At 36.6% G+C, this 72,089-nt stretch overlaps 2 protein-coding genes across 2 annotated transcripts; one reads left to right on the top strand and one right to left on the bottom strand.

The window, feature by feature from the left end:
* The first annotated feature begins 46,846 nt into the window (after positions 1 to 46,846).
* LOC142551075 (uncharacterized) lies at positions 46,847 to 49,905 on the top strand. The gene is made up of 6 exons (XM_075660116.1): positions 46,847 to 47,031; positions 47,822 to 47,977; positions 48,622 to 48,699; positions 48,789 to 48,914; positions 49,455 to 49,562; positions 49,641 to 49,905. The coding sequence occupies exons 1-6, from the start codon at positions 46,932 to 46,934 to the stop codon at positions 49,724 to 49,726; spliced, it is 654 nt and encodes a 217-aa protein (XP_075516231.1). The 5' UTR covers positions 46,847 to 46,931; the 3' UTR covers positions 49,727 to 49,905.
* A 594-nt stretch (positions 49,906 to 50,499) lies between these two features.
* On the bottom strand, positions 50,500 to 51,866 carry LOC142551074 (protein SLOW GREEN 1, chloroplastic-like). The gene has a single exon (XM_075660115.1). The coding sequence runs from the start codon at positions 51,735 to 51,737 to the stop codon at positions 50,742 to 50,744; it is 996 nt and encodes a 331-aa protein (XP_075516230.1). The 5' UTR covers positions 51,738 to 51,866; the 3' UTR covers positions 50,500 to 50,741.
* Between the last annotated feature and the right edge of the window lie 20,223 nt (positions 51,867 to 72,089).

Here is a 72,089-nt window from a genome sequence, read left to right as displayed (position 1 = left end):
AGTTGCATAGGGTATGGTAAGGTGTTAATAAGTTATGGTTCAAGTTTGGTTAAGTTTCGAGTCGATTCGGGTTGAAATCGGGATGTACGCTTAAGTTTAAAATGAATTGAGAAATTAGTCGAGGAGCTTAGGTTTATGTCTAAAAAATGTTTATGGCTGTATTTTAAGGTATTATGTTAAGTTTGGATGGATTCTGATCGTCGTTTTAAGGTACAAGGGTAAATTGAGAAATTTAGGGTTTCAGGGGCAAAAAGGTCATTTTTCACCTGAAAAATTTTATACGTCCTGGCAGTGTCCTGAATGTTGTAATGAATGTTAAAATGTTTATTTTAAAAGTTTATGTAATTTTATGATGAAAAACGTTAAGGCTAAAAGACGTGTTGCATGTTTTGGTTAAAAAGAAAAACGATATATGTGCATGAATTCTTCTAATTGATGAAAGGATGAAAGAGGTAACTTGATTGTGAATAATATGATGATATGTAACGCCAAGGCTCAGTTGACAGGTGAGAGTGTCGCTGATATCTCCGCCGCCTGGTACCATGGTTATACATAAATTGATCCATCGAAACTACAGCTAGTACGAAAGTCACAATTAACGATCTAAATTCAATAAAAGGGAAAACATATACATATATGATGAAAGTAAATGTTTATGATGAAAGGAAGAAGGTTTAAAGATATGCATGTTCATGAAAAGCTATTTTATTAAAACTATCCTTCACTGTTATTTGTGAATGTATATGTATTACTTGGTATCGTGGTTAAGATTTTTTGAGTCAATAGACTCACTAGGTGTGATCGATGCAGGTGAACATGATGTTGATGTGGAGGACTTGATGGTTGAACTTACTGGACTGATGGTGCACATAACCCGATGACATTTTCTAGTTTTTCGCATTATGTTTATGATTTAAGATTAATTTAAAGATTTATGACTTTTGATGCTTTTGAGTGGTTTTGAGAGGATTTAAGTTGCTTATTCTTTGTAATAAAGTTATTTCACTTGTTCGAGTTGAGTGAGAGAGACATAGTGTAGAAAAATCAACCAGGGAGACAGAGAAAATGATGAGAGCATCTTATCCACATCTGTTTGATTCTTAGTATTGGATTGTCATATTCATATCGTGTGTAAGCTGTATGTGTATAAAAGAAATTTCGAGGATGAAATTTATTTAAGGGGTGGAGAAACGTAAAGCCCCATAATAAATTATCCGGTAATTTAGTATAATTAGAATAATTATTGAGTTGTAAATTAAAATAATTATTTAGGCCAAATAATTTAAGAAATTGTGTTTAAAATATGTATTTTAGAATATCGGAATTAATAATATATAAAATACATCCGGAGATTTAAATAACACACGAAAGCAAAATAATGCAAAACATGATTAATGGGTTTGAGTTACAATTTTTAGTAACCAATTTATGTTAAAACACATACATATATATACATATACTCAACCTAACTAAAAAAAAGAAGAAAGAAATTGAAACCCAACCCCTGTACCGACAAACCTCCTCCCTGATCTAGCTAGTTGTCACTGTGTCACCGAGAACGGAGCTCGGACCACTGCAGAAAGTAGATCTTGACCTCAGTAACTCGTTTATGGCTTTTAATCTAAGAAAACGAGAAAAGAATCAAAGATCGAAGCTACTGGTAGGGGTGTTCAAACTTCGGATAAAACCGAAAAAATCGAAAATCCAAACCGAAAAAAACCGAACACCGAATCGAACCGAAAATCGAATTGTGTAATTCGGATACAAATGTTAAAACCGAAATTTATTTGGTTCGGTTTTGGATTATATATGTCAAAAACCGAACAAACCGAAAAAACCGAAATTTCATTAAATTAATAATATTTTTTATATTTTTATTTATATTATATATTTTGATATGATATCTAGTGAATGAAAAACCATTTTGAACAATTTTCAGTTGATTGTTGTTTGTTTAATTAATTTAGATCTTATATTTAAATATTTTATTAAGAAAACGTATATAAAGTTAACATATTATATTTTACAATATATTTATATTATTAATTTAAATAATTATACCAAAACCGAATTAACCCGACCGAAATAACCGAACCGTTTTGGTAGAAAACCGAACCGAACCGAAGAAAAATGGTTCGGATATCGGATTATATATTTCTAAAACCGAAAACCGAAAAAACCGAAATAAAAAACCGAAAACCGAACCGAACCAACCGATGAACACCCCTAGCTACTGGATCAAGCCCTGTTCTACACAATTTTTCAAGCTTCTTTCTCGCCATTCTCTTGGTTCCTTAGAGAGTGTAGATGTCAATTCTAGCTTTATTTCAGTTTATAGAAAGATATTGCAGGTATCTATAAGCCCAGGGTTCAAATATTTTCATGGAATTCTTTTTGGTTTTTGTACGAGATTTGTGATTTATTGTCTGATTTTCGGTCGCTTGCGATTTGCGCATTAGGAATTTGTAATTGGGGTTCAAATAGAACTTGTAGTGCTTTGTGTTGGATTTCATGGTCACTAGAATAATTGAATTTCAGTTAGAATGGATTTGATATGAATTTTCTACTAGAATGTATCAAACTGTATTATGTTATTCAGATGAGAAGAAAAGCTACTGTATTTCGGGGTTAGAGTTGCTCGCACTAGGAGTTTGGACTTTTGGTTCAAATGACAGTTTTAGATCTTTAATTTTCTTCGAAATGAGACCTGGATCGTTTAATCCCATCAAGAATCGAGATAGGTATGTGTATTTTCCTGAAGCTGCTCTGCTGCAAGAAATCTGTCTATGAATAGAATGAACCCAGTGTATTCAATTGAATTCTGGCAGTAAACGACTTAGATTTGGAATTTTGTTTCAACTGAAAAAACTTAAATAATTAAGTAATCTTTCATTGCCGATTGACAGAACCCGTTTTGAGTAATCAATGAAGGGGATGTGAATTTTATTCTATAAATTTTCAAACCCAAAATCTGTATCAGAACCTACTGCATAAGTGTTCTATTGTGGTCAGTATTGGCCTAACAAATGAGAGAATCTCATTTTTATGTCTCTAGGTGAATGTTGGAAATTAAGTTATGATTCCAACCATGTATTGCAAGTATATTTTGGATAAGTATGTGATGAATCATGACCTTAAAACCGAGCATAGATACAAGCTGAAAATGATGAAATATAAAATTTTGACGAAAAGTTGATTATACGAAATTTTTTAGACTTTAAATATGTTTATTCAATTAGAAAAGCAATCATAAGTGGAAAGTTGAAAATTTTGTATAATAAAGCGTCGAATTTGGATTTTTGAAATAATAGTTGAATTAATGGAATTATTGTTGCTGAAAAGGAAATTTACTCAACTTGTTATATTATCTCATTTGTTAGGCTGATGAGATCAAAGTTGAGCTTGTTGTGTTCAAAATCGGTTTATATATGTTACAGTTCGATAATATACGACGATAAATTATAAATTGTGTTTTACTCGTATTTAAGTTGTTTATATGATTTATGTAAATTAAATTTCTTGTTTATTATATGTTCAGTTATTTGATATATTTTATGGTATTTAATATAGGACATAATTTTATGACATTCATGTTTAGCCCTATCATTCTTGTTACCATTTTTGTTTGTTGTGTTGTATTCTTCGCACACATGGTTATTTCAGAATCAGCTGGCACCTTTTGATTCGAGTTGTCCCTAATGACGAAATTATGATTGTTAATTTCTTGATGCATTTTCTGTGTGATATGCACTTGAAATATTGATATCATAAGTTGTTTGTTATTGTGGCTTCCTATTGTATTGTTATCAGCTGTATGGAAGCCCAGTCGTAGGTGTTTATTAGACATAACACGGCATACCTCGCATACTTGACAGGGTGGTTTACTTGTATGAAGATGTAGCTCTCCCATGTGTTGTTGCTCGAGCATTACTCTCATTGTTATCGTACCGTTTATTGGCTCTTATTTTCCTATTATTATTGAGATATGTTCATGCATTACACATTTCATTTTAATATATGTTTATGCATGATTTATGATTATCATTATCTTTGTTTAAGTGTTTCATAACTTCAGTATATTTTAATGGGCCTACTGTGGTTGTTGATGGGCACCATGGCAGGTCACCTGAGTAGTTTTGCAACACGAGGCGGAGATTCTGGCTGTGGAGATTATGATTTAAATAACCAGTTATATTTGAATTGCTGCATGTGAATTGTTGTTTTATGTCTGGTCGGCACTTGTGTGATTGTTTATGAATACCACAGCGTCATTCTTGAGTCATTTTTCTTTTACAGTTTATTTAAATTTTTGGTATGTCATATTTGCGGGAAGCTAATGTCGAAATTTTTCTAAGCCCTGAGGTCCATTTTAAAGTATTTTAAATCATTTTTTTATTATATATTTAAATAAGAAAATATTATTTGATAATTAATTATAATTATAATAATTGGGCCTCACACTATTTGATCCTCGAAAGTCTAACTTGATAGATAGACTCGTTTCTTTGCTCCAAGGTGAGATTATGACAACACTAACACCACTACCAATTTGGCAAGAAGAGCAATCGACATAGACTATTCATCGATCTTCCTCATACACTTGAATCATTTCGGTGAGGAAGTCCGCCAACGCTTGGGCATTAAAGGCAGTTCGGGGCTCAAACTTTATGTCGTATTAGCTGAGCTCAGTCACCTACTTAACAAGTCTTTCGGAAGCATCCGGGTGAGAGCAATTTTCCCCAAAGTGCTATTGGTGAGCACGGTGATGGGATAAGAAAGAAAGTACGACCTCAATTTTTGAGCAGTTATAACTAAGGACAGCGCCAAATTTTCCTTCGTAGTGTAATTGAATTCGGCCCCCTTCAAATCATGGCTAATGAAATAGAGCGCTGATGGGTTGAATTTTCAATTCACACCAGTAATGAAAAAACGGCTCTGGAAGCGACTGCTAGATAAATAAATAATGTCTCGCCCCTGACCGATTTATTGAGGACAAACATCTCGTCCAAGTAAGACTTTAGCTCCTGGAAGGCTTGCTCACTTTCTGCATTCCACTCGAAGGTGGAGGTTTTGCCGAGAATCTTGATGAAGGGGAGTGCTTGATCGATTGATCGGAATATGAATAAGGACAAGGCTATGATTTACCATGTCAATTTTTGTACATCATGAATGTTTCTGGGAAATCCCATAGTAGTGAGGGCAAGAAATTTCTCCGTATTAGCTTCTATACCCCTTTGAGTAATCATATATCCCAAAGAACTTGCCTCGTTGTACACCAAAAGTGCACTTGCTCAGATTCAACTTGAGTCGATAGTTTCGAAGGGTGGAAAATTTTCTTCAAAATTACCGACCAATTCTTCAAACTCTTTGGTTTTAATAAGAATATTATCCACATAGACTTCGATGTTTCGACCAATCAATCGGCCTTTGATATGTGGCCCATGCATACTTAATCTTGAAAGAAATAACAACATAGCAAAATGTCTAGTCCGAAGTGGAAAAATTACTTTATCTCTGTCGTGCTCGGCCAAAGGAATTTGGTGGTATCCTTGATAAGCATCGAGAAAGCATAAAAGTTTGTGCCCGACAATGGATTTGACTAGCTGATCGATTCTCGATAGATGATAACAATCTTCGGGGCATGCTTGGTTTATATCTCGAAAATCTACGTACATTCTCCATTTTCGCTTGGATTTGGGCACAAAAACTACATTAGATAACCATCTTGGAGATTTCACTTTCTTAATGTGCCATGCTTTCATCAGTTCTTCTACTTGTTCGCGTATAACAACATATTTTTTCCGACCCAAAATGTCTATTTTTCTTTTTTACGTGTCAGCGTCGGGCTTCATGTTTAGATGGTGTCCATATTTTAGGTCGGACACCCTCGAGGTGCAAGGTGGACCATGAAAAGGCATCTTTATCTTTTCTCAAACATTAGAGCAATGGATTCATTAGCGATTAGGACACCGTTCTGGCGATTCGGAATTCGCCAAATGGAGTGGATATAACTACCTTTTCACATTCTTCTTTAGTACTTACTTGGGTAGCTTATTCAATTAGATTTAAGTGATCACGTCCTCGTTGTTTTTGTTACCTTAGAAGTTCAATATTAGCTGCTTTTTGTTCTAATAGGACTTCTTCGAGGTAACACTTCCGTTCTATTCTTTGATCACACTTCACTTCTACGAACTTACTCCCCACGGGAAACTTAATCTTCCGATGAAGAATAGAGGCACCATGAACGTGGCCATGGCATTTCGGCTTAGTATAACATTGTAAACCAAAGGAGCTTCTACTACGGTAAAGATGACTCTCCAAGTCTTCCTGGCGTCGCCTTAACCAAAAAATAAGGGCAAATTTATCGTCCCAACGGGGTCAACAGCATGCCTCGTGAATCCAAATAATGTCGTTACCATTGTCTCAATTTTGTATTCGCCCAACTCCATTTTGTTGGATCTGGTTTTCTACATGCCCAAACGCAGCGGAAATTTTAAAATTTTTATTTATTTTGACAATCAAAATACGATTTGCTTTGGACGCTCGTATGATTTTAACAAAAACATTAATAGGATGTTAAAGATTATACCTTTGTGAATTAAATCACTTGGCTCCAACTAATCCGGTATGAATGGATTAGCTCTTGATGAATCCCTACGAACTTTTTTCGATTCTTCTAATTAGGTCCACGGCTAGATGGTTTGATCCTCTTTCAAATAGCACTAAAATATTTGAAAGAAGTTTTTACGTTGAGATCAAAATTTGAGATGACTCAAATTTTGTTTTTATTGGAGAGAGGCCAAAGATTTTGAGCAATTTTTATGTGATTTACGTGAATCACCTTTGGGAGAAAAAAATGGAGGCTAGGTTATTTTTTTTCAAAATTATGAGTGTTCCTTAATTAATCCCAACCCTAATACAAATATATAAGCTTAGGGCCCATTAATTAAATCAAACACTTAATGGGCTTAACAAATTAATTACTCTAGTCCAACTAGTTTAATTAATTAATTAATATTTTAAAGTCCAATTAAGAACCTTAATAATTTGTATGTTGGTCTTGTACTCCTACAAGCCCATAATACATACACTCATTACATTTAATTTAAATCCATTATAAATTCAACTTTTGAATTTAAAATTTAAATTATAAATTCAACTCCTTGAATTTATCACCTCCAAAATTTAATATTTAATAAACCCAATTTTTAAGTTTAATAAATTAAATTATCAAATTTTATAAATTCAACTCCTTGAATTTATTCTCTCCAAATTTCATAAATTCAACTTCTTGGATTTACTATCTCATAAATTCAACTCATTAAATTTATTTTCTCAAAATTTTATTATCATAAATTCAACTCCTTGAATTTACTATATCATAATATAAATTCAACTCCTTGAATTTATTCTCTCAACGAGAACAAACGATACAGTACTTGTGTGACCCTCAATGGTTCAGGGATACAGCTAGCCGTGGGTTCACAACTCCTTGTGATTCAGGACATAATCCTTTATTCGGGCTTACCCTAGTTAGCCCCATTCTTTTCATCAACACCTTGATCAAGAATGTCAGAACTCATTTCTGATTGCACCCATCGGATCATGGTAAGAGCGTCTAGTAGCATCGCCCCATGATCCCCTAGGTATCACTGATAGTGCCTGCAAGAACCAGTTTATTATGATTAACGTACAGTACGGTCCCTTCATCTCATATATCCCGATCGAATCTGCAACCATCGGTTCATCGAGGATTGCATATTAATTCGATAACTATGTGATAACTATAACAGTGGCATCGCGTGTACTATTTTGAGAGCTCCTTCTCTAACGTACATCTCATACTCTGGCGAGAGATTCCATGCACTATTATTTCATCAGATCACATAGGATATCCACACCCGTAGGTGAGCGGTGAATCCCCGACTATAATGCACTAGCTCCTATATGTGTCGCAACTGTACCCAACCTCGCCACCTGATGACTCTCCTGGAGCCGATAAACGAGTCAAAGCACAGCCCTAGCATATAGAGCCTCACTGTTGTCCCGGGTCGTAAGGACTAATGGTGTACAATCATAACCACGGACTTATCCTCTCGATGAATGATAACCACTTGGAAAGTCCGAGGGAGGGTTGTTCGGTATAATCATCATATGACTACCCATTTGCATGTTTGGACATCTACATGCCCTTACCAAGAAACACAGTACACAAGATCACAGATGCTAGTCTCGAGCTCAAGCGACCTTTATCCATGTTTTAGGCGGCTGAATCGACTAGGAACGAATTTAGGTCATACAGTGTTTACAAACGAGTTTCAACATCGAATTACGATTCATTTGTATTAAAGTATAATCAAGGATTTTATCTATGCTGTTTGCATGGGTATACAGATAAAGTATAACAAGACCATAAAATGTTAAATTATATTAAAATAAAGATTGTTTATTTCACTTGAGTCAATAAATTCCCTAGCCAACCGTTGGCTTGCAGGGCATCTACTCTAACACATTTGATCCATGGATTCTTTAAATAAGACATTTACTGAACTGCGTGAATCCACAAATACTCGAGCTACTTCATAATTGGCTATCATAGCTCGAATAACCAAATCTTCATTATGCGGGTCAGACACCCATGGCATGTCATTATGCTAAAATGATATAACATGCTCATTTCAGGTCTTTTCGTCATTTACTTCCGAATTATCCATCTTTCGACTGTTGAATGTTCTTCCTATGTTGGAGTCCCCATTAGTAGGTCATCCTAAAATCATGTTGATAATTCCTCGAGGTGGCGCCCTCTAGCTATTATGGGCAGGGCATAGAGGTCACCTCGGGATCTCAGTTGTTCTTCTCCTTCTAACCCAATAATTCGTTTCTTCTTGAACCCGTTTAGGGGGCCCATCATCTTTGACGGTTCAAGCAAAGATGGCTTTCATGTCCCGCTTTATCACTCATTCCCATTCTGATAGGATCGATTGACGTGTCAAGAGTGTTTAGAAGGGGGGTTGAATAAACACTCTCAATTAATATTGGTCCTATCGAATTTTTGAGTTCAGTTTGGTGACAAACTGATTCTCGGAATCTTGTTGGTCAATATCAATCAGTTAAACTGAGGTAGTTGCGGAAGGTAACTGACTGACGGATAGAATACAGAACTGAAATAAAATACACAAGGATTGTTTCTGGATGTTCGGAGAATTCAATTACTCCTACGTCACCCCTTCTATCACAAGGATAGGATTTCCACTAAAAGACTTTGATCCAATACAACACTTGTACAGACCCACTTCAGTTAGGACTTACCCACTGCCTAAACTGAAACTCTTAGTATTACAAAATGATCTCTGTGCGTAACTGATCTTAGCACTATTGAATTAACAAATATTACAGAGTGCTAGTTTGCTCAACTTGTAGCCTTGATTGCTACGAATAAATCAAGTAAGAGTGAGCTGAGATTTTGACAGAGTAATAGCAATTTTTGAATGATGTATCATCACTTCTTCTTTTTCTTCTGCCATATTTATACTCTTTTTTTCCAACGGTAATCTTGAGATAAATTTGAATCTTTGTATCCGTTGGTTTCCACTTGATTATTCCTTCGATATTGTTTGCTTCATTTATTGTAATTCGGCGTCTTAATTGCTTTGTCCGGAATGCGTTGTTTTAAGTAGTCTTGGTTGTTGTGCGGTGCTTTTGTAATCTGTTATGTCTTCTTTGTTCTTTCCCGAGACATCTTCAGTTGAGAGACTTTGAGGCATTCGGCTGAATGTTTTAACTGATCAGTTTACTCTATATCATTGTATCAGCTGATTTCAGTTGATAAGTTCAGTTGCTGAATTTGCTTGCGCATATCAGTTGATTCATATTTTGTTAATCGATTGATTCATGTTTTGTCAAACTCCAGAATCTAGTTTCCAACAATTTCCTCCTTTATGGTGTTTGACAAAACCAAGTGATTTAAGTTCGAATAACTGAGCTCTTTGTAGATAATAGATTACGCAACTGAATCATAAAATAACTGGATTCCTTGTAGATAACATAAAATCTGAGAATATTATATCAGTTGATTCTAATAATTTGATTAATTCTTCTTCAGCTGTTGTTCTTCCCCCTTTTTGTCAAACAACTCCATTTTGTCTGATTACTTTCGAACGTCAATGGAAAGAATTTCTACATCTGATGAGATACTTGTGGCAACAGTTGTGAGGGAGGTCTGTAGCAATTCTATTTTATTTGAAACAGAGGTTTCCAGTCGCTCAACTCTCTAAGTGATTACATCCTGAGTTGTAAAGAGTGAGTTAACTAGCCCCTTCTTTATTTCATGCACAGTTCTGCTAAGAGAGTCCATGTTGGCTTGAAGAGCGTTTAGTTTCGCCGAGTCAAATTCAGTCGAAGAATCTAATTTGACAGTATGAGACAGTTGTTCGAATTGAATTTTCTTGATTTCAGCGAGCATCTGCTGCATATTGTACTGTATGTTCTGGATTTCTTCAAGAACAACATCCATTTCTGTGGATTGAATTGGAGGTCGCTGGCTGGGCGTTTCAGAATGCTTCGATGTTTGTCCAAAAAGAACTAATGCTTGATTAGTTTCCATTGTTCCAGCCATAGGCTGAGCTGGAATGTTTTCTTGAATTTGAGATGATGAACGTTGGTTTTGATCAAGAAATGGACTGTCTGGCTGAATGATGGAGATGGATGGTTCATACATAGGGGCCTCCTGTGGAGAATTAACTGAAATTTGTTCTTGCTCCTTTGATTCAGTGAGCAACTGACCTTCTACATGTTCAGCAGTTTCTTGTTCTGAGGGTTTTGCTTGTTCATCAGTTTGAATATCTTGTTCAGCAGAAGTTTCTGGCTGAACTGGTGCTTCAGTTTGAACTTTTTCCGATTCAGTTATTTCTTTTTCTGAAGTTTGATTTGGCACTTCAGTTTGATCTTCAGTTTGAGCATATATAAATTTTTCAGCAATAAGTGACTCAGCTGGTGCTTCAGATGATATCTTAATGTCTTGCTCTGGTTGTTCAGCTGAATGGGTAATTGAGTCATATTGTATTTCCTCTAGCTGAGCTTCCAAGGTAACAGCTTGAATGATTTCATCAATGTTTGCCAAGGATAGTTCTGCTTCAGAATATAGCTGATGTTCTCTCTGAGAGGATTGAGGTATTCCCTGAACTGGCTTTTCAGTTGCCTGTTGTGGAGATGGTTCTTTTTGTGGAGAGGAGGATAAATCTTTTTCAATATTTGAGTTGGGGTTTGTCATGAAGAACTAGTTCCTGATCTTCTTCCCAAAATCTGATTTCACTCTGCAGACTACTAAGATCTGTGTCCAGTTGAGTGAACACAGCTCTATCATTGTATGCAGTTGGACTTGTGGGATTGTAGTTGGACTTCAGCTTTGCTACCATTCTTATTAGCTTTTTGACGCGAATCTGATAGAAATATTTCTGCCTTTCTAATGCATGTGGAATTGTAGCAGCTTTGACTACTTTCATCACAATTGCTTCTAGCTTGATGAACTTTTTCAGTTGAGATCTATGCTTCAGTTCTTTGGCAAAGATTTCTGTTCTGAAACTTTTCCAACAATCAAAAGATTTTAATTGTGATGTGGCAAATGCATTGACCTGTTCCCAAACTAGGTCAATGTGTGTTTGAATGACATTGGATGGCTGGGGTTCTTCAACCAGCTTGCCTTTTCCTTTGTCAGTTGAGAGAATGTGAGGAAGATCCATTCCAGAATGTGTGGAGTGCACTGGTTCCCTTAATATTACACCTTTAGATCTGGCTCTAGGCAGGATGGTAGGGCGATTTACAAGAGTCAAGTGAGCTCTTACCTTAGCTGGTGTCTTTGCTTTGGTAACTGAATCATCAGGTGAGACTACTTGCAAAAGGATAGCCTGAATGGGCTGTTGAGCAGCTAATTGAATAATTTTCTCAGGTGGAATGACTTCCACTGTGGTTATTGGTTTGGTTCTTTGAGTCTTGGTCTCTTGACAAGCATAGGGGAAGGAGTTTTCTCTGAATCTGATTCACTGAGAATCAGTTTCCTTTTTGTTGTTTTGACCTTCTTGACTGGTGATGGCTCAACCTCTATTTTGGTTTTTGATGGCAAGGTGTTTTTGGCAGTAAATACCTTGAATTTTGATGATGTTTCAGCATTTTCAGCTACCAAACCCTTCAGTTTTAACAGATAACTGATTTGGATGGCGAAGCCACATGACTGTTTGGATGACTTGAGCATATTCTTCAAGATGTTAAAAAGAATATATCTCCAATTTGCTTTCTTTTCACCCATGATTATGGTCATTACCTGGAATTTTTCGAGTGTAAGAGCAGCATAAGAACCGGCTTTTGCTAATATTCCCTTTGCCACGATATCAGCTAACAACTGAATTTCTGGTTTCAGTTCCTTCTTTGGATCGGAAACCTTGATTTTCCGTCCATCAGCAGATAGTCGAGACTGCATTTCTTCAATGTCATGAGTTTTTACTTCAGAAAAGCTGACATAACCATCAGTTGGCAAAGAGAAGATTTCTCCGAAAGCTTCTTCAGAAAGGAGTAGCAACTGATCATTGATAGTCACAGAGATAGTGTCATTAGCAGTGATAAATCCCTTCCGATAGAATTCATTGACCTCCTTGAGGTATATCTTTTGAGAAGATTGTCCCAAGAACATCCTGAGACCTGCCGACTCAATCTTTAGAAATACATTCTTAACGTCTGCTTCTTGAATCGATAGAACCGAGTTAAAATCGATGACCATCGCATTCAAGATATGGGCTGGGATCTGGTTTGCCATTTCGGAAAGTGTAGTGATCTGCAAATTGAAGAGAATAAGTTCTGAAATTTGTATACTCTTAGAAACTGATTGTAATTGTGAAGAATAGAACTGAAGTGAAGCGGGCAAAATGCTTTTGTTCGTGACTGTTCAAATTCTGGACACGTGTCAGCCCGGGAAAATTTTGAATAAAAATGTGTGCACGTGTGCTGTTATCGTGTGTATATAATAATGAGCGGTTTTAAAATATGCCACGTCATAAAAATTTAGTCACCTCATTTGATTTGGAATATAATAAGTTTTTAATTGATTAACTTATGTGAGAAGATTTGTAAAATTTTCAAGCTGAACGATCAGTTGGGAAACTGATTCAAGTCAGTTGAGAATTCACAAACGATTGTCTTCTCAGTTAACGTCTTAAAAACTGACATTCCCCCTAAATTGGTGCATATAATAATTAAAGTAGTGCTACAAAATAATTTTAAGAGTCAGAGAGGTTATTGGTTTTGCTGAAACGTTGACGACTCTTCAGCTTTCTTGATATTCTGCTATAAATAGAAATGGCTCAATTAGTTTTAGACATATCATCCAAAACATTCTAGATAAAAAATGCCTGATACGGGTGACTCAAGTCTTTCTCCCTTTTCTGTGGAGGCCAGGAAGGCTGAGATAGAAGACGAAGTCTTCTATGAAAGTCTGCATTACTGGGAGCGATTGCAGGAGCTTGAGCTCTTATACAACTCTAGGGAGGCCACCACTCCTGAATTGGTGGCAGAACTGAATCAAGTGCGAAAGCACTTGAATATTGCTGTGTGGGTGGACGTCTTCAAGGACGGTCACATGTATCAGCTGATGCTCCGCAAGGAATTGAAGATCCTGAGGCGCATAGCTCATTCTCACAGCTTTCTCATGACTGCTCCTTCTTCTCTATCTGTTTGGCTGAAATTTTGGATAATTGTTGTGGAGGAGAAGTATGATGATGTAATCCAGACCAACATTTATAAGTAATGAAATATTTATCTGGTTTTAACTCTGTTTTTCTGCAAATGATATATTTCATCAGCTGTGATATGTAAACAAATGAACGGATGAGAGACTAACTGTCATAAGTTGATCATGAGCTGGGACTATTTAAACAACTATTAATAGAATTCAAACTGGTGTCAGTTGACAATGAACAACTGATAACTTAAAGTCCTTGGTAAATGTGAAAGACGCATTGATTAACTTGAGGCTCTTCAGCTTCTCCAACGTCATTTTCCTATAAATAAGATGATAGTGATAAAAATGTGATGCAATATCAGTTCAAAAATATTTCAATATGTCTGATTCTGATGCATGCAGCAGCACTCATGTTCATGTTACTGAGCAGTCAACCCCTCGTTTAAAAGATATCAAGAGAAAGATGGAGATATATGTTTTTCAGAAGGTGATCTTAACATGGAAAAAGATTCATGAGTTGAAGAGGGTGAGTGACAGTGGTGCTATTCCTACTCGTGCTCAGGAGGCAAGAGCACTGAAATACCTTGAACGTTTTGAAGTGAGGCATGTTAGGGATTTGGTTGAAGACAAATGTCTTTTGGAGGCGATGATATGGAAGGAGTGGCATGTTGTTGATAAGATTTCGAAATCTAGGGCATTTGCTAGAGTTCGAATTTATGAGTTAAATGATTGGGTTAGGGCGTGGCTAGATTCAGTTGATTCCATGATATCTTCTGTAAAATGGGAACGTTGGTATTCTTAATGAAGTGTTATTTTCAATTTGTTGTGTTCTTATTTTCTGCATATAATTCTGTTAGTGAAGCAATATTACTAATAATTTCTAAGATAAATCAATTAAACCAAGAATATTTCGAAAGTAAGAAAACTTAGCCTCGGGTAATGGTTTTGTGAAGATGTCAGCTGCTTGCTGTTCAGTTGAAATATATTCTAGTCGAATATCCTTCTTTAACGCATGATCCCTAATGAAGTGATGCCTGACATCTATATGCTTGGTCCTTGAGTGAAGAACTGGATTATAAGTGATGGCAATTGTGCTGGTATTATCACAAAATATGGGCGATTCAGTTGACGTTACTCCATAATCCTTCAGTTGTTGCTGAATCCAGATCAGTTGTGCACAACAGCTACCAGCAGCAAGATATTCTGCTTCTGTTGTTGAGGTAGCTATGGATGTCTGCTTCTTGCTGAACCAAGAGATCAGTCTGTCTCCTAAGAACTGACAAGATCCACTTGTACTTTTGCGATCAAGCTTACATCCTGCATAATCTGCGTCTGAATATCCAACTAAATTGAAGGTGGAGTCTTTGGAATACCATAGCCCAACATTTTGCGTGTCCTTAAGATATCTCTAAATTCTTTTAGCAGCTGAGAAATGTGGTTGCTTAGGATTTGCTTGAAATCTGGCACACATACAGACAGCAAAAACAATATCAGGTCGACTGGCTGTTAGGTACAACAATGAACCTATTAATCCTCTATATAATATCGCCTCTACTGATATTCCCCCTTCGTCAGTATCTAGTTTAACTGATGAGCTCATGGGAGTAGTTGCAGCTGAGCATGATACCATACCAAATTTCTTTAGCAACTCCTTTGTCTATTTTGTTTGACTAATGAATATACCAGTTTCCAGTTGCTTCACTTGCAGTCCAAGAAAAAATGTCAGTTCACCCATCATGCTCATTTCAAACTTTTCCTGCATTAACTTAGCAAACTTTTCGCACAATTTGGGGTTAGTTGACCCAAATATTATATCATCAACATAAATTTGAACTAATAGAATATGATTATTTTTAGTAAATTTGAACAAGGTCTTATCAACTGATCCGACTGTAAAGTCATGATCAGTTAGGAATTTTGAAAAAGTTTCGTACCAAGCCCTGGGAGCTTTTTTAAGACCATATAATGCTTTGTTCAAATAGTATACATGATCAGTAAGTTTGTGATTTACAAAACCTGGAGGTTGTTCAACATATACTTCTTCTAGTAACTGACCGTTTAGGAATGCACTCTTCACATCCATCTGGTAAACTTTGAAGTTTTTGTGAGATGCATAAGCAAGAAATATTCTGATTGCTTCCAATCTTGCAACTGGAGCATACGTCTCATCGTAGTCAATTTCTTCTTCTTGTCTATATCCTTGTGCTACTAGTCTTGCTTTGTTGCGTATAACTGAACCGTCCTCGTTTAGTTTATTCCTGTACACCCATTTTGTACCTATAATGGTTTTTTAAGTTGGTCTTGGAACTAAGTTCCAGACGTTATTGTGAGTGAACTGATTCAGCTCTTCTTGCATAGCATTTACCCAGTTAGGATCAGCAAGAGCTTCATCAGTTTTCTTTGGTTCCATTTGTGAGACAAAGGCTGAATGAATAAATAAATTTAACATTTGATTGCGAGTTCTTACGGATCAGATGGATTTCCTATTACCAATTCTGGTGGATGTGATTTTCTCCATCTGTACTCAGCATTCGTTGCATCTGCAACTTCTTCAGTTGGTAACTGGATGCAAATTTCAGCTTGAGTTGATGCCTCGTCAGCTGATATTTGAATATTATCATTTTCCTTTAATAACTGATTGTCAGCATCGACTTCCTGCTCATTTAATTGATCCAATAGATCTGGTTCTGGTGTTTGAAGGATGTTTTGATTATTATGATTTTCATCTTTGTCATCATCTTCAAAACTGATATCTGAAAATCGATCAGCTAGCTCAACTTGATCAGTTGGCTTATCAGTTAGTGCAGTTTCATCAAAATCAACATGCGCAGATTCTTCAACATTTAAAGTTTTCTTATTAAAGACTCTATAAGCTATACTAACTTATAAATATCCAAGGAATATTCCTTCTGCAGATTTGGCATCGAATGCTTTTAAGTAATTTTTACTATTATCATGAATAAAACATCTACAGCCGAATATTTTGAAATAAGTGATTATACTTTTTCTTCCATGCCAGATCTCATATGGTGTTTTCATATGATTCTTATTAATCATTGATCTGTTCTGAGTATAACATGCACTGTTTACTGCCTCTGCCCAAAATCTTTGAGAAATACCAGAATCAGCAAGCATTGTTCTAGCAGCTTCTTTAAGGGTTCGATTTCTTCTCTCAGCTACACCGTTTTGCTGAGGAGTTCTTGCTGCTGAGAGCTCATGCTTGATTCCAGCATTTTCTAGAAAGCTTGAAAGTGTTTGATTGATGAATTTATTTCCTCGATCAGATCTGATTCGATCAATCCCAACTGATTTTTCATTTAAAAGTCTTTTAAAGAGTTTAATCAGTTGTGCAGCCGTATGGTCTTTGGATTTGAGAAAGATAACCCAAGTAAATCTTGAAAAATCATCTACGACCACCAAGGTGTATTTCATTCCCCCTAAGCTCATGACTGGTATTGGACCGAAGAGATCCATGTGCAATAGTTCTAAGCATCGGGATGAAGACTTACAGCCCTTGTTTTTGAAAGAAAATCGTACTTGTTTTCCATACTGACATGCTGAGCAAAGTTTTTCTTTTGAAAAATTTATTTTGGGCAAACCAGTTACAAGTTCATGTTTACTCAGATAGGCAATGGATTTAAAGTTTAAATGATTTAACCTTTTATGCCACAACCAGTTTTGAGATGATTTTGAAGCAATAAAGCAGACTGGTGCATGAGGCTGTTCATTCCAACTGACTTTATATGTGTTTCCACATCGTTTGCCAGTTAGTATGATTTCATCAGTTGATGTTTTAACTGAGCATGAGTTTTTATCAAATTGTACCGAGAATCCATTGTCGCATAACTGACTGATGCTAATCAAGTTATGCTTCAGATTCTCTAATAATAAAACATCTTTAATAGTAAAGTTACCATGGATAAGCTTACCCTTACCCACGGTTTTACCTTTGAAATTATCTCCGAAACTGATATTTGGACCACTATATTTGGTCAGTTGAGATAGCATACTTGCATCTCCTGTCATATGTCGTGAGCAACCGCTGTCCAAATACCATATTGAATTTTTATCTGTACCTGTTACCTGTAAGCACACACATAATATGATTTGGTACCCATATCTATTTGGGTCTAAAACTTATTAGTCCCTTTGGAACCCATATTTGGATTAGTCTAACTGACTTTCCAGTAGCTGTATTCCAAATGGTTTTTCTCGGCTTTTGTGTGCTTGGTGAGTAGTGTACAGTTGATACAGTATGTGTTTTAGTCTTATTCAACTGATTGTTCAATCTGTATCTCTTCTGAACTGGCTTGCAGTTATAGTAATTGACATAGCCATTCGAATAGTTTTTGTGAAATCTTTTTGATGACCCGCTTTGTGAATCGGTTGAAAGCTTTTGGCTATAGCCAATCCCATATCTTCTAGCCTTGTTCAACTTCTCAGTAGGTTGTTCAATCAGTTTACTGGGCTCAATTTGTTCTTGTACCACTGCTGATTTGACAAAGTGAATGTACTTCCCTTTGTTCATTGTCAGCTTTGGTTGAGTATCATTTGAAAACGTTTCTCCTTGATTACTGAACCCTAAACCAGTTTTATCAGAAACTGATTTTTGTGAATTCTGCATCTCATTCAGTGCAGTAGACGACTTATTCCAAGATTGAATGAGTTCAGTCTGTTTTGAATTTTCAAGGATCAATTTCTGGATTAGTGACTGATCTTTCTTTCTCTCTGCTTTTATCTCAGCAATTTCCCTTTTTAGACTCAACCCATCAACTGATTCATCAGTTTTGGTTTTATTGTCCATGGGATCATTTTGCTTTGACTTTATTTCCTCAAATGATGATGCAAGTTTCTGGTACTCATTTACCATTTCATGCAATGTTAAAATGAGTTCTTCTCGTGTAAAATCAGTTGAACTAAAATCAAATACCTGTTGACTTGTAGATTCTGCTTCTGTATCATTGGCCATTAGACATTTGACTTCCTCTTCATCACTTGAGCTATATGAGCTTTCTGGTTCTGATTCGTCACTATCAGTTTCTGCCCATTTGGATTTGTTCTCTTCAGCTAATAGAACCTCATGTTTCTTTTTGTAGGTTTTCTTATCATCTCTGGATCTTCTCTTATGCTCATATGATTTCTTTCTTCTGTCAGTTGATCCTTGACTGTCCTTTTTAGGTTTAGGACAGTCAGCAATATAATGACCTGTTTTGCCACAATTGTAGCAAGCATTTATTTCTTCTTTGGAATTGTTTCTCTGGTATTGCTTCTGAAAGTTACCTTGGTTCTTTCTCATGAACCTCCCAAACTTTTTGATGAATAATGACATAGCATCATTGCTTAACTGATCGGCAGATTTCTCGACTGAACTGGTTGATTCAGTTCTTACAGCTGCTAGAGCAGTTGTAGCTGTAGGAGTAAATGGTTCTCCTTCTCTGCTCTGCAATTCAAATTCATAATCCTTTAAATCAGCAAATAGTTCATGAAGTTCGATTTGGTTCAAGTCTTTAGATTCTCTCATAGCCATAGTTTTGACATCCCATTCTTTTGGAAGACCTCTCATCACTTTTAGTGCAACCTCTTGGTTAGTATACACCTTTCCGAGTGCATTTAATTCATTTACAATATTGCTCACCCTTTCATCATACTCATTCATTGATTCTCCAACCTTCATTTTGATATTGTCAAATTTCTGAACAGCAACAGAGAGTTTATTTTCTTTTGTTTGGTCATTTCCTTCATATAACTGAATCAACTTTTCCCAAATTTCTTTTGCTGTTTTGCACATCTTTATTTTGTTGAATGTTGCTTTGTCCAGTGTTTTGTATAGAGTATATTTGGCCACATTGTCAAGATTGGCTTTTCTTTTATCCTCAGTTGTCCACTCTTCTCTGGGCTTTTGAATTCTCTGTGGTGCCCCTTCAGTTATGGCAATTGCTGTATTTGCTTTTAGAATCTTCATGGGTCCGTCTGTTATGACATACCACATGTCATCATCTTGTGCAGCTAAGTGAGCCTGCATTCTGATTTTCTAGTCATCGAAATCTTCTCTTGAGAACATAGGAATTTTATTGAATGAAGTCATGCTAGCAGATTTATAGATCAGAAGTATTCAAGAACAAGATTCAACCGCTCTGATACCACTTGATAGGATCGATTGACGTGTCAAGAGTGTTTAAAAGGGGGGTTGAATAAACACTCTCAATTAATATTGGTCTTATCGAATTTTTGAGTTCAGTTTGGTGACAAACTGATTCTCGGAATCTTGTTGGTCAATATCAATCAGTTAAACTGAGGTAGTTGCGGAAGGTAACTGACTGACAGATAGAATACAGAACTGAAATAAAATACACAAGGATTGTTTCTGGATGTTCGGAGAATTCAATTACTCCTACGTCACCCCTTCTATCACAAGGATAGGATTTCCACTAAAAGACTTTGATCCAATACAACACTTGTACAGACCCACTTCAGTTAGGACTTACCCACTGCTTAAACTGAAACTCTTAGTATTACAAAATGATCTCTGTGCGTAACTGATCTTAGCACTATTGAATTAACAAATATTACAGAGTGCTAGTTTGCTCAACTTGTAGCCTTGATTGCTACGAATAAATCAAGTAAGAGTGAGCTGAGATTTTGACAGAGTAATAGCAAGTTTGGAATGATGTATCGTCACTTCTTCTTTTTCTTCTGCCATATTTATACTCTTCTTTTCCAACGGTAATCTTGAGATAAATTTGAATCTTTGTATCCGTTGGTTTCCACTTGATTATTCCTTCGATATTGTTTGCTTCATTTATTGTAATTCGGCGTCATAATTGCTTTGTCCGGAATGCGTTGTTTTAAGTAGTCTTGGTTGTTGTGCGGTGCTCTTGTAATCTGTTATGTCTTCTTTGTTCTTTCCCGAGACATCTTCAGTTGAGAGACTTTGAGGCATTCGGCTGAATGTTTTAACTGATCAGTTCCAACTGATCAGTTTACTCTGTATCATTGTATCAGCTGATTTCAGTTGATAAGTTCAGTTGCCGAATTTGCTTGCGCGTATCAGTTGATTCATATTTTGTTAATCGATTGATTCATGTTTTGTCAAACTCCAGAATCTAGTTTCCAACACATTCCTTATATATGTGCCTGCATTCATAAATAATGTGACTATAAACATTATGAAAATCATGATAGCTATCTGGGGGAGGTCCTCGGGGATCTTTATCGCTTTTTCGAGGACTCTGCATGAGGTTCCTTTGTTCGAAAATCTATAAAGCCCGAGTTTTTCCCACTTTTAGTGGGGTTTTGTTGTAAATTTCCCCAACTCAGTAGAAGGATTGGCTCGGTTTACCCGAGAAGGAAGGTTCTCAAGTCAGGCCTCCATGCGTGGTCGCAGGTCTCTCTTTGGCTCCTCAACTCGAGCTTTTTGTCTCTTTTTCTGACTCTGTCAAAATGTATTCAAAACCGGTATGAGGCTTCTTTACAATGGAATTAAATAGGTCACCCTGCCTTAGGCCCTAAGTAAAGGTGCTAATCAACAAGTCTGGCATGGCAGAAGAGGCTTCTACCATTTTTGAATTGAATCTTTGGAGGTAAGCGTGCAGGCTCTCCTGCTCTTGATACTTCATATTGAACAAGCTTAGAATGGTCGGGTGCTGCTTCTTGCTGTTGTCAATATGTGTAGGAAAAGTCAGCTAAAATCTTGGAACATTCACATGCTTCCAATTTCAATCAAATTGAACCATTGTTGTGCCACCCAGGCTAGAGTGTTGAGGAAAACCCGAAATTTTATGGGGTCGGCGTATTTGTTTACTAAAACGCTCCAACCGAGACAAATATTCCTCTGGTCCTCCTTTCCATTTTATTCCCCTATGTTCGGGAATCCGAAGTGCAGAAGAAGCTCGACCGCTAATACTTTTATCGAGAAGAGGACAGCTCGGGCAGAGAAGGAGGGCCTACTCAGTTCCTTAGAGGCGGCTAATCTCTTTGTCTATGTGCTAACACCTATTCCACAGTGGAAGTGATCATCTGAGTGAGTGATAGGTGTCTTTTTTTTCATATTTTTTCATGTTAATTTTAATCCATTATCGCATAAGTTAATGGTATCGAATCTACATTTTTCCGTTTTAGTCATAATTTATGTATATTGTTTGCCCCTTGCATGTTTCAGTTTATTTGTATGTGGACTTGCTAAAAAAAAGGGAATTATTAACAAAAGTGAGAGAAGGACGCGCTAGGCCTGGTGTTTTTACCCGCCCAGTGCGCAAGAGAGCGAGCTACGGGCAGTTTCTCCCGCACCAGTGCGCATCTGGTGTCACCCGCTCCAATGCACCCGCTCCAAAGAACAAGAACTATATAAGTGTTTTTATTCTTTTCTATTTTCTTTAGTTGAGATTAAGGGGATCCCAATCCTCAAACATTTATGTTTTGAATTCTCTTTGAAATTTGAATTTTGTGCAAGCATACTTGATTATGTTATTGATGTTTCTTGCAACTTTGGATTATGATTCACTTCGAAGGATTTTATGTGTTATAATTGAAACGGAGAGGAGATTTTATAACATAATATAATAACATAATTCATAGATCTACAACTTACATAGATATATGAAGATGGATACATGTTGATAGCCATAGTCCATTAGGTCAAAAGCTAGAAAATTCCACGGTTCATTAATGTGATTGTAACTGTGAAATTGTGAGGGCCCGTATTTCGTATCCATAATTTTGCGGAATTATTAAAAATTTTCTATTTAAATAAATAAACTTGCAACGTATAAAAACTTTCATAAAATAACCCAACGGTTTAACATAAACATAGCAGCGGAAACTGAATAATGTTTTAAACAATAACTTAAAATATATAAAAGTTATAACAAGAGTTTGAACATAAAACTGAATAACTAAACATGGGGTCCTCGGGTTTGTACTACCGCCGATCCGAGCTAACTCACTGGTCCCCGCCCTCAGCCTCTGCATCATCAGTACCTACATCAATCAAGTCTAGTGAGTCTAAAGACCCAGCATGCATATATCATGAATAACAAGTAAATATATCATAAAATCGTCTGCAACGTAAAAATATCGTATCGTAAAGCGTAACGTGAAAATAGTATCGTGAGAAATTATAAATACGTGCATATCTGAAAATCATACGTAACAGCTTTGCTCGATAGAGCTCTGCCATAACATATCATATCGTAATTTTTTCTGTAGAGATAATGTTCTACGCAAGTGGCCCATAACATAACATGCACGTCTGATCAGACTAAACCACAGTATACTGGGCGGTAGAGATCATCACAGCCCTTGGACTGGATATCCGTATCCATACATAATCGTAAACCGGTCGTAAGTCACCGGGTGAAGCAATCCCATAAGCGTAAGGTGGCCACAAGACATATCGCATATATCTCAAAAATAAATATTTTCTATTTTTATGCACGTAATATAATTATTATCCTGTTTTAATTTATCAATTGAGTTGGATCATTCCCAGGCTCGCTGCGACCTAATTCTAACATGAGACACATGCAAATAATCTCAACTTGACCAACACTTCATATTCAAACTAAAAACGAGTCAATTATGGCCAACAAACTTAGTATTTAACAATGACTCCGTACCAACCCGAACCAACATCGAACCATCGTTTAGTCATGATTAAAATACACCTAAAATACTGTAAAATATATACCAAGGGCTGTAATACACGAAAATTGTGCATGGAGGCCAAAATTATGAAACGCTCTTTCGAGAGTCACTTTGGTACATTGCACCGTAAATTCTCGTACGACCTCTAAACTTAACCAAATCATAAACAGCCAAAAACATGACCTTTCTAACTCAATAAGGTATTGTCCAGTCCAAGGCCATAGGCTAAAAGCCAGCCAAGAACTCGTACATGACCTCTGAACCGAAGCCCAAGCTGCTGTAAAATTCCAGCGGCAGCAGCTTTGCTTGTGTTGCTTCGTTTACAAGGCTAATGGCCATTGGGGCTAGAACCACTGACCAGAACATCTTACCAACATCCTAAGGTGTGGCTTGAACCACGGCTAAGGGCACTAGGCCAACCACAATCAAAGCAACCACCCAAAACAATCTAAAGCTTCACCCGAGAACACATATGCTGTACCGTGGGGAGTGTTGCTTGTTCTTGCTGTCATGTATCATTCCAGTGGCCATATGATCGATCATGGCATGATCTAAACATCACGAGGTATTGTGTGAACCATGGCTAAGGGCTAGAAGCCAACCAAGATCCACCCAAACACCTAGGACAATACAAAGCTCAAACCGAGAACACACCTCACACGCGTGGGGTGTCTTGCTTGTTTTGCTGTCAAAGGAAGGATCCAATGGTTATGAGGTTAACCATGGTCCATGCTAGACATGATAAGGTGTTGTATGAGTCATGGCTAAGGGCTAGAAGCCAACCACAACCCACTTGACACCATAAATTCGAAACTCATCACACACAACCAAAACCAGAAAAATGAATACCGATGGGGCGCTATTCTTGTTTTATTTTTAAAACCGATGGGACCATGAACCAAGCCATGAAAGGTCATCTTGGTCACGTCCTAGACATGCTAAGGAAGTGTTCAAACCATGGTTATAGGCCCTAGGCCAACCAAGAACCGAACCCTTGCCTTAGACAAACAAGAATCAGACATTGAGACTCGAAATGGCAGCTATGGAAAGTTGCTGTCAAATCTCTTCCTCCAGCGTGTAGGGGCTGGAACCAATGGACTAACATGACCCTAACATGCCCTAGTACATTTCTAGATGCAGCCTTGAGTGCCTGGAACCGATCCAACCCCTGAAATCACAAAACCAACAACAACCGTGAAGCATGAAGGTGGCCGAGAAAACATTCTGCACAGATTTGTTTCTAATGTTCTTGACATGATTTCGGTTTTGTCATGGATCAAGCACATGTAATGGTTTAAAAATAGATATATAACTTGATTGAAGAGAAAAGAAATAATATAGACATGCCTTAAGTTGTTTTTACAATAAACAACACAATACGTCGGATCGGAAGACACGACAACCAAAATGAAGACACCTTGCTATTGTTGTTGTCTTGGCCAAGAATGGGAGCTTCTAATTCTCTAATATTTTGTTCTAGGGGAAGTGAAGAAGATGGTGAAGGCTTGTGGTCAAATATGTTGTGCATGGGGGAGTAAATGATGCCAAGTTGGGGGGAAAAACATGCATGTTGATTGGTTGGCCTTTGTTTTCTTGTTGTTGAGAGTTAAATGGTATTCATTGGAATTGTGTAGAGTGTAGATGACCGAGACTTGTCTTCTCAATTAGTGTAAGATTTTATTTAAGTTCTGCTAAGTTGAATCCTATGTTAGATAAGCTTGATTAAAAGTTAATTAAGCACAATCTAGATGAATTAAGAAGCCTATAATTAAATTTGTGATTAATTAATTAAAGTAGACTTAAATCCACTTGATTTCAACAAAATAAATTATTTCTTAGCTCGGAATAAATTTAGGAATATTTTTGGATCATAAAATTCATCTCCGATTTTCTATCTCCGGTCCGGTCTCGCTTAAATATCTAAAAAGCTAAAATTTGAAATACGCGATTTAAAATTCTTAAAAATAACGTAAATGATTTAAATGCAACTAAATCAATCATTTCTTAAAAAAATAACCATTTAAAATTAAATAATAGAAATTATGCACATATATACGCATATTGATTTTTCGGGTATTACAACACTCTCCCCCTTAAATAAAATTTCGTCCTCGAAATTAGAACTCACCGAATAAATCTGGAAAGCGACTCCGCATCTCTGACTCTGACTCCCAAGTAGCTTCTTCGTCGGAATGATTAAGCCACTTGACCTTCACTGATTTGATCACCTTGTTCCAAAGTTTCTTCTCCTTACGGTCTAAGATCTGCACTGGTCTCTTTTCATAAGACAAGTTCGGAGAAAACTGCAACGGCTCAAAGTTCAACACATGAGAAGGGTTCGCTAAATACTTCCTCAACATCGACACATGGAACACATTGTGTACTCTGGCCAGATTCGGCGGAAGAGCAACACGATATGCTAATGTACCAACTTTGTCGAGGATCTCAAATGGTCCGATGAACCTTGGACTAAGCTTCCCCTTCTTTCCGAATCTCATGACACCCTTCATCGGTGCTATCTTCACGAAAACATGGTCACCAACGACAAACTCTAGATCTCTCCTCCTCCGGTCGGCATAACTCTTCTCTCGACTCTAAGCAGTCCTCATCCTATCACGGATTACGACTACTAGATCAGCAGTCTGCTGAACGATCTCTGGTCCTAACTCTGATCTCTCGCCTACTTCATCCCAATGAATAGGCGATCTACACTTCCTTCCATACAGTGCTTCATAAGGAGCCATACCTATAGACAACTGAAAGCTGTTGTTATCGGTAAACTCCACTAATGGCAACTTCGATTCCCAGCTCCCTGAGAAATCGATAACACAAGCACGGAGAAGATCTTCCAAGATCTGAATAACTCTCTCTGATTGACCATCTGTCTGAGGGTGAAAAGCTGTGCTAAACAACAACTTCGTACCCAACGCTGAATGCAGACTCTTCCAAAATGAGGAAGTGAATCTCGGATCTTTGTCAGAAACAATAGAGACTGGGATACCGTGCAATCGGACTATCTCATGGATATATAAATCGGCATACTGAATCATGGAGAAAGTCGTCTTAATAGGCAAGAAATGCGCTGACTTGGTAAGACGATCAACAATCACCCATATAGCATTCGAACCTCTAGCCGACTTCGGTAAACCAACCACGAAATCCATGTTAATGTTCTCCCACTTCCACTCGGGAATAAGAAGTGGCTTGAGTAAGCCGGCTGGTCTCTGATGTTCAGCTTTCACAAGCTGACAAGTCAAACACTCGGATACAAATCTCCGGATCTCTCTCTTCATACCTGGCCTCCAATATAACATCTGCAGGTCCTTGTACATCTTCGTACTCCCAGGATGAATAGGTACGGGGACATGTGGGCCTCAGCTAATATGTCTGCTCGAATAGAATCGCTGTTAGGAACCCATATCCTATCTTGATAACGAACAATGCCATCACTCACTGTGTAAAAAACACTGCCCTTCACCTCATCTCTCTGCCTCCACTTCGCCAACTGCTCATCAGATGACTGACCGCTGCAAATACGGTCTAATAAAGAAGACTTAATCGTCAAGGTAGATAGACGTGGAACTCTATCTCGAGTATAAATCTCTAGATCAAATCTCTGAATCTCACTCTGAAGAGGTCTTTGAACTGTCAAATGAGCCATCACTGCGACTTTTCGGCTCAAAACATCCGCTACTACATTAGCTTTACCAGGATGGTAGCTAATGTCACAGTCATAATCCTTGACTAACTCCAACCAACGCCTCTGACTCATATTCAACTCTTTCTGCATGAAGAATTACTTGAGGCTCTTGTGGTCGGTAAAGATCTGACACTTCTCTCCGTATAGATAATGCCTCCAAATCTTCAAGGCAAATACTACAGCAGCTAACTCAAGATCATGAGTAGGGTAGTTATTCTCGTGGATCTTCAACTGGCGAGAAGCATACGCTATTACTTTCCCATGCTGCATCAACACTGCGCCTAGACCGACCTTCGAAGCTTCGGTATAATACAAAATCTCCGGGCCCTGAAGGCATGGCCAAGATCGGCGCTGAAATAAGAGCTTGCTTCAAAGAATCGAAGCTCTTCTGGCACTCATCGCTCCACACGTACTTAGCATTCTTCTTAGTCAATGACGTGAGTGGAACTGCGATAAAGGAGAAACCCTGAATAAACTTCCGATAGTATCCTGCTAGACCAAGGAAACTACGGATCTCTGATGCACTCTGCGGCACCTCCCAATCTCTAACTATCGCAACCTTCGCTGGGTCTACCTCAATGCCACTGCTAGATATGATATGGCCTAGGAACGCCACTTTCTCCAACCAGAACTCGCACTTGCTGAACTTAGCGAACAGCTTGTGCCTCTGCAACGTCTTCAATAATGCGGTCAGATGCCTGTTGTGATCCTCTTGACTCTTTGAGTAACGAGAATGTCGTCTATGAATACAATAACGAACTGATCAAGATACGACTGAAATACACGATTATGAGATCCATGAAGATCGCTGGCGCATTCGTCAGACCGAACGGCATCACAAGGAACTCGAAGTGCCCATAACGAGTCCTAAAAGCAGTCTTAAAAGTATGGGCTTCTTTCACCCTCAACTGGTGATATCCGGAACACAGATCTATCTTGGAGAATACTGAGGCTCCCTGCAACTGATCAAACAAATCCTCGATCCTCGGAAGTGGGTATTTATTCTTCACTGTAACCCTGTTCAACTCCCTGTAGTCAATGCAAAGCCTCATAGATCCGTCTTTCTTCTTCACGAATAAGACAGGTGCGCCCCATGGAGAGAAACTCGGGCGAATAAACTCCTTGTCAAGAAGCTCCTGAATCTGTTTCTTGAGCTCAACCATCTCTGACGGTGCTAATCTGTTTGGCGCCTTAGAGATAGGCGCGGTACCTGGCATAAGATCGATCGAAAACTCAACCTCTTGTACCGGTGGTCTACCAGAGACGTCATCGGGAAAAACGTCTGAAAAGTCCCTGACAATTGGGACACCTGCAACTGACTTGCTGGGGACCTCGGGAACAGATATAATGGTAGCAATGAATGCTCGACAACCCCTATGCATGAGCTTCCTAGCCTGAATAAAAGATATCATGATAGGCAAATTAAAGTACCGGTCAGGCTCAAATAGGAATTGCTCCCTTCCAAGCGGTCGGACTAGAACAGATCTCCGCTGAAAATCAATAAGTACTCTGTTCTTGTGCAGCCAATCCATCCCAAGGATAATATCGAACTCTGGCATTGGCAGCACGATCAAATCCGCATAGACAAGATTTCCATGAAACTCGAGGTTTATGTCTCGTACTACGCTAGTCGCTGCCATCTCCTCGCCAGATGGAATAACCACATAATACGCCACATCCAATCCAATCGTCTTGACCTCGATGGAATTCGCAAAGGTCTCAGATATGAATGAATGAGTGGCCCCTGAATCAATCAAGGGGTTCGTAGAAGCTCCGCCTATAAATATTCTTCCTAAAAGGTTGGAACAACTATCTAAACCCAATAATTTACCAGAATTAATCATATAGACATGCAAAAGTCAAAGTTCTTCTAACTTATATTCCCCAAAACGACCCGAATAGAACATGCAATCTTATCACAATTTCTAAGTTCAAATCTTATAACCCCATAATTCAAAGCAATTAATCCCAAAACGCTGAATAAAATATGCTAAAAATTTTTTTCCAAATATAAACTTAAAGATTTAAGATAACTGTCAAGAGCATAGTCCCTGGATTCGCCTCCGCTGCATGGAGTGCAAACACTCTGCCCTGAATAGGCGATGTCTCCTGAGGACAATCCTTTAGCAAATGGCCAGTACCGCCACACTTGAAACACTTCCCAGAGCCATACATGCAAGTTCCGGTATGGCGGCGTGTGCACCTGGCACAGACCGGGTACTCCTGTCTCCTCGGGACCACACGTCCTTGCTGCTGCTGCTGATCTCTGCTCCTTGATGGGCCATGGAAAGGCTTCTTATGCTGCTGCTGCTGCTGAGGAGGGCGGTGGGGCGCCTGAAATGGCTGCTTACCCTGGCGGTCATTCTCGATATCTCTCTGATCCTGCTCTGCAGCAAGAGCTCTAGAGACAGCGACCTCATATGTTGTAGGGCCAGCAACCCTAACATCACGGCGCAAGATCGACCGCAATCCATCCATGAAATGCTAAGTCTGGCACCCTCGTCGTTCGCGATCAGGGGTACAAAGTGACAACCCCTCTCGAACTTACGGATAAACTCCATAACAGTCATGTCACCCTGTCTCAGGGTCATAAACTCCCTGGTCAACCTCGAACGCACGTCATCAGTAAAATACTTAGAGAAGAATACCTCTCTAAAGCGCGTCCAACTGAGAGTAGCTAGATCCAGAGCTACAGATGCGCCCTCCCACCATAGACGGGCGTCTCCTCCAAAAAGATAGGTCGCACAGCGGACCCTGTCGACATCCTCCAGCTCCATAAATCTGAAAGTAACCTCTAGGGACTTAATCCATCCCTCAGCAACCATGGGATCACACGTCCCAGTGAACTCCTTCGGGTTCATCCTCATGAACCGCTCACATATAGCCTCGGGTCTAGGCGGCCTTGCTACCGCTGCAGCATTGTTCCCCGCAAACTGTGCGAAGAACTGAGTCATACCCGCCATCATCTGGGTATGCATATCAGGAGGTGGAAGAGGTGGCGGTGGACCTCTATCCTCATAACGGTTTTGAGTCTCATCAGCCTCGCTCTCAGCACCCCTCAGGCGGTCAATAGCTCGTCTACGAGGCATACTGTACCATGTAAAATCCTTACGTAACCAATCATGCATAATTCTACTATTTTTCTTGAAATTTAAATATATATTTACTAAAACATAATCTTGACATAAAATATTTTTTTTTATGAGAATATACTGATAAAATATTTCAGGAGAACATGCTGGTAAACTATTTCATGGTAAAACAAATTGTAATACGTGAAAGTAGGACTTACAGACTGAAGACGTGACTTCGTGAGCTTCTCGAGATCAGTAGTAAGTACAACTCTTTACAAGAAACATGGCTCTGATACCAACTGTGAGGGCCCGTATTTCGTATTATAATTTTGCGGAATTATTAAAAATTTTCTCTTTAAATAAATAAACTTGCAACGTATAAAAACTTTCATAAAATAACCCAACGGTTTAACATAAACATAGCAGCGGAAACTGAATAATGTTTTAAACAATAACTTAAAATATATAAAAGTTATAACAAGAGTTTGAACATAAAACTGAATAACTAAATGTGAGGTCCTCGGGTTCGTACTACCGCCGATCCGAGCTAACTCACTGGTCCCCGCCCTCAGCCTCTGCATCGTCAGTACCTACATCAATCAAGTCTAGTGAGTCTAAAGACCCAGCATGCATATATCATGAATAACAAGTAAATATATCATAAAATTGCCTGCAACGTAAAAATATCGTATCGTAAAGCGTAACTTGAAAATAGTATCGTGAGAAATTATAAATACGTGCATATCTGAAAATCATACGTAAAAGCTTTGCTCGATAGAGCTCTATCATAACATATCATATCGTAATTTTTTCTGTAGAGATAATGTTCTACGCAAGTGGCCCATAACATAACATGCACGTCTGATCAGACTAAACCACAGTATACTGGGCGGTAGAGATCATCACAGCCCTTGGACTGGATATCCGTACCCATACATAATCGTAAACCGGTCGTAAGTCACCGGGTGAAGCAATCCCATAAGCGTGAGGTGGCCACAAGACATATCGCATATATCTCAAAAATAAACATTTTCTATTTTTATGCACGTAATATAATTATTATCCTGTTTTAATTTATCAATTGAGTTGGATCGTTCCCTGGCTCGCTGCGACCTAATTCTAACATGAGACACATGCAAATAATCTCAACTTGACCAACACTTCATATTCAAACTAAAAACGAGTCAATTACGCCCAACAAACTTAGTATTTAACCATGACTCCGTACCAACCCGAACCAACATCGAACCATCGTTTAGTCATGATTAAAATACACCTAAAATACTGTAAAATATATACCAAGGGCTGTAATACACGAAAATTGTGCATGGAGGCCAAAATTATGAAACGCTCTTTCGAGAGTCACTTTGGCACATTGCACCGTAAATTCTCGTACGACCTCTAAACTTAACGAAATCACAAACGGCCAAAAACATGACCTTTATAACTCAATAAGGTACTGTCCAGTCCAAGGCCATAGGCTAAAAGCCAACCAAGAACTCGTACATGACCTCTGAACCGAAGCCCAAGCTGCTGTAAAATTCCAGCGGCAGCAGCTTTGCTTGTGTTGCTTCGTTTACAAGGCTAATGGCCATTTGGGCTTGAACCACCAACCAGAGCATCTTACCAACATCCTAAGGTGTGGCTTGAACCATGGCTAAGGGCCCTAGGCCAACCACAATCAAAGCAACCACCCAAAACAATCCAAAGCTTCACCCGAGAACACATATGCTGTACCGTGGGGAGTGTTGCTTGTTCTTGCTGTCATGTATCATTCCAGTGGCCATATGATTGATCATGGCATGATCTAAACATCACGAGGTATTGTGTGAACCATGGCTAAGGGCTAGAAGCCAACCAAGATCCACCCAAACACCTAGGACAATACAAAGCTCAAACCGAGAACACACCTCACACGCGTGGGGTGTCTTGCTTGTTTTGCTGTCAAATGAAGGATCCAATGGTTATGAGGTTAACCATGGTCCATGCTAGACATGCTAAGGTGTTGTATGAGTCATGGCTAAGGGCTAGAAGCCAACCACAACCCACTTGACACCATAAATTCGAAACTCAACACACACAACCAAAACCTGAAAAATGAATACCGATGGGGCGCTGTTCTTGTTTTATTTTTAAAACCGATGGGACCATGAACCAAGCCATGAAAGGTCATCTTGGTCACGTCCTAGACATGTTAAGGAAGTGTTCAAACCATGGTTATAGGCCCTAGGACAACCAAGAACCGAACCCTTGCCTTAGACAAACAAGAATCAGACATTGAGACTCGAAATGGCAGCTATGGAAAGTTGCTGTCAAATCTCTTCCTCCAGCGTGTAGGGGCTGGAACCAATGGACTAACATGACCCTAAGATGCCCTAGTACATTTCTAGATGTAGCCTTGAGTGCCTGGAACCGATCCAACCCCTGAAATCACAAAACCAACAACAACCGTGAAGCATGAAGGTGGCCGAGAAAACATTCTGCACAGATTTGTTTCTAATGTTCTTGACATGATTTCGGTTTTGTCATGGATCAAGCACATGTAATGGTTTAAAAATAGATATATAACTTGATTGAAGAGAAAAGAAATAATATAGACATGCCTTAAGTTGTTTTTAAAATAAACAACACAATACGTCGGATCGGAAGACACGACAACCAAAATGAAGACACCTTGCTATTGTTGTTGTCTTGGCCAAGAATGGGAGCTTCTAATTCTCTAATATTTTGTTCTAGGGGAAGTGAAGAAGATGGTGAAGGCTTGTGGTCAAATATGGTGTGCATGGGGGAGTAAATGATGCCAAGTTGGGGGGAAAAACATGCATGTTGATTGGTTGGCCTTTGTTTTCTTGTTGTTGAGAGTTAAATGGTATTCATTGGAATTGTGTGGAGTGTAGATGACCGAGACTTGTCTTCTCAATTAGTGTAAGATTTTATTTAAGTTTTGCTAAGTTGAATCCTATGTTAGATAAGCTTGATTAAAAGTTAATTAAGCACAATCTAGATGAATTAAGAAGCCTATAATTAAATTTGTGATTAATTAATTAAAGTAGACTTAAATCCACTTGATTTCAACAAAATAAATTATTTCTTAGCTCGGAATAAATTTAGGAATATTTTTGAATCATAAAATTCATCTCCGATTTTCTATCTCCGGTCTGGTCTCGCTTAAATATCTAAAAAGCTAAAATTTGAAATACGCGATTTAAAATCCTTAAAAATAACGTAAATGATTTAAATGCAACTAAATCAATCATTTCTTAAAAAAATAACCATTTAAAATTAAATAATAGAAATTATGCACATATGTACGCATATTGGTTTTTCGGGTATTACAGAAATAGCGTAGACAGTTGGTTACAACATTTTGTTAATCAAATCAATATATCTCGACAGAATATATTGATAGACTAGGGAATCCCGTCAAAAGCATGACTTAATAATTGAAATTCAATCATTAGAAAAGATTTAGGGGTAGGTGAACGAAGATCCTAAAAATTGTTTGTTTATTAATGTGGTTTATATTATTTATATCGTGTTTGTAAATTATTTTATTTGACCTTCAATTTATTTTATTAATAAATCCAATTTTCTTTTTAATAGACTAAAGAATTGTGTTTAAATTAAATTTGTCTAATCAATTTCTGTGAGAACGATAATCGTATTCCATACAATATGTTATAATTTGACTCGTGCACTTGCGATTCATTCGAGCATTAACTTCTATTTTTTTTATTGGAGATTTAGTGTGCAAGAAAAACTTGATCAAGTTTTTGGCACCGCTTCCAAAGTTTGAAATTGGAATTTTTTTCTTTTACTTAAATTTTTAGTTAATTTTATATATGTATTTATTATACTTTATTCATGCGTGATTTCTTGTTTTCTAGTATATCTTTGCAGGAATTTTTCTTGTGTGATGTTTTGTGATGTTCCATCAAAAAGTATTCACAAATTTTGTCCCACAAGACAAAGTCATTCTATTCAGCATGGGATAGATTCAATAGTTTATCAAACACCTTTAGGTATCATGATTGTTCTAAATATTTTTTTAACCGAATTTTCTTTACCGATTTTGATGCATAAACACAAATATGGGTGATGAATGGAGCTCTAGCAACTGGTAGTCCCATATTTAACTTAGATGATGATGAGATGATACATTTATTAAATGATATGGCAGATTTTGACAACCATCAGCATTGATATCCTTCAATGCAGAGCTGAAGCCACCAATATCTTCTTGAAATTAGTTACCCAGACTTTATGAACCAACCGTTTGATTATCAAGATGGGGATGAAGATAGATTAGAATTAATTCTGTATCAACTCGAGTTTATGGTGGAAAAACATGTAGAATTGACTGGGGAATCAATAAAGGATCAGATTCGGTTGGAAAAAGTGGTTGAAGAAGTATCGTCTGAAGAAGAGCTCACAAAATCCGTTTTCAAGAGTCTCCAAGAATGTGAAGTGAAGTGAGATACTCAAACTATGATCAATTCGGTTTGGTTTTATGAAAGATGACTCAAATAACCTAAGTGGTTAGAGTAATTTGGAGCAAAATCGAAAATCTAGGGATGTTTTAACCTATGATAGATGTTGAGCCTCAGCCAGAAGAGATTTTTAAAGAATTATCTAAGAAAGATGTGACAACACTGATTTTCTTATCCCGTGCCTATTACTCAAAGTCGTATTTTTTTTTGAGGTGACGATCTTACAGAGTTAATGTTAAACCATACTTGAGGGCATATTGAACACAGACCCAGATGTGGTGTGATATGACACTTACTTTGGGCGTCAACCATTCTTTTATAAGTGGTTCTGAGGGTCAATCCGACGATTAAAAATCGGGCGCTACTTTGGAGACAACCCAAGATTTTTATCTACGTGCTATTTACTTAAAGTAATTTTAGTTTTTGCATTGAATTCTTGTTTTTGTGTGAGTTGATATTGCTTAATACCTTAAATTTTCATGCAAGGTGTGCACTTTGGAGGAAGTGTAAGATGGGTGGCCTAAGAACTTTATGCAACATAAGAAGATTGGCGTACATATGTGGAACTTAAGGCCACTGATTTACAATGAATTAGGGGAGTCCTTTTCTTGTTTTTTTCTAAATTATATATTCTTGCATTTAATTACTTGTATGTAATAGGTTTTATGTCTAGTGTGCCATCTAATGCAATGGGGACATTGCACAAGTCTTGTTTCTGGGGTGGGGAGTTGAATAACTTAGCTTGGTAAAATTGTTTATTTCATTTTCCTTTCATATTTGCATTGTTATATATGTGTGTCACATGAGAATTAGCTTATGGTTTGGTGTTAGATGGGTAATTTGTAGCCAATGATGATGTAAATTGATAATATACATGCACGTCCATTGGTGTCACTTCGTTAGTTTAGAGCATACAAGTTGTTGACACATGAAAATCTTGATTGGAAAATGAAAATATCTTGCATGTATGTTGGTTGTAGAAAATTGCATGACGTAGCGAAATTTGAAATTGGTTGTGGCGAATTTGAGATTCATTAGGTGTGAATTGAACTTTAACATGTTCCTTACCATTAACACTGACCAGCAGCACAAGGTCGAGTTAGGCAAATTTTTTTTAACCAGCGCATCATACTGAGCTTATTGAGATATATGTTGTTCGATGCTTGTCACCTTGACACCAAGCCTTATATATGCACCCCTGAGATTGAATTGAAACCATATCTATATTTCATACCTCTTGTTCATATCTAAGGGAGTACAGAAAAAAAAATGAATTAGTGCTACACTTGTGAAAATAACAAAATTCCTGCAAAAAGAACTTTGGGGAAAATGGAGATGTAAGGTGTGGGGAGCCAAATAAAGGAATGAAACTCTATTCCTAGGCTAAAAAGATGGAGATGTATAGAGTCGAAGAAAATCATATATAAAATCTGAATATGAACAAATTAATATATCGATGTATTCCTTTCTTTTTACCTATTTAATCATTTCCAAGGTAAACATGACTCAAATTTTGATCTATGCCTGACAAGTCCTAATTGTCTATGTTGTGGGTTGGAAATTAGTGAAAAAGGATGTGAGAGAGAGATAGTTACACTAACATGTTGATTAAAGTCTCTCGCAGCTTTAAAAATTTAATTGTTGAAATGCACGATTCTCGAACCAACATTATACACGCACGTTTAAAATTGATGAAGGATTGTAGGCTAGTATGGGGAGGTTGATAAGTAACATTTTTGCATATTTTTTAATGTGGATTTTAATCCATTATCGCATAAGTTTAGTGTTAGAGTAGGTGCACGTCAAGCCAAGTGTTAGCCGAGGGTTCACATTGAAACTCTATGTATAAACAATCTTTATTTTAATAATATTTGAAATTATTGTTATGACACATCTTTATCTGTATACTCATGCTTGTTGCGTAGATAAAGTACTTGAATATACAAATAGTAGAAAGAATATGAGATGCTCATATGATGAGTATCATGAAACTCATATTTGGAATGATGAGCATAATGAAACTCATAATATATAATGTATAAATAAGAATGGACTAATTGGGGTATGCTCATATAAAGACATGTTTAGTCTCAAATCACATTGAGATATGAACTCAGGGCTATTTGTATCATTGAACCATTGAGGGTCACACAAGTACTGACTTTCTAGATCCCATTGAGAAATAAAATTAGTTCAATGTGTTGAACGACTTATAAAGGAGTTTATAAGCGCAAATAAAAATAGAATTATGACTTCTATAAGAGAATTATGGAGAATGTAACTTTTAATTTACGGAAGTGCTCCTAAATTAAAAGATGTCTCAAATAAATAATATATTTAAAAAGTGTGATTTTCATAAACATTATTATGGACTAAATTAAATTAATTCAAGTGTCCAAGAGTATCTTAGGGAGAATGAGATTCTCTCGCAGTGGACTCCGCCTGCTACACTACAGTTGAATGGTGTTTCGGAGCGTCGTAACCGAACTTTGATGAACATGGTTCGGTCAATGATGGGGTTCACGGAGTTTCCGCCATCCTTTTGGGGATATGCGCTTGAGACAGCGGCACTGTTGTTGAACAATGTCCATTCAAAAGCAGTTGATGATACACCATATGAGATATGGATGAGTAAACCTCTCAAATATTCTTATCTTATAATATGGGGATGCTCTGCTTATGTGAAGCAGGTGGTGGGATATAAATTGGATAGTCGGTCCAATTTATGTTACTTTGTGGGATATCCAAGGAATTCAGTTAGATATTATTTTTATCATCCCGAAGAAACAAAGGTGTTTGTTTCTAAGAATGCAACTTTTTTTTAAAAAAAAATTCTATTAGATTTAAAAGGAGAGATGATAGAACCCGAAGAGGTTCGAGAGGCACTCACGATTGACTAGAACCCACACCCGAAGAGCCAATTAAGGAGATACAAGTTCCTAGAAGATCCGGGAGAGTCTCGAGACCACATATGAGGTATGGTCTGCTTCTTGAAGAGGGCCATGATGAGCCTAACTGTGATCCAATGACCTTCAAGGAAGCGTTATCTGATGCTGATTCATCCAAGTGGCTAGAAGCAATGAAATCTGAGATGAATTCCATGTATTCGAACCAAGTGTGGAATCTTGTGAATCCACCTGAGGGTACTGTTACCATTGGGTGTAAATAGATTTACAACAGGAAACTTGGGACGGATGGGAAGGTATTGACCTTCAAGGTGCGATTGGTAGGAAAATGATATACTCAAAAACAAGGAGTTGACTTTGATGAAACATTTTTTCCAATTGCAATGTTCAAGTCTATAAAGATATTGCTAGACATAGCTGCATGGTATGACTATGAGATATGGCAGATGGATGTAAAGACAACCTTTCTTAATGGGGATATTAAGGAAGAGATTTATATGTCTCAACCTGAAGGGTTTACATCTATCGAAAGTGAGCATATAAGATGCAAACTTCAGGGATCTATTTATGGATCTAAAGTAGGCATCTAGGAGTTGGAATCTCATATTCGATGGTACAATCAAAGAGTTTGGTTTTACTAAGAATCTTGAGGAACCCTGTGTGTATAAGAAGGTCAGTGGGAGTGCTGTGAAATTCCTGGTTTTTATGTTGGTGACATTCTACTCATTGGGAATGATGTAGGAATGTTGCAATCGACTAAAATATAGTTAACATGAAAGTTCTCGATGCAGGACTTGGGTGAAGCATCTTTTGTATTGGGAATACATGATCTATAGAGATAGATCAAGAAGATTGCTTGGTCTCATCCAGTCCATATACATTGATACCATCGTTAAGCGGTTCTCGACGGATGAGTCCAAGAGAGGACATCTACCAATGTGTCATGGCGTGTACCTATGCAAGTCTATGTCTCACAAGACTGATGCAGAGATAGCGGCAATGACAAGCATTCCTTATTCATCTGCAATTGGTAGTATCATGTATGGAATGATATTTACACGTCCTGACGTGGCTTTTGCACTAGGTGTAGTGAGTAGATATCAATGGAACCCTGGTCTTCTACACTGGAAAGCTGTGAAAGACATGCTCAAGTATTTGAGAAGGACCAATAAGTTGTTCTTGGTCTATGGGGGTGGAGAAATGAAATTAGAATGCTATACCGACTCTAGCTTCCAAAGCGATATCTATGACTCAAAGTCAACCTTTGGGTTCGTATTCATGCTCAATGGTGCTGCTGTCTCTTGGAAGAGTTCCAAGCAAGACAGTACTGCGGATTCCACCACTGAGGCCGAATACATTGCTGCATCAGCTGCAACAAAATATGCTGTTTTGTTAAGAAATTTCATCCAAGAGTTGGGCGTCATTCCTAATGGAGTTGCTCCTATCCCGGTGTTTTTGACAACACGGGAGCCATAGCTCAGGCAAAGGAGCCAAGGTCTCATCAGAAATCCAAACATGTATTGAGAAGGTACCATATCCTCCGAGAGATTGTGGAAAGAGGAGAAGTGTCGATTGACAAAGTCGACTCCACAGATAATGTTGCTGATCCACACACTAAGCCTTTACCTGGACCATTATTCGTAAACATCGTGAATCAATGTGTTTGAAGCATATGGATAGTTGGTTCTAGTACAAGTTTGAGATTGTTAGAGTAGGTGCACGTCGAGCCTAAATGTTTGCCGATGGTTTACATTGAAACTCTATGTATAAACAATCTTTATTTTAATAATATTTGAAATTATTGTTATGGCACATCTTTATCTGTATACAATGCTTGTTGCATAGATAAAGTCTTTGAATATACAAATAGTAGGAAGAATATATGATGCTCATATGATGAGTATTATGAAACTCATATTTGAAATACTGTATATTCTAAACAGTTCCTAGTCGATTCAGCCGCCGCTAAGAAGGATAAAGGCCGCTCGAGTTTGAGACTAGTATCTGCGATGTGAGTACCATGTTTCATTGGTAGGGGACATTGTGTTGTCCGAGCATGCAGATAGATGCTCCTTGTAGAGTGCACTGAACAACCCTCCATAAAGGACTTTCCAAGTGGTTCTCACTTATCGAGTGTAAATGTCCTAGTTTATGGTTGTACACAATTAGTCATTATGACCCGGGATAACATTGAGACTCTATATGGTAGTTTTGCACTTTGACTTTTTTACCGACTCATATGGGGTCATCAGGTGGCAAGGTTGGGTGTTTTGTCGAAACATATAGTATTTGATGTATTATAGTCGGGGACTCACCGCTTACCTTCGGGTATGGAGATCATATGTGTATGTAGTTTGAAATCTCTGATCAGTGTTGGTGGTAAGTAAGAAAGAGGTTTCTTAGATTACATCATCGATGCAACTACGACATGACACATAGTATCGATTCTTTGACAGCACTCGATATACAAATGGTTGTCGAATCGGTCGGGATATATGAGATGAAGGAACCGTACTGTACGCTAACCATAATGGTTCTTGCAGGCACTATCATTTGATACTTAGGAATTCATGTAAGCGATGCTGCTAGGCATTTAACATGATTGGTTGGGTACTATCAGACTTGAGTTCTGACGTTCTTATTATCAAGATATTGATAAATAAGAATGTAGCAATTGGAGTATGCTCATATATGGACATGTTTAGTCCCGAATCACATTGAGATGTGAACCCACAACTAATTATATCATTAAACCATTGAGGGTCACAAATCGCCAATAAAAATAGAAGTATGACTTCTATAAGAGAATTATGGAAAATGTAACTTTTAATTTACGGAAGTATTCCTAAATTAAAATATGGCTCAAATAAATAATGTATTTGAAAATTGCGATTTCATAAACATTATTATGGACTAAATTAAATTAATTCAAGTGCTGAATTAATTAAACACTAGTAGACCTAGTAGAGTCCAAATAATTAAATTAATTCAAGTGTTGAATTAATTAAGTAACATTGGGTCTTGTAGAGCCCAATAAGAAAAAATTATTCAACTAGTGGCTTTGAGTAAAATCAAATAAGGTTTAATTGATCTCAATTTTGTTTGAGATATTTAAATAAAAGTCCATGAAATTTGTAAATGTTACAAGCCCAAATAATATGCATGGGGAGATGAAGAGTTGGTAGACAACTTTTTCAAAAAACAAGGCATGTGTCACACATGAACTTTAACTTTTTCAAGCACAAAGAAAAATTCTCCCACCCACCTCCCCTCTCTTCCATAGCATATGGCCGAAACTTCCAAGCAATTTTCTCTCCATTTTTGCTTCTTCAATTGTTGAGGAAATTTCGCGTACTCTTCTCAAAGAAAAATCCTCTAATTTTTCTAATGCAAAATTAGTGAAGATCTTCCTAGTTAGTGGTGGACCTAATTTGAAGGAAAGAATCTATTTGAGCAAGGTGTGCTCTTGGAAGCTTATAGATTGGGTCAACCCTTCAAGAGGTAAGCTGTTTACAACTTGGTTGGAGCCAATAATCAATCTTTATAATTGATAGGTAAAAATACTAAACAAACTATGTATGATTTTGTGTTTATTTTTGGTATTTGCTACACATCAAAGTGGATGCTCGGTTTTTCTTGCTATGAAAATATGATTTTCGAAATTTTAGTTTCGCTTCCGGGCACCGTAACCGATCCCCTTTCATTTAGGGTGTCGAATCTGCATTTTTCTATTTTAGTTATAATTTATGCATATTGTTTGCCCTCACATGTTTCGGTTGATTTGTAGGTGTGCTAGCTAAAAATAAGAGAATTATTAGCAAAAATGCGAGTAGGACACGCTAGGGAGGGTGTTTTTACTCGCCCCAATGCGAAAGAGAACGAGCTACGAGGACCACGTGCAAGGGTGGGCGCCACGTGCTGGGGCGGGTACACGTGCATGCTTGGAAACAATTCGAAGATCTCACGCTAGGGCGGGTATTTTTGCCCTCCCCAACGCGACGCAATATGGAAACAAAATCTAGACAATTTATTTCATTATGTGGTGGATTTTTGGACATAAATGAAAGTTAGAGGCATGTATACATGTCTTTGGGGAGGGGATTTTGTTTATTGATGAGAGGAGACACACGGAAAGGAGCCGAAGCAAGGAGACGGAAAAGAGCAAGAGAACTCAATCGAAGAACAAAAACTGTATAAGCGTTTTACTTCTTTTCTCTTTTCTTTATTTAAGATTAAGGGGATCCTAGTGCTATAAATTTGGTCGGGCATGACGATGCTAAATCTTGCTATTTGAAGCCTCAAAGAATTCGGCATGCATAGCAATGAAGTTGGAAGATATTTCAATGTTATTCAGGTGCTAAATCATAAAGAGGAGGCCAAATCAATACCCGGACCCAAGAACCCCGCGCTAGGGTGGCCAAACATTACCTTCCCAGCGCCAAAGATGTCAGGTGCCATGTTTTCCAGAACGCCCCGCGCTAGGGCGGCCAAACATTACCGCCCCAGCACCAAAGACACTGTCCAGCGCGCCCAGTCCAGAAGAGTCCGCGCTAGGGCGGCCAAACATTACCGCCTCAGTGCGCCGCCTGCGTGAAGAGATATTATTTACCTAATTTAGAGTCCTAAGTTATTTGGTAACTAGATTTTGATATCCTTTTTATTTGTAATCAATATATACACAAGTTTATCCATTGTAAACTTCTGAATTAGAAATTGAGTTTTTATCATATTTTGTGAGTTTTCTCTCAAATTTCAAAGTTTGGCTTTGTATACACCTTTGTGTGTTTCTCAAATCAAACTTATCAATGTTTAATATTTTGTGACGTTTGTCAATTGTTATTCACTCAGATTGTCAAAGACGATTTCTTTGAAGGTTCACATGAGATTAATTGTTTATCTTGTTAATATTTGTTGCTAAATTTCTCGTAATTTAGAAGTGAATATTACAAACTTGCTTGTTCAAAAAGATCGGGACAATACAACTGTTTCTTTGTTTCATCAAATTGATGGCGTGTTTTGATCGCGTTTGCTTTTCGTGGTCAAGAATCGGATCACCTAGCCCCAAACATTTATGTTTTTAATTCTCTTTTAAAATTAAATTTTGCTAAGTATACTTGATTATATTATCAATGTTTCTTGCAACTTTGGAGTATGATCCACTTCGAAGGGATTTTATGTGTTATAATTGAAACCGAGTGGAGATTTTATAACATGATATAATAATATAATTCATGGATCTACAACTTGCATAGACATATGAGGTTGGATACATGTTGATAGCCATAGTCCATTAGGTCGAATGCTATAGGATTCCACAGTTCGTTGATGCGATTGAAATTGTTATTAAATAACACAAGAACACTTAGTTACTGCATTTTGTTAATTAGATCAATATAGATTGACATAATATATTGATAGACTAGAGAATCCTGTCAAAAGCATGACTATATCATTGAAATTCAATCATTAGAAAAGATTCAGATGTAGGTGAACCAAAATCCAAAAAATTGTCTGTTTATTAATGTGATTTATATTATTTATATCGTGTCTGTAAATTATTTTATTTGACCTTCAATTTATTTTATTAATTAATCCAATTTTATTTTTAGTTGACTAAATAATTTTATTTAGGTTAAATTTGTCTAATCAATTTTTATGGGAACGATACTTGTACTCCATACACTATGTTATAAATTGACTCGTGCACTTGCGATTCATTCGAGCATAAACTTCTATTTTATTTTTTTGGAGATTTACTGTGCAAGAAAAGCTCGGTCAGTGAGCTGTGCGATGTCAAAGGCGGAGGTGGTGGGAGAGGTTTGTTCTCTTTGCTCCATTCTTGATTGATATTGGCCTCATTCTCTTGGTTTGGGCCATGACCTTTTCTGCCACTACGTCTTCCTCTTCCTTTCATCATCTTATCTTTATTTCTTCAATATACCATAGATGATGCCAAATGCTACCAAAATTTCCACTTAACCTAGGGTTCGGTCTGGTGAGCCAAATGCTTCCATATTCCTTGCTGATTTGATTCTATCCGAGACAAATGTAGGCGAGATGAGTGTCACCGAGCTGAATCCTGTGTAGACGAACAAATGTTAGAAGGCATCACAAGTGTTTTCGGCGTAGCTCTTCCTATGCTTAAATCATTTCGAAAAACAAACTTAAAAATATAAATATAATAGTGTTTAAGTAATGAGTGAATGAATGTAACAATGAGGCATACTTGATATTTATAGAGGTAGGAAAGGTCGGAATCCGTGTATGGCAAGAATTCTGATATGATAAGTTACCTTAAAAGAGGAGATTTAGTCTGATCTTATCTCATCTTTCATAGTTTGTAATTTGAATGGTATATCCATATTCTTTTGGGATTATTTCCTTACTACAGAAGATTTGTATATGATTTTACATGGGAAGAAATTTATTCACCGGCATTCATATTTTTATTCGGTTCAGAGAGCCCTTAATTCGACTGCTGGATAACCCTGTGCTCAGTTGTTTAATAACAATGTGCTCGGCTGCTCAGACTTTACATGGTAGAACTTTTCCCGAGTTGAGAGAGAAATGAGCCGCACTTCTTAGTATGTTATTGAGCCTTCTACCTTAGTCTTAATTGTATTTAATATGGGCTCGCCAAATCGTTTAATGGGCTACGAGAGAGATATGGTTGGTTTAAATCTGATCTAGGTCAGGTTGGAATTATGGGGTATCAATATAATCCTTAGTTTTGAATAACATTATGGGAAACTGAATATTTGGTTATGTATGTTTTATTCTTTATTTTGATTCTCTATGTTATCAATTTAATATTAGTATTGTATCTTTAATTTTTCACAATTTTAATCATTTTTTATGAAGAGAGATTATGTGACACTACATATTGGAAAAATACTAAGAATGCAAAAAACAATATCTCTAAAATTTGATAATATAGAATATCGAAATGGAAAAAAACTTAATTATATGATAAAAATGAAATATTCCCTAAATTTTTTCAAAAAAAACTTATTCTGTAAATCTGCATCACTCATATATCTCAATCACTTCAAAATTTTCAAAACTACAAAAATATTAATTTATCCTTATTAATTTTTTGAATCATTTATATCTATATATATATATATATATATTATATTTTAGGATTTAAACTTTTGTTTATTTAGATATCTTAAAATACCATGTAAAAGTGACAACTGAAAAACGGCATTTTATCAAAACTCAACAATAAATATTTAATGACGAAAGAAAAAACAGTGGCATGTGGCATCCAATGATTGGTGAACGGCTCATTATAAATTGAAAAAATTGGAACTCTACCCCCAACTCCCAACAACTTTCATTACACATTCGACTTCCCCGTGCTTCAAAAGTCAATCTTCATTGTAATTTAATTCTCCGTTTGAAATTGTAATGTCCTAGATTGTATGTGGATAAAATGAAAAGATGAAGTGTTGTTTGAAGAAAAGGACCGCACCCGCGCCTAGAGAAGCACCGCACCCGCGGTGCATGGACAGAAAATTAGTCATGTTACAGTAGGGTCACCGCACCCGCGGTCCAAGAACGAGTGCACCCGCGGTTGATGGACAGAGAGTTGGAAATTATTTACAGAAATAACACCGCACCCGCGGTGCAAACGTAACCGCACCCGCGGTCTTATATGTACCGCACCCGCGGTCGTCGAATTTCAGAAAATGAAAGGCATGCCGTGGGCATAGCGCACCCGCGGTGCTGCATGCGAGAAATCCACCTTTGAATTCCATGAAGACACATGGCATATATATATATCTAATTGTGATGAGTATTCACTTTCACCATTTCCATCAGCTGAAAACGTGAGAGAGTGGGGAGAAGCTTCAACTCTTTATGCTTTAAGGTTGTGATTTTGAAAAAATTACATATTCAAACTTTAATCCAAGTTGAGATTCTTGTTCCTCTTGACAAGGGCTCCAAAAGGGTATACTTTCTATATCTTTTCAGCATGTTTTGAAGTTAACATGTGGAGGAAATTCAGATATGTTTGTGATTATATGTTCTTGAGATTATAGATGTCGTAGAATCGTAAACGGATCGGTTATTGGATATCGTATGCAATTTGTATGGAATTCCAGCTTACATGTGCATGAGCTTATGCAGATTTTGAGATATGACACATAGATTGTGCTGATTATGAGTTGAGGATTATGATTGTTGAGATATGTTGAGATTTGAATGGACCGGTAGCGAGAAACTATGCCGTTATACAGTCGAATTGTATCAAGATTTGATATTGAGCTATACTAGTATTAGTTTGAGTTGTGATTTGATATTGTGCATCTCAACATTGTCATTTCAGATTTGGATTGACAGGTTCGATATTCCTACTGCGAGACTTCGATTTATTCGACGACAAGAAGGTATAACTCATGTTTTGTTTGGGGAAGACACAACTCAAATGAGATTCAGTTTGAGTTTCCCAACCAAATCACATACTAGAATTGTTGTTTATCTTTTGATGTGATTGTGATTTGTTTATAGATTTATATTCAAATCTCTTGATATGATAATGTCTTGTTTATAGATTTATATTCAAGCCTTTGAGATAGGAGAGTCATTGGCAGACTTGCCAAACTAGATGTTCGGTGGTATCGACGCTTCGGATCAGATTCACTCCGATTGTAGACATTCGATACAGATATGACCGAAGTCTAGGAATAAGACGTACAGTTACCTCGATTGGGAGGGTAGGTGACGGACAGTGACGTCTTATTCACACCGGGATCCCTAGAGTAGAGTCAATTCGAGTCAAGACATGATTTGATTTGAGTTGCATGTTTAGATAGATCGGTTTCATAGACTATGGAGCCATTGTTATTGCTTTCATGCATGATTTATGATTTCGTATCAGCATGTATACATGTTTTATACTGGAATTTGTTCTCACCGGAGTTTCCGGCTGTTGTTATGTCTGTATGTGTGCATAACAACAGGTGGGGCAGGATCAGGGTCACGACAGAGATGAGATATGGACATAGCGTGGTGATCACGGGCGCAGAAGATCACTAGTGATGTTGTACTACTCGTAGTTTATGGTTTGTATTAAACTCTAGTGATGTGTTGGTAGTAAGACATGACATGTATATAATATATGTTGTAATTAAATAAAGAAAGATATTATGTTTAGTGTTTACATTTGAATTAATGTTAAAAAGGGAAAATTTGACCCACATTTTAAATAAAGATCCAATTAATCCCAAAAAGAATTGAGTTAGAGCCCGGGTCCCCACAGAAATTCTCCCAAGTTCCAAATTCGTCAGCCATTAATATTAATATATATACATACAATCTCAATTAAATCAATTTCAAAACTTTATCCTCATCACAAAAATCACACTTGTTTCCAGTTTCTTGATCATGGTTTCGGTTTGCTTTGCTGTTTTTCTTGCAGTTTTACTAGCTTTCCAACTCTCTGCTGGCACTGCCATCTTTCATTCATTCTGGCCACCTTTCTTTGGTTTGTATCTGTACAATTTCTAGTCATCTTTTTCACGAAATAAAATTCGAGAACTTCTTTCATATTTCAACTGGACGAGGTTTTTGCTTTAGCGTGAGATGAATTTTTTGAGACGGAAAAATGTGCTTTGGAGACGAAATTTTCCTTCTCTGAAGTCCGGTTTTCTTGCAGTGGCACTCTGGTTTATGCCACTACGCGGTACTCGGGACGTTGGCGTGTTCCATAATTTTTATCTTTTGAATGGAGGTTCCGTAACTTTTGAGAGAGAATATATTTGCTACTTCTTTTTGGTAGTGCGTTTGTTACCAACTTGCCGTTCGATGATGCCGATTAGAGACAAATTATGCACACACTCTCACACACATGGTTCGTGGTCGCAGTCGTGGAAAACGTCTCGGAGGCTTCTGTTCTAGTTCCGTATAATAAAAATAGAAATAATTACATAATTTGAAAAAAAAAAGTAATTAAAAAAATTAGGAAAATTTGAAAAAATTATAGAAAAACATTCTGCAGCCGCGAAATCGTCTTTCCGTTCAAATTATGAAGTCGTAAAATTTCGCCTTTCCGTTCCAATTATGGAGTTGTCGAGGGATTATCGAGTTTAGTCTACTACGCACATATTCTCACACACATTAGATGTATATGTGTACATGCATGTATCATCAATCTGGGAGTGGCTTCAGTAGTAGCACATATATATATGTATGTGATTCTTAGAAAGAAATTGATCAAATTTTTTGATTTTATAACAATATACTGTTTATGAATATTTTGTTGTTTTGGGGAATAGGCAATGCATGCCAAGAAAATTTGTGTGGGAGAGGAAACTGTACGGTTTCGAAAAATGGCACTTTCGGGTACGAGTGTATATGCGACAAGGGATGGAGACAAGCTTTTACTGAAGAAGATGACGACTTAAAATTCTTGCCTTGTGTGATTCCCAATTGTAAGTTCTCTCAATTGTTCAGTTTTTAAGAAAAAGTATATCTGCATATCTTGTCTCAACTAATTCAACTACAGTTGAATCGGGAAATTTTCGTGAATAACTTTGGTCGATTTGTTTTTTGAAACATAACCCCGAAGTATATCTGCATATATTGTCTCAACTAATTGAGCTAGAGCCGATTTTGTCCATTCTCTGTTTTGTTGGGATCCATTATCTATATTAATTTCAGGTAAAATAATGAAATGATTGATGTATTTGAGAAATACAGTAAGTAATAACATACTGTTCTTGTTTCTTGAGGCTTAATATAGATGCTCGCTTTGAGAGCCAATGCTGCCGAAGGAATATCCTCCTTGAGGTTTTATCGTTACGAAGTCCTCGCTTGTACTCGAATATTGTATTGAATTAAAGCATATAAACATAACAAGAAAGCCAAATCCTCTTCTTTCTTCAAGATTTAAAAAATGTACAAATTGATGTTCTATATTTTAAAATGCCTATGTTTTACGCCAAATCAGATTAAGTTGGTATAGTATCTTGATAATCTATAGTTTCCTCTTAGAATTATTGCTACAATGTTGACAAATATTTTATAAAAATATTATCTTAATTTCAAGAATGATTTATAAAACTCTGTTCTACAGGTACACTAAACTACACCTGTGCAACTACTCCATCCCCAGTGCAGAACAGAAGCGTGAAAGCTAAATCTATTTTCGATCGTAACTATAAGCTCTCAAACTTCATTACAAGTTCATATTTATCATCAAGGATTTGTTTAGTTAAAAGATACATTGTTTTTGCTTTATAGCTTGCTTCTGGACTGATTGTGGAGGTGGTACTTGCAACCAGACCTCGCCGTTCACATTTGCTTGCGAATGTGAAGAGGGTTACTATAATCTGCTCAATTCCACAGCATTTCCATGCTACAAACAATGTAAGAATATCACACTAAACAACTTGTATAGAGCTTAGTAAGAAGCGACTATATCTGGCACAGGTTATGGTAGTAGAAAGCGAGGACAAGTGCGCGAGTTATGTGTGCAATCAAGTCCTACTTGTCATGTTTCATGAGCCTAAACTCAAGTTCAGCTAAAAAATTGAGACTGAACTTGAGCTCAGACTCATAGAGCCAAACTAAAGAGACTCCATCCTCAAACTCAGCTTGGCTCACAAGTTGTCTTGAACTGACATGTTCATGAGCTCAGATCACATTTTGTTTAAAAATATATTATTAATTATAAAAAAACTGTGAGTTTGTGAGCCATAACTTAAGCTTGAACTTGCCACAAGCTTCAACTTGCACACATAACATTGAGTTCGATTTGGCTTGAGTTGAGCTGGCTCAACAAGCTCACAAAGCAGTGGGCTCGATTTGCTCCCCTAGCATCAACTCAAGCACGCGGCAATAGCAATTATTGGTTTAGGATACAATTAAATGGACAGACCTAAAATCGATCATGACTTGCAATATTAGGTTCGATAGGAAGGAACTGTCAGAATATTGGACTCAACTATAACACACCACCAAGTTCTTCAGGCACTTCTCCAGCAACTAATTTGGACGAACAGAGTACAAGTCATGGTGAGACCACACCCTTGAAATATTTTCTTCAATTTTACTAGTATTTCCCCTCATGTCAATTTTTTTGTTCGGTAACAGCGGCTACGTTAAACACGAGAGTTGATTTTACTTGGTCAATTACAATGGTGACAAGTTTTGCTCTGGTTGTGTGGAAGCATAATTAGGACACAGAGTGGCATTCTATGTATATTTCACCATTGAGATATGAGATATGGTTTGTGTTCTATTTCTGTCAGCTGTATGGTTTTATTGTACAATATTAGGATGAATATTTTATACTGCAGACAGTCACTTGTAATATAGACCACATGATTCTTTTACAGACTTCAGTTGCATGTTTTAATTTTTGTATTTGTTTCCTGCTTCTATGATAAAGATTTTCCTAGTCAATTTCATAACCTTTTCTACATGTTTATAACCAAAACATTGGATGGTAGCTATAGAAGATTAGGTTAAGACTGAATACAAAAAATATGGATATACCGTACGAGGCTAGTATGCAAACGTTCCACTCCAATGAAATGAAGAGACTATACAAACCAACAAGACAAAGTTATTAAGATTGAAATGAAACCTGCTAATAACTGGGACATAAATTTCAAATACAGGCGCTAGAGAGGATTACTTAAGTACAGCCGATTGTCTATACAATCAAATACTAGTCATAGGGCGGCAAACTGGTCCACAGTCTTGGTTTAATTATCTGCCGGCATTAGTTTCTCAATTTCTATCGACCATTGTCCAATAAAATCGAGTTTGGTAACTGAACAAAGAAGTCAAAATATCTGGATAGTAAAAGCAGACTGAGCATTTATCAGTACAATGGCCGATTGTAGGATTATCCGGAGAATATTGCTGAATTTCATATTACCAATAAAACAAAAATTCCAAGGCACCAACTCCAGATTGACATCAATATTCAATTAACTTACCGGAAAATCGTAAAGATTGAAAGATAAACCAAACCTAATTTTAGTCCGTTCAAATCATCACTATATATCGTACATATCTAAACAAGAACAAAAGATCTCATACTTCCTCAAAAACTTGATCAGAAAAGACTCTGCGTACCCGAAACATTCGAATTATAGTCTCCGGAAACTTGAGCTGGAAGGAGCAGAGGACCCACCAGAATTATTAGAAACATCAATCCAAAACTCCATAGCTCAAAATCAAGACTCAATTTCCCTCATCGGTCCCAAAGAGCTTCATACGTGACAATGGCGTCTTCAAATACCCTTCCACCTCAAATTTCTTAGGTGAAAGCTCGCGATACTTAGCAAACTCCTCCCTAGCCTCTACATTCTTATCCAGCAAACTAAAAATCATTCCTTTACAAAAATAAGGCCGAAAATCATTTGGATCCTCTTTCAAAATCTCATCGTAAGTTAGCAACGCCTTATCCACATTCTTTTGCAAGAACTGCATTTGCGCCATTATCAACTTCACATCCCTAGCTTCCTTCGCCTTGTTCTCCGTCTCAGCAAAGGTCAATGCGTCCTCCAATCTCCGCATCACCGCATCCCCTTCTCCCGACTTATCCATCAACAATGCGTTTTCGAACAAAGCCTCATAAGACAATGGGTCTTTCGTCAAAATCTCCTCGAGGGCATCGCCGGCTTCTTGAATTTTCCCCAATTCGTTCAAAACTCTAGCCATCAGGAACTTCCATTCAAGATTTTCAGGCTGAGCGGAGGATAATTGTCTCAAAATAGCCAAACCCTCCTCATCCTCGCCAGCTTCCAGTTTCTGCTGGAGAAGCGATTTCAACGCGTCAATGGCTTCCGAATTGGATTCCAACAATTGGGCCAGAGGAGAATTTGAAGAAGGACCTTTCTTTCCTTCAATCGTTTCTTCCTCCCCAGAACCCGATTCAGCGAGCTCTTCGGTAACACCCGCCGGCGGCGACAAAATATCGGCTTTGGAATGCAAAAATGGGAAGCTACCCCAGGCGGCAGCGGCGAAGACAACTGCTGCGGCGGCGCTTTTGAGGCTGAAAATGGAGGACTTGGGAGGATCAGATGGTGGCACGGAACCACTACAACTGGCTTTGACCGTGAATTTCTTGGTCATAGAGTGTGAAAGAAGCTTGTGCGGCGGATGAAGATCGGTGGTAATGGAAGAATCGTGAAGCTTAGGGGGCATTGGATTGGGACGAATGAAGGTAGAATTCATGGTTCTGAGTTACGTTAGGGGTTGGTTTCGAAAATTTGAATGTTTCAAGTTCAGGAAGAAGGAACCAAATGGAGAGCTGCAGCGCAGGCACGCTGGCAGGCAGAGGGGAAGAGACTATTTCACCAAACACAGTGGAATAATAATAAAATTGTTTTGAAAAAAAAAAAATTTATGTTTAAAAAAAAAAAATCTTAAACTCTCAAAATTTATCAAACTACACATTTTATAATATTTTTTTCTCTACTCAATTGTGATTTTCTTCACAAATGAGAGATCTATTTATAGAAAATCTTTACAAATAATCCAAAAATAAAATACATCATTACCTACATCATCACACACTAATTTTCAATATTTACAACTCTTATTTTCAACATTCAAATATTCAATACACACATTTTAAATATATTTTTCAACACTCCCCCTTGTGATGATGATCATAATGATTGTCTTCATTACGTGTTTTTATACTGCCTCGTTAAAAACCTTACTAGGAAAAACCCAGTGGGATAAAAACCATAGCAAGGGAAAAAGAGTGCAGTCATGTAAACTCCCTCTCATGTTGACACGAACAATTCTTCACAAATTTCGTAGATTGCGCATCCCAATATTATATATATGCTTTCTGAATATTGACGCAGGAAGCGCCTTTGTGAAGAGATCTGATGAATTTTACTTGATTGAATGTGACGAACATCAATACATTTATTCTTCTCAAGCTCCTTGGTGAATGCGAAGAACTTAGGAGGAATATGTTTAGTTCTGTCGCTTTTTATGTATCCTTCTTTCATTTGAGCAACACATGCAGCATTATCTTCATATAGTATCACAGGCTTCTCGTCGAATGATAATCCGCATGGGATTTGGATATGTTGGGTCATTGATTTTAACCACACACATTCACGACTTGCTTCATATAGTGCAATAATCTCGGCATGATTTGATGAAGTTGTTACGAGCGTTTGTTTCTGTGAACGCCAAGAAATTGCAGTGCCTCCACGAGTAAAAACATATCCAGTTTGGGAACGTGCTTGTGTGGATCAGATAAGTATCCAGCATCGGCATAACCAATTATACTTGGATTAGCATCTTTTGAATACAAAAGTCCCAAGTCTGTCGTTCCTCGTAGATAACGGAATATATGTTCAATTCCGTTCCAGTGTCTCTTTGTTGGATATGTGCTAAATCTTGCCAACAAATTTACGGCAAAAGATATATCAGGCCTTGTACAATATGTAAGATACATAAGGGCACCGATAGCACTTAGATATGGTACTTCTGGACCAAGAATATTTTCATCTTCTTCACATGGTCGGAATGGATCCTTTTCTATGTTTAATGATCTAACAACCATTGGAGTACTTAAAGGATTTGATTTATCCATATTAAAACGTTTAAGGATCTTTTCTGTATAATTTGTTTGGTGAACAAACATTCCACATTCTTTTTGTTCAATTTGTAAACCCAGACAATACTTGGTTTTTCCAAGATCCTTCATTTCAAATTCTTCCTTCAAGTATGACACAACTTCTTGAATTTTCTTGTTCGTTCCAATGATGTTTAAATCATCAACATATACAGCAATAATTACGCATCCGGATGTTGTTTTCTTAATGAAAACACAAGGGCATATTGAATTATTTACATATCCCTTTTTCATCAAGTGATCACTTAGTCGATTATACCACATTCGACCAGATTGCTTTAACCCATATAATGATCTTTGTAATTTCACAGAATAACATTCTCTGGGTTTTTAACTTTGTGTTTCAGGCATCTTAAATCCTTCAGGGATTTTCATATATATATTACTATCAAGTGATCCATATAAGTAAGCTGTAACAACATCCATAAGACGCATTTCTAAATTTTCAGATACCGCCAAGCTAATCAAATACCGAAACGTAATTGCATCCATCACGGGAGAATACGTTTCTTCATAATCAATTCCAGGCCTTTAAGAAAAACCTTGTGCAACAAGTCGAGCTTTATATCTCACTATTTCATTTTTCTCATTTCGCTTTCGAATAAAAACCCATTTGTATCCAACAGGTTTTACATCTTCAGGTGTAAGGACTATAGGTCCAAAAACATTACGTTTATTTAGCGAATCCAATTCAACCTGGATGGCTTCTTTTCATTTTATCCAATCCTGCCGATTTTTACATTCACCAAAAGATTTTGGTTCATGATCTTCATTATCATTTATGATGTCGATTGCCACATTATAAGAAAATATATCATCAATTTCTTCTATATCTTTTCGGTTCCATATTTTTCCAGCATTAATGTAATTGATAGAGATTTCATGATTCTCGTCAGTTTGTGGTTCTGACAGAATATTTTCATCATCATGTGTTTCTTCAGGAACACCATTCTCTATTTTGTGATCATCATGTGTTTCTTCAGGAACATCATTCTTTATTTTGTGATCATCGTGTTTCTCTATAAATTTTTTTTTTCGAGGATTTTTATCCTTGGAACCGACTGGCATTCCACGCTTCAGGCGTTTAATGACATCATGAGTATCTTCAATTTGTTTCTTTGGAATTTCAATTCGAGCAAGGGCATTTGCAGCATGTATATATGATTTAGTTACCCCTTTTGTGTCAGCAAATGCATCTGGTATTTGATTGGCTATTCTTTGCAAGTGTACAATTTGTTGTACATCTTTTTCACATTGTTTTGTTCTTGGATCCAGATGTAACAATGATGATACATGCCATGTAATTTCTTTTTCGGTATGTTTCTGTTCTCCCCCTAACATTGGGAAGATTTTCTCATTAAAATGACAATCAGCAAAACGTGCTGTGAACACGTCGCCTGTATGAGGTTTAAGATATCGAATGATTGATGGACTATCATAACCGATATAAATTCCAACCTTTCTTTGAGGTCCCATTTTCTTTCGTTGCGGTGGTGCAATAGGCACATACACCATACATCCAAAAATTCTCAAATGAGAAATGTCTGGTTTTTTACCAAATGCAAGCTGCAATGGGGAGTATTTATGATATGCACTTGGTCTGATGCGAATTAATGAAGCAGCGTGTAAAATTGCATGTCCCCATATAGAAATAGGGAGCTTTGTTTTCATAATAATTGGTCTAGCAATCATTTGCAGACGTTTAATCAATGATTCAGCCAATCCATTCTGTGTATGTACATGAGCAACATGTTGCTCAACAATGATTCCCATAGACATACAATAATCATTGAAAGTTTGGGAAGTAAATTCACCAGCATTATCAAGTCTAATTTTATTGATTGTATAATCGGGAAATTGATTCCTCAATTTTATTATTTGAGCAAGTAATCTTGCAAATACAACATTTCGAGTTGACAATAAATATAAATGTGACCATCTGCTAGAGGCATCAATCAATACCATAAAGTATCTGAATAGTCCACATGGTGGATGGATTGGTCCACAAATATCACCCTGAATACGTTCAAGAAACATTGGTGATTCAGTTTGGATTTTGGCTGGTGATGATCTTATAATAAGTTTTCCAAGAGAACATGCTTTACATTGAAACTTATTATTCTGAAAGATCTTCTGGTCTTTCAGCGGATGACCATGTGTATTTTCTATAATTCTTCGCATCATTGTTGAACCAGGATGTCCCAATCGATCATGCCAATTGGTTAATATTGAAGAATTATCAACTACTATGTTTGATTCAATCGGACTTATATGTGTATAATGCAATCCAGTAGGGAGCATTGGTAGTTTTTCAATCACATATTTCTTTCCTGATTTATATGTGATAAGACACATATATTTCTTATTCCCTTCATTCATTGTTTGAGTATCATACCCATGGGAATATATATCATTAAAACTCAACAAATTTCTTTTCGATTGTGGTGAATATAAAGCATCATTGATCAAAAATTTTGTACCATTAGGTAACAAAAATTGTGCTTTACCACATCCTTTAATCAAGTCTACAGGACCTGATATTGTATTCACCGTTGTTTTCGTTGGTTTTAGTTCCAAGAAATATCTTTTATCTCGGAGGATAGTGTGCGTTGTACCACTATCGGGTATGCAAACTTCAGCTTTGCTCATAGCATTTTCCATTTTTTGAACTTCAAAAAAATATGCAATGAAATAAAATTACTGACAATATATATTTAAATATAACACATATCATAATTATACAATAAAACATTATATGGATACATGAAAAATAAATTATTGTACATTTATATTCTACCACTATATTGTTCATTTTCAGAGAAATCATTGAGAAAATCTGCAGCATCAATATTGTTCATTTCTATCCCACCAACATATTGATCATTTCCAGAGAAATCATTCATAAAATCACCAGCATCAAAATGAGTTGAATCACTCAAATGGTCACTGCGTTCAGTGAAGTTGGTCTCCTTTTCTTTCCCCTTTAATGATTCTTTATAAAGTTTACAAAGGTGTTCAGGGGCTCGACAAATTTTGGACCAATGTCCTGGAGTACCACATCTGAAACAAGAACTTTCATATCTTTTTGAGTGATTCTCATTAACACTTGTATTCTCATGATGCCTTTTCTGTGGATTGTTTGGGACGCTCTTTTGAGATGAATTATAAAAATAACTATCTCTATTGTTTTCAAAACCACGGCCTCGACCACGACCACGGCCAATTCCACGTCCACGTCCACGTCCACGACCTCGACCTCGACCTCGACCAAAACCTTGTCTTTGAATTTGATTTTGGTTTCCAGGTTTAAATTCATTTTTACTTACAGCATTTACTTCTGGAAATGCTGTTGATCCAGTGGGTCGGGACTGATGATTTCTCATTAATAGCTCGTTGTTTATTTCCGCCACAAGAAGACAGGCGATGAGTTCAGAATATCTCGCAAATCCACGTACTCTATATTGTTGCTGTAGAGTAATATTTGATGCATGAAACGTGAAAAATGTTTTTTCAAGCATTTCCGATTCTGTGACCTCATGTCCACAAAATTTTAGCTGCGAGATTATTCGATACATCGCCGAATTATAATCGCTGACTTTCTTAAAATCTTGGAATCTTAACATATTCCATTCATCACGGGCGGTCGGAAGTATAACTTCCCTTATATGTTCAAATCTTTCTCTCAATCCTTTCCACAAAGCCATGTGATCTTTTTCAATTAAATATTCACATTTCAATCCCTCGTCGAGATGTCGACGCAAAAATATAATGGCTTTTGCCTTTTCTTGTGATGTCGATATGTCATTTTCTTTTATTGTCTCACTTAGACCCAATGACTCAAGATGCATTTCTACATCGAAAGTCCATGGCATATAATTTTTTCCCGTAATGTCGAGCGCAACAAATTCGAGCTTTGTCAAATTTGACATGGTGGTACTAAAAAAATTACGATGCATTTTATTAGTTAATGAATATTGCAATACAAAGTAATGGATAAACAACAAGTACAAGCATTTGTAAAAATAAAGAAAACACACGAGGAGGATATTCTCCGATAAATAAAAGACTCGTGAGTATGATAATTAAAATATTAAAAATAACCTTGAGAAAACCATCTTCTTTTTTCTTCGAAAAATTTAGTGAAAAATATTTTTTAGAGAAGAAGAGAAAGTTGGAGTGATTGAATGTGTTTATGAGATCATATTTATAGGGCAAAAACTAGCCGTTTTGTTATCATTTATGACCGTTGGTGTATAAAAAAATAAAGGTATGTATTTGTATAATTTTATGGTAATAATATGGTGTATATAATATTAGACATATTTAAATAATTATGTATATCATATCACATTATTATAATGATGTGTCATAAGATATTTTATTTAAAAATCTTATAGGCTTTTATACTTGTCGTATCTCTTACCGGGAGTGTGGGATGTCGTCTTAACATCCTCCCAGGATTTATAACAAGTTTTTGAAAAATTTATTTTTATTATTAATAATAACATTATATTATATATTAAATATATACACAATAAATAAATAACAGTAAAATAAATATTATTACTTTTGTTACCTTTTTCTTCTGTTTGGAGCTTGGAAAAGGATGCAGGACTTTTAGAGCTTCGTGCTGATAACGTGTTGTGAAAAAGTAAAAATTTATGGTAAAAAGTAAAAATCTCAAACTCTCAAAATTTACCAAACTACACACTTTATAATATTTTTCTCTCTACTCAATTGTGATTTTCTTCACAAATGAGAGATCTATTTATAAGAAATCTTTACAAATAATCTAAAAATAAAATACATCATTACCTACATCATCACACACTAATTTTCAATATTTACAACTCTTATTTTCAACATTCAAATATTCAACATTCAATAATCAATACACACATTTTAAATATATTTTTCAACAAAAATTAATTAATACGTTCTATTTTATTTCATATATACAAAAATATATTAATTATATATATGTCCATGGATTTGAAAATAAAAACCTGAATCAAGATTCAATCATATTAGAATTTCTTGTTTACGACGTGTCAATCTCACAAAATTTTGGGATAAAATACTTCGAGATGATCCTTATACAGGAAAAATTTATAGATACGGGACTCTTCGTCAAATGGAGTAAAAAATTCATCCCTATAAACCGGACTATTATAAAAAACAAAAATAAGAAAAATGACAAGAATCTTTAAATCCTTTTAAAATTAAATATTCCGATTTTTACTCCAAAGAGAAAATCATTTGATTATATATTCAAGAAATGAAAAATGATATTTTCAAGAATAATAGTTGTACAGATGCAATATCAGACAAATCAATGCCTTTAGACTCTACTGATACTCAATTGATTAATCTAATGAAAGCACGTGATGACCAAGACGCTCAAGATCTAGAGTATGATATTTCTGAAGATATTTTCATCAATAATGCCTTTGTTTATTAGAGGGGCACGGTTGAGTTTGCTTTCATTTCTCTCTTTCTCTCTCTGTAATATATTTGAAGTACCGAATAAAAGCTCAAGGTTCTGCTCTATAAATTTGTAAGTTTATTTATTTTTTTATTAATTTTGTGTCTTTAATTTAAAAATAAATAACATATAGATTAGCCTGAATGACATCTTAAATTATTTATGCTAAATCATAGCCTTACTATGATATTATCTATATTTATTTTGTAACTTCTAATTAATATGAGATATAAAAATATTTATTTATGTTTTGGAATTCCTGAAAATTAATATATGATTTTTGGTTAAAACATAAGGTAAGAGATGAACCAGGAGATGATAAACACAAGGTTCGAGTTTAACCAGGAAACTATGAACTTATGTTGTAGCCCTTTACCCTGCATAGCCGAGAAATGGTGTTTAAGGCGTTTGTGAATGATTTTTATGAATTTATGTTTCTGATGTGAATATCGTTAAAAATCTTTTGTTATTTAATTTATTTGATATATTTTTTATAAATCTTTTTATGTTTTGTAAAAGATTCATACGTAAATTTTATATTAATTATTATCCTTAGATTAAATATCTCTTTTTTATCTCAATTTTATTCCAATCTTCACATGAATATATTAATTATATATATGTCAAAATTTATTTATTAACAAATAATAAAAATTAAGGATGAATTTCAAAATGGCTTATTATGTTTAGCTTGTAAACGTTGAAGCCCGCCTGCAACCTTTCTTTATTTTATTATTTTATAAATTAATAATAAAAAATTTATAAAAAAAAAGGAGTGAATTAGAAGATTTGGTAGTTGTAAATTAATGGTCAAGATTATTTTAGACTTTAAAAATAAAAAATCATTGAAAAAACTAAAATCATCTTTGCCTTTTAATTATGTGTGTTTAAATATGTATGTGTATTATTTTTTAGTTATGTGTGTTATTTTTTAAAAAATTATGCTTTTAAAATTATGTGTAAGCTTTTAAATTTTAATACGTGTAATTTAAAAAAATCAATGAAATGTAATTTTATTCTGTGTTTAAATACTCAAATATTTAATGAAATAAAAAATTAATATTTTTAAATAAAAAATTAATATTTCTACATAATCTCAGCAACAATCATCTCATCATCGCATAATCATGAGATGATCATCTCTTACATAAGCATGTAATGACACCATTGAACATGCTCTTATGGATCAAGCGGTTTTAACACGCCATATATGAAAACAATATTTTTTTGAAAAAAAAATGAATAATTAATGTGTTAGGATCGATTGGGAGTGAAGAAGTGTTTAGAAGGGGGTTGAATAAACACTTAACAGTTTCCACAACTTCTAAGAATAATGAATCAGTTTAGAAATAAATTGAATTCAGGAATATTGTTTGTCAATGTCAATCAGTTAACTAATGAAAGTCTGGAAATAAACTGAATGAAAGATAGAATGAAAACTGAAATTAGGGGACACAAGATTTGTAAATGTTAGGAGAATTCAAACACTCTCACGTTACCCCTTCTATCTCGAAGATATGATATTTACTAAAAGACTTTGTTCCATACACCGATTTGTACAAACCCACTTCAGTTTTGGACTTAACAATGTCAAAATGAAACTCTTAGTCTCAATACAGTTTATTAGTACTCAACTGATAAGTAACTACTTAGTACAACTAATCTCTACAAAATTGAATAATACACTATATAATGTTTTAAGCTCGAAATATAGACTTGAATGCTGCGAATATGTATATTAAGCGTGAGCTTTTGAGAGATTTAGAACTGAAAGAGTATGCACAGAGTTTTGTTTGATAACTGATTGCTCGATTTCTGGATTCTGGATTACAGATTACTCTTGTTCAGCTGAACTTCTCGGCTATTTATAGGCTTTGCTTCCAACGGTAACAATAAATCCTTCTGAATCTTTATATCCGTTGTATAGCCACGTCAACATTCTTCTGAAAATCGTACATTGTAACTTTTTGATAAGCGGAGTCCCACTATGCGTTGCAGTCTGCACTTGTACAATTGTCGATTGATAGCTACGTTCCTTAACTGATGACGTGTCAAACTGATTTATGAGTTGACAAATCCGATAGGATTAACTGATTGCTCTCAACTGATTGTAGTTTAACTGATTAGTTCCAATTGATCATCCAGTTGACTATGTAGTTCAGTTAGCTCAGTTCAATTGCCTTAAATACACACTAATCTTTAGTTCGGGCAACTGTCAGTTTACGATTTGTTTTAGTTCCGTTACTCTCAGTTTGATCAGTTGTTCATCTTTTTCATGCTCAATTTGTCAAACTCCGAAATTAAGTTTCCAACATAATGAATTTAGTTTATATTACTTCCAAAAGTAGTATATTACTCGTGCGATACACATAGTATTAAAATTAGTATGTATGAGCATTTAAATAATTACTTAAAATTGTTGATATAATGAATATATTTATTTATTATATAAATTTTTATACTATTTGAGATAAAATTCAAATAAAGATATCAATCATGTCGTCAAATTGAGTTATTTACCATTGTATTTGATATATTGATTGAGTAGAATGATTACTAATAAAAAAGATATTAAAAATAATATATTATTCATCTATCAAAATTTTAAAGCACAAATAAATTTTTTTCAAAAACAAAAATAATAATCATTTATTAGATGAAAATTTTATTAAAAATTATTTTTTGGACATTTTAAAAAATATTTATACTAAAGTTCTAATTAAATAATAATAATATCAATGCATGAATAGTTAATATACCAAAAATTCACTATGGTATTCTTCACTAAAAATTTGAAAATCATAATATTATATAAAAAATTATGTTGTGTTTAGAAACTCTAACAATCTTGATTTTGATGATAACAAAACTTGTTATTCTGTTTCTAATACATTTACTCAAGTATGTAGTTGTTAACTAATGATGAATTGAGTCAAACTGAAAATCTGGAGAGCTGTGGTGTTTCGATGTATCTCACAATTCGATGATTCAAATGGCAAGCCACAAAAACGACTTAATAGAAAACAAAATTTGGGACAAGTTGCATTTCAATTCAGCTAGGCTAAATCAGATTCTATCTAGGCCAACGGGTGGCAGTAAAGGTCACCAGTTTAACTGATCAACAAGGATCAGTTGGATATGAGCAGTTGTGATATTTTAGTAATCCTGATCAGCTCGATTATCCAAATTGAATGATGCAGTATGCGTTAAGCTAAGATGATTATCTACAAATCATCGCTACAAGTCAAAGTCTGAATCGGAGTGTAAGATATTGATAAAAGACGATGAAAATACTAGTTCTGCACAGGTTGAAATCAGCCTGCTGATTTCAGCAAACCTCATCAGTTTGGTTCAATCTAGTTTAGAAGCCCAACTGAATGATCATTCTAACTGACGAGCCCAATTGGTAGTGGACCTCAAAATCAGTTAGGCTTGGGAAAAGTGGCCAGCTAGACAGAAATGATCGTTTCAATATCAGAAACAGTACAAAATCTTTCCCAACTGTACATATTGTTGTTTCCAACGTTCGTATCTGTGGGAACCAGGACGCTAATTCATGTTTTAATCATTGTTAATATTAAATACCACAATTTAGTAAAGTGGGACTAAATTTTTTTCTTTTTAAATATAAATGCGGAAACATAATGTAATCTATCTAATATACATGTCAGTATAAAAGTACACATCATGTACTACATGTCTCTATCTCGCCTATGTTCAACAGCTATACATCAAGTGCTGAATTCTATTCTGCTTCTGGGCCCAGATCTCCACGCTAACTATAATCTCACATCGTCTTCCTGATCCTGTTCCTGTCCCTCCTGTTGTCATGCACACATACAAACAAGACAACAGCCGGATAACTCCGGTGAGAAATACATCCCAGTATAAATCATGTATACATGCATTTCATATAAACAAATATAAAAGCATTAAATAAATATTCATAACATGTATCAAAATCAGAAACATGAATCAATACAAACTCTGAATCACACTCCGTGATTCTTAGACTCGGACTCGACTCATCCTAATCTAGGGATCCCGATCTGAATAAGAACATACACCCACCTACACTCCCGATCGGGGTGGTGGTACATTCTTATTCACGGACTTTGGCTCTTTCCATATCGAACATCTGTAATAGAAGAAACTCCAATTCTTTCCACTTCGATATAGCCAAACATCCGGTATCTTGACCTATCCGTCACAGACTTTGGCACTTTCGCCAAATCAGTATCTTGTGACAATGTGCAATGTGCCCGTGACGATTCCATCACTATCAGGCACCCCTGTCACGAGATCAATCGTCTCTGCTTAGGCGTATCCACCTATGATTCAATACATAAATCAATAGATCAAAGGATATCAATTTCATTCAATTGCAAATATCAATGCAATAAAGTAAAGTATGTGATTTTGGAAAACTCAAGTCAATCAGACTCGAGTTGTGCAATCCCTGCATCAACATCAATTTATACATTTCTCTTCTCGGTCTGATGAAGTCGAAGTCTCGAAGTCAAATCTGTCCATACCCAATCTGTCAATGACAATATCGAATAGACACAATATCAATATACAACTCAATTCAAGGCTTGTTCTGATCAATACGCAAATCAAGGCATAATCTGTTCAATGTCAACGATACAACGATACAATCTCAATCAATACTGAATCTGATCAATATCAATTTGCTGATGTTTCGACGGCATAACAATACAGTCTTAGTAACCCCGTCAATCTCAACATCACAGATACAATATCACGGGTTATAATCAATATCTGTATAATTCTAAATCTAACTCAAAATCAACAACAGAACGGAATAATCTCGATATCCCCGTCAATACAATATCAATAGATATCAATTACAATCCATAACCAATATCCAATACCATATAAAATCAATCAATAATCCAAATTTGTCCAATATGAATCAATATACTTCTGAAAAATCATAACAATTTCATAATCAATCTGTTTCTCAATCGGACTTCGATTCTATGATGTCTAACATATCAAGAACATCATATATGAATCATATCCGATTCTGACAATACCATAATTTCAAGACATATCTAAACGTAGTAAAACTTACGTCCACTTGTAGCCTGTGTCGATAGGAACACAGTACCGTACTCGGATTCAAAATCGGATAGACGGATTGTAAACGATCAATTTTTACTGTAGGAAATTCCCTCGAGCTTCCTTCGGTTTCCTACCTTTTCTTCTGAAGATTTGTAGGCAATATACACATGTATATATCCTATTTGCATGCAAACATACGTGTCTTCCTTTTCTGCAATTCTGGTTGGCGCTCGGGCGGTCACAAGTTACAGCTCGGGCGCGGAAGTTTCTGTCGAGATACTCAGCCGATCATCTCCTAGCGCTCGGGCGGTAATATTCTGAACATCGTTACTTCATATCAGACTCAGTCTTCCAGGTAGCCTCTTCGAGGCCCTAATGACTTTATTGTACTTCCATCAGCAGAGTAGTCTTCATTCTGAAGTATCTCTCTTTCACGGATTTCTGATTTCAATCTGAAATAATAATTCAAGAAATATAATATCATAATATAACTCAAAGTAACTCTGATAAAATCAATCTCAAAATACTGGCTATACAACATCCGTATATATCAATCAACAGCTTATAACAAATCAACATCAACAGCTGTTATCAAATCTGTTTACTTCCAGTTAATTCCATATTTAATTTTCTGCCTCAAATATCAACGGTCATCTTCTGACGTTGGCATATTTAATCTGTCTATTCTGAGTTGTCTTCCTTTCTTTTCCGAATCAGCTTCACTTCTTCAGTCATATCTATGATCTTATCAGGTCCAATCTCGGGTACCTCAGAGATATTATCCACATACGAAGGAAATCTACAATTATTATTGCACCCTGCCTCGAATGAAACTATCTCAATACTCATTTGATAGCTATTCTTGTACAATAGTTCTCAAGTGACAATGAATCTTGTCAACTAGTGCTAACATCCAGCACCACAATTCCATGAGTATCCTCCTAGTGTTTGGATAGTCCCCTCCGACTATCAATCGGCCTGTGAATGATATGTGAAAGAGTTTGTTGTATATTCTGCTAAAAGTGCGAAATCAACTGAAAATCACGGTCTGATATAGTCAACTTTGGCGTTCTGTATATTCTGATCACCTCTTTAACAGAAATCTCAGTCATCTAATCGTATCTGTACGTCTTCTTGTACGAACTAGAATCCACAGACTTGATCCGTCTGTCACTCTTAACTCAATTAAATACTAAATTTCGAGAGAAATGCTGTAGTTTCATCACGATATCCCTGGAAATGTTATCCATTTCCATTCAGGACTCGATAATCTATATAAACAATCTCCTGGTTTCATATGCTCTGTCTTCATCTGTCAGCAATTCAGACATTTCATTACAAATTCTGCCACAACTGGTCTCATCTGTTTCCCTAAAATCTGTCTTTTCAAGTCATCATACATTTTTCTATCATCAGAATAAATGTTGAATCAAAGATTGTGCATTTCTGATAATACCTGTCGTTCCACATCCGACAAATCTGGCACAAACAAATCAATTATTCATATACAATACAGTATCACGTACCTGATATTCTATTAGATACACTGCTCTGCTTTAATCATCGAAATCAAGTTCTGAACATTCTGATCAAATTTCTGAACTGCTTTAATTCGCAAAAGCCGCTCTGATTTAACTCACACCGTATAGAATCCCAACGATATGTAATCTGTATCAAATACTGATCTAAAGATAACAAGTCTCAAGCAGATTTAATACAACAATCGTATATAATAGCCTGCTAAACTCATGCATCGATAAATATCTGACACCGATGTCGTTCTCAACCAATTGCTCACGGTCTCACTGTGCTGAAATCAATCAGTATACTGTCTTCGGATATCGAATACCCCGAATACCATCTGTCTCAGTCAAGATTCATAATTCAACAGTTTCTGTGTACCCCTTTCCAGTTCTCAAAATATTCGATACAACACTCAGATATTCAACAACATCAGTCATATTCTTCGAATATATCAGAATATCGTAGATAAAACGAGCATAAAATCATCAGAATAATTCTGAACACAGGGTTTATCCACTCACAACCATAGCTGATACATCTCCAAAGAGAAACACTCCATCAGATGTAACTTTCGACTAGTAAATCTTCTAACTGATAATTAAATTCTTTCAATTCAATCAGTGTCATTTTATACGAAGTTCTAAAAAATAAGAACAGTACCTGGCATTTACTCAATGCTGGAATCTATCTCTCAAATCAGAGGCAACCGGGAATCTTATATGAACAATATTAGCAATTCTAGTATCTTTCATGCCACTGGCAACTCATCCAGGGTTAAGCTCAATCTCAGTAAATCAACTGAATGCATAAGGCATTCCTCTATTTCTTTCGACAATCATCAAATCATGAACATCACACATATCAAAGGTATTCTAAATCTAAAATCCTTACCGTAACATGTTCATTCTTCGGCCATTTCAAGGTCCGAATCTTACCATTTCCTGGAATTAATCTGCAATAGCTCTGTACTTGGCCAACACATCAATATCAATAATGCGGTCAGAATCAGACGACATCAGTACAGTACAAGTTAACTCAATCTCCTTCTCATTCTACTGTAGTATCCGATGTTTCACAAAATTCGCTGATATCAACACTCTCCCAAACAAGTAGGAGATAATTACTACAGTAGATACGAACTCAACAATTAAAGCATACATCAATGCAATTCATTCATAAATCATGTGTAGGATGTACGAGTATCTCTCAATACATACACCAAATAATCATAAAGGAACATTTACCTGTCACTATATCATCAAGTGCATCATGGGTCTGTTCCTTGTTCGCTGCAACCATTCTACCTTCCTACTGGTCCTGGTTGTATCTGAGTAGAGGGTGATTGGAAAGAACGAACAACAGAAGATGGTCTATCAGTCTGAGTCACTGATCCAGATGACTCTGCTCCCTGGAATCTTCGGGAACCTCTCTATGGACATACTCTAGCAAAATATCCTTGCTGTCGGCAGATGTTGCAACTACTATATACTCCTTGACATTGCTCTGTGATATGTCTTCCTCCACAGGTTCTACAATAGACCCCGGTATAACTCGGGCTAGAACTACTGGAGCTAGATGAACCGCTCCCTAACTTCTTGAACTGCTTCTTTCGAGCTTTCAACTGTTCTTTCTTCCCAATACTACTACTACCAACCTCCACTTTCAAAGGGGATTGCAGGAATTGGACTGGAGATTGTTGCTGTCTTTGAGATTGGATCACATACAGCTTTTCTTGTTGTCGAATCAAACTTGCCTCGGCTCTCTTTGCTCTATTCAAGGTGTCAGCAAAATTATAGGGTCGGCCTGTGTTTACCAATGTCAATATCTCAGGATTCAATCCCTTCACAAACTGATCAGTTACAGCTTCATCACTCTCAGCCACGTGAGGAGCAAAACGTAGCAAGATAGAAAATTGAGCAACATATTCTTCAATATTTAACTGACCCTGTTTCAAATCTTCAAATTCTAGCCCTCTTATCTTCTCGGTACGAGCTTGGGAAAAATCTTCGATGGAATTCAGCTTTGAAGATCTTCCACGTAATCACTGTACCACGCTGCTCTAAAACTTCTTTGGTTGCAATCCACCAGCTCTTGGCGACTTCCCGTAACTGGTGCCCAATCAGTTTAACTCTCCGTTCATCTGGGTAATCGAGTGAATCAAATAGCATCTCGATATCGTCGAGCCAACTCTCACAATCTCTCGTCGTCTCGATACCCCTCAGAATCGGCGGTTGAAATGACTGAAACCTCATCAACTGTGTTTCCATCAGAGTTTCTGACACATCCATCTGATCAGTCACCCTACTTTCTCGTTCTGGAATTCTTCGAGGAGGTATATCTGAGGATCACAAGAGTTATCAATCACATGAGACAAATCTGTCTCAGTCCCTTTCTGATCAGCTTATCTCTGATCAAGAATCGGTTCTGATTCATTTTCAAATAACACACATTACCAAATCAACTCAGATATTCAGGTAACATGTATCTTCAAAACAATAAACCCATATCACAGTATTAGCATATACAATGTAATTCAACATTATAATAAATCACATGCTAGCAATCACATGCAAGGAAAGAAAATTCATTCTACCCCGCTCACTAGCTTCTATCTCAATCTCAAGAACCTACAGTTCTAGACCTATTGCTCTGATACCACCTGTTGTGGGGACCTGGACGTTAATTCATGTTTTAATCATTGTTAATATTAAATACCACAATTTAGAAAAGTGGGACTAAATTTTTTTCTTTTTAAATATAAATGCGGAAATGTAATGTAATCTATCTAATATACATGTCAGTATAAAAGTACACATCATGTACTACATGTCTCTATCTCGCCTATGTTCAACAGCTATACATCAAGTGCTGAATTCTATTCTGCTTCTGGGCCCGGATCTCCACGCTAACTATAATCTCTCATCGTCTTCCCGATCCTGTTCCTGTTCCACCTGTTGTCTTGCACACATACAAACAAAACAACAGCCGGATAACTTCCGGTGAGAAATACATCCCAGTATAAATCATGTATACATGCATTTCATATAAATTAATATAAAAGCATGAAATAAATATTCATAACATGTATCAAAATCAGAAACATGAATCAATACAAACTCTGAATCACACTCCATGATTCTTAGACACTGACTCGACTCATCCTAATCTAGGGATCCCGATCTGAATAAGAACATACACCCACCTACAATCCCGATCGGGGTGGTGGTACATTCTTATTCAAGGACTTTGGCTCTTTCCATATCGAACATAAGTAATAGAAGAAACTCCAATTCTTTTCCACTTCGATATAGCCAAACATCTGGTGTCTTGAACTATCCGTCACAGACTTTGTGATGCGAACACGGAAGGTCAAGTCCCAAGGAAAGCGTGGGATCCTTTAGAGTTGCCGGATGGACCAGTCACAAGGGGACGACTAAAGAAGTTCAAGGAGGCACTACAAGGAGTCATGAGCAAGCATGAAGGGGTCGTGATGCATGGGAGTACGTCGGGAGGCCAAAGGAATATCATTCAAGCATTGTTGGAGACGGCCGAGACTACACGGATGTGTACACGGACCTGCACACGGGGTCTGTGTCCTTTACAGCCGACGATGAAGAATTCCAGAGTCTACACGGACCCGAGCACGGACCAGCACACGGGGTCCGTGTCCTATGACATTTGCGAAGACCGAGTGTACACGGACCCTTACACGGAGGTGGACACGGGGTCCTGTGCCCCTTGTTTCCAGCTGAAGGTGATTTCCCGAGAGTACACGGACCCGTACACAGATGTCTACACGGGGTCCGTGTCGAGACGGTTGCGTGAGAATATTTTCCTTTCTAGAGTTTTAATTATTTTGGAGACTAGATTTTTGATATCTTTTTGACATATAAATATGTTTTGGACGAAATTTTGAACACTTTTCAGATTATAATTGATATTTTTATCATTGTTCTTGAGTTTTCTCTCAAACAATTAAAGCTTTTGCTTTGTCAAACAAAAATCAAACTTATCAAAGTTTTTAACTTTGTGACGTTTGTCGATCGTGCTTGTGCGGATTGTCGTCGACTTGTTCTTCGAAGGTTCGTTATAATCTCGGTTGTTTATCTCGTGATTATTTGTTGCTAGACTTTTCATAGTTTAGAGGTGAAAATCACAATACACACACTTGATTCAAAAGATCAGGACAACAACGATTCTTTTTTCGTTATTGAATTGAGGGCGCGATTTGATTTTAATCGTGTTTGCTATTCGTCGTACAAAGATTCACATCATTTGGTATCAGAGCATAGGTTCATTGAATTCAAGTAAGTTTATCTTGTTCTTAAATCTTCAGATCTGTGTTATTTCTTCGTCTTTTTTCGGATCTGTTTTTGTTCTACCATTCTTCATCAGTTTCTGAAATTTTGGTGATATTTTTTGTTGGGATTTTCGAGTTTTTACTCAGCCTTAGAGTAAAAAAAAAAAAAAAGTACCAAAAATCCGAAAATTCACCATTATTTCTTTTTGACATTTTTTCTATTCCTTCTTGTGAGTCATATACAAGTGTCTCACACAGTAAAAAAAAATATTTATCTTCAAATTGCTTGTCTACGCAGTCCAAGTGAGTCGATCACGTTTGTTCACAAGTTGAACTTGATTGTTTGATATACGAATACAAAGCTTGAGCACACTTTCGAGAGAAACATCAAATTCGAGTGGAAACATTTGAGTGTGAGTGTTATTTTTTTTGGAGTGACTAGTGTATTTGTTGTGAGCAAACAAAAAAAGAGGGAAAAGACGAGTGAATTTCTTTGGAGTGACCGTGAGCTTTTGGGTGAGGAATATATCTTGTTTTTACTAACGTTTTCTTGCAGGTACTAAACTGAAATTTAAATGGAGAGGGAGGTAGGAGATAGTTCAAACCCGGGGTTGTCCAAGGTCCAAATGGATGCGTTGTTTGGGCATTTTAGTAGGCTGATGACGATCCAAATGGAGTCGTTACATGAAAGGTTGGATAAGCTTGAGGTTGGTGTTAGTGAGAGTAAATCTAAACCTAAGGATTTGGGTAGAGATGATGAGGAATGTGATTTGGGGGGAGACGAGGAGAGTCAAAATGAGAATTGGGGTAGGATTGGAAGAGGTAGAGGATTTGGTAGAGGAAGAAGAGAAGCCTTACATGGTAGATATGACGGGAATAGGGAGGATGGTAATATGGGTAGTATTAAGATGAAAATTCCTTCGTTCCATGGGAAATCTGATCCGGAGGCATATTTAGAGTGGGAAAAGAGGGTAGAGTTTGTGTTCGAATGTCACCACTACTCCGAACAAAAGAAGGTTAGGTTGGCGGTGGTTGAATTTCTAGACTACACTCTCATTTGGTGGGATCAATTAGTGACCACTAGAAGGAGGTACAATGAGGGACCCAATGAGTCTTGGGATGAGATGAAGAGAGTGATGAGAAAAAGGTTTGTGCCCAATCACTAGTATAGGGAGGTGTTCAAGAGGTTACAAACTTTGAGGCAAGGGTTGAAGAGTGTTGAGGACTACTATAAGGAGATGGAAGTAGTCATGATTAGGGCCAATGTTGAGGAAGATAGTGATGCGACCATGGATCGTTTTCTTTGTGGTTTGAACAGGGAAATTCACGATCAAGTGGAGCTTCGTCACTACTTGGATCTAGACGAAATGGTGCAAATGGCCATAAAAGTGGAGCAACAACTCAAAAGGCGTGGAGTTGGCCGCACCAATCAAACTGGAGGCTCATCATCTTCGTGGCGGTCAAATGTGGTGAAACGTGAGGAGAATAAGTTGGTGACCAAGCCCAACATTGAGACCAAACAAGAGGCGCCTAAACAAGGAGTGCAAGGTAAATCTGAAACTCCTTCTAATCGATCTAGGGATGTTAGATGTTTTAGGTGCCAAGGGTTAGGTCATATTTCTAGTGAATGTCCTAACAAAAGAGTGATGATCTTGAATGACTATGGTGAATATGAGTCGCATAGTGATGGTGAGGATGAGGATGATATGCGTGCATTAGAGGATCCTAACGAGGGTTTTGAGGCGGTTGTAGGAGAAGCACTAGTGACTAGGCGTATCATGAGTGCCCAAGTCAAGGAGGAGGAGAATAACCAAAGAGAGAACTTGTTCCATACTAGGTGCTTTGTGAATCAAAGGGTTTGCAATTTAATCATAGATGGGGGGAGTTGTACTAATGTGGCTAGTAGTGAGATGGTCGAGAAATTAAGTCTACCTACATTGAAGCATCCTCAACCATATAGGCTTCAATGGTTGAATGATTGTGCGGAGGTGAAGGTGAACAAACAAGTGTTGGTGACTTTTTCTATTGGGAAGTATGTGGATGAGGTCTTGTGTGATGTGGTGCCCATGCATGCTTGTCATATCTTGTTGGGATAGGCCGTGGCAATATGATAGACGGGTGACACATGATGGGTACAAGAATAGGTATTCATTTATGTTGAAGAAGGATTCCATTGTTTTACTTCCTTTGTCCCCAAAGCAAGTGTTGGAGGACCAATTGAAAAAAAAGAAGAGAGATGAGGTAAAAAAAAAGAGTGAATTAAAAAGTGAGATGACCTTTGAAAATAAAAATGAAATGGCTTAAAAAAGAGTGACAAAAAAGGTGAGATAGCCATACAAAAGATAAAAGAGAGGAAAGAAAATGAGGGAAAAGAAAATGAGAGGAAAGAGGCCAAAAAGAAATCATATATGGCCCAAAAAGGTGAGTTGAAACAATGTTTGCACACACATGAACCACTTGTGTTAACTGTTTATAAGGAGATCCTCCTCAATACAAGTGATATAGCCGGATCCCTTCCGAGCATTGTTG

The sequence above is a fragment of the Primulina tabacum genome, chromosome 7 (genome assembly GCF_025594145.1).
Source record: "Primulina tabacum isolate GXHZ01 chromosome 7, ASM2559414v2, whole genome shotgun sequence".
NCBI lineage: Eukaryota > Viridiplantae > Streptophyta > Magnoliopsida > Lamiales > Gesneriaceae > Primulina > Primulina tabacum.
The sequence above is the reverse complement of the archived record's forward strand: the minus strand, read 5'-3'. Positions and strand labels throughout refer to the sequence as shown.

Excerpts from the sequence above, each read along its gene's own strand:
- LOC142551075 (XM_075660116.1), top strand. The coding sequence starts at position 46,932 with ATGGTTTCGGTTTGCTTTGCTGTTTTTCTTGCAGTTTTACTAGCTTTC. Across the intron at positions 47,032-47,821 it reads ATTCTGGCCACCTTTCTTTG|GCAATGCATGCCAAGAAAAT; the intron begins GTTTGTATCTGT and ends TTTGGGGAATAG. Across the intron at positions 49,563-49,640 it reads CGAACAGAGTACAAGTCATG|CGGCTACGTTAAACACGAGA; the intron begins GTGAGACCACAC and ends GTTCGGTAACAG.
- LOC142551074 (XM_075660115.1), bottom strand. The coding sequence starts at position 51,737 with ATGAATTCTACCTTCATTCGTCCCAATCCAATGCCCCCTAAGCTTCAC.